The 72,089-nt window shown below is 35.7% G+C and overlaps 2 protein-coding genes across 14 annotated transcripts; both read right to left on the reverse strand.

Annotated features, from left to right (window-relative positions):
• Positions 1 to 19,930: 19,930 nt before the first annotated feature.
• Positions 19,931 to 27,417, reverse strand: LOC18609146 (lipid phosphate phosphatase 2-like). Of its 9 annotated transcripts, none has more exons than XM_088803697.1 (9): positions 27,310 to 27,417; positions 26,939 to 27,193; positions 24,644 to 24,864; positions 24,437 to 24,524; positions 24,230 to 24,339; positions 24,028 to 24,121; positions 21,189 to 21,377; positions 21,021 to 21,080; positions 19,931 to 20,281 (listed from the first exon to the last, which is right to left on the reverse strand). In XM_088803697.1, exons 3-9 carry the CDS (start codon positions 24,857 to 24,859, stop codon positions 20,079 to 20,081), a joined length of 960 nt encoding a protein of 319 aa, XP_088659823.1. In that variant the 5' UTR covers positions 24,860 to 24,864; positions 26,939 to 27,193; positions 27,310 to 27,417; the 3' UTR covers positions 19,931 to 20,078. The 9 variants fall into 9 exon arrangements, with proteins under 9 accessions (XP_088659823.1, XP_017971617.2, XP_017971619.2 ...); XM_018116128.2 differs by lacking the exon at positions 27,310 to 27,417 and adding an exon at positions 25,319 to 25,403 and having other exon boundaries at positions 26,939 to 27,250; XM_018116130.2 differs by lacking the exon at positions 26,939 to 27,193 and having other exon boundaries at positions 27,310 to 27,416.
• Positions 27,418 to 31,650: 4,233 nt separating this feature from the next.
• LOC18609147 (lipid phosphate phosphatase 2-like) lies at positions 31,651 to 35,262 on the reverse strand. Of its 5 annotated transcripts, XM_088803966.1 has the most exons (10): positions 35,025 to 35,262; positions 34,880 to 34,944; positions 34,718 to 34,761; positions 33,697 to 33,954; positions 33,355 to 33,442; positions 33,140 to 33,249; positions 32,904 to 32,994; positions 32,558 to 32,746; positions 32,421 to 32,480; positions 31,651 to 32,111 (listed from the first exon to the last, which is right to left on the reverse strand). In XM_088803966.1, the coding sequence occupies exons 2-10, from the start codon at positions 34,896 to 34,898 to the stop codon at positions 31,780 to 31,782; spliced, it is 1,191 nt and encodes a 396-aa protein (XP_088660092.1). In that variant the 5' UTR covers positions 34,899 to 34,944; positions 35,025 to 35,262; the 3' UTR covers positions 31,651 to 31,779. The 5 variants fall into 5 exon arrangements, with proteins under 5 accessions (XP_088660092.1, XP_007044213.3, XP_088660093.1 ...); XM_007044151.3 differs by lacking the exon at positions 34,880 to 34,944 and having other exon boundaries at positions 34,718 to 34,848; positions 35,025 to 35,259; XM_088803967.1 differs by lacking the exons at positions 34,718 to 34,761; positions 35,025 to 35,262 and having other exon boundaries at positions 34,880 to 34,925.
• Between the last annotated feature and the right edge of the window lie 36,827 nt (positions 35,263 to 72,089).

Raw genomic sequence — 72,089 nt, forward strand, 5'->3', positions numbered from 1 at the left:
AGCATCACATTGTATCTCATAAGCAGACTTGACAGAAAAATCACCACTGCTTGTAAGGGTCTAGTAAATTGAATCTTGCTCTAAACTGGAGCAATCAACCCAAACCGCAGCTACCATAAGAGCTATGTTTTGGGGCAGAACATGCATAAGTAGTTCTAAATCCCATTCTCCAACCTCATTACAAAAGCTAGCTACTGGCAACAAGAAAAGCAATTTTAATATCAACAAAAAGAGATGATCATTAATCCATAAAGCTGTATAATAAGTACATGATGGAGGAAAATTAGGTAAGTCCTCCAATGATCACCTGAACAACTGACTAAGACTTAACTATAATACCCAAATTCTTCATAACTTTGAAACAGCTTAGATAGTAGAGGGAGAAATCTCCTTATCTTTTTATTTATATGGTTACTTTGTAGTTCCGTAGTAGAGGATTCGTAGAAGAAGAAAGCTATTGGGGAGAAAGATCTTTTCTTCTTTGTAGTTTGTAGAAGAAATGAAAAAGAAAAGGAAGCAGAAAGAAAATGCAATATTTCTAATAAAAGGAAAGAAATTATAATAGACACTAGAGGATTGCCCGCACATTATGTTAGGGTAAATTTCACGTTCTGAGGAGGCAGGGAAAACAATAGAGTATAATTTTTGTTTGATAGCAATTAACATAATATGTGCAAAAACATTTGTTTTCTAAGGTAATATTCCATTAAACATAGTGATATACATAGAGGAAGGCAATTATATTAAATTAAATTAAATTGATTGGCTTATGGCAGTAATCATCTACAACCAAAGTGTTTTACATACAAACTTTTGTAATCCACCAAATGTATATATTTCCAAGTTGGTGGCTTGCATAAAATTTCAGAATTTGTTTCAAAAGTGCAACCAAATTCAGTGGTGGAATATATCTACATGAGTGTGGAATTCAAAATGGTGTTGTTTCTCTTGTTAATAACAAAGTAAGATGAAAAATTAAATAAATATATATATATATATTAGTTATATACAAAAAAATTAAAACAAAAACAAATATTACAAATATATATATATAATAAATTAATTGGAAATGAGATTCTAAAAATAACAAAGTCAAGAAAATAAAAAGAAACAAAAGAAGAAGACTAAGAAAATGACAAAGAAAGCGATGAAGAGAAAAACTAATGAAAAAAGTGACAGACAATTTCAGGGACTCTGGAAAATAATATGAATCTACCGTCAAGACATAACATACTGTTGCCAATGCTAAACCATATTAAACTTAAATTCTAGATTTTATAAAATATAAAATATTGAATTCACAAAACATCTCATGAAAAAGTCAAGTGGCAAGACAGACCACGAAAACTCATCGTGAAGAAAGACTATGAGCTAAATGCAATTATTTATCATCAATAGTCAAAGAATAGACACTCCCGGTAGAACTTTTGAAATGCAAATAAACAATGGAAAGAAAAAGCAAACTCTGCAATAAGATCAAAACGTTTAGATCTACATTGACAGCTGCTTCAAATACGCAAATGCATGCATACCCAACCCAACATATGTACAGAGGAAGAGAAAGAGAGGAGAAATTAGTGTTGGTCCTTATTGAAGGCAAGTAAGGGAGCATCCTCGTTGTTGTAGCGGGCGATCAAAGTATCGAAGCAATCAACAAAAGAATAATTATGAATGAAATATTTGATTAAATTATTATCTATTCCTCCCCATGCACAAAGACTCATTATTCATTCATATAATTTTTACCATGCATTCCACAGACAATCCCTACTCAGAAAATTAAAAATTTCAACCTTAGTTGATGGTGTCAAAAAACTCCACAGCTCAAACAAACTGAGCCAGCAAAACACCAAAGGCTCTTCCTTTCTCTTACCGCCCTCTAAGTTTCCTCCACTCCACTGCAAATCCATGACTATTACAAACATGGACATCAAAAAAAAAAAAAAAAAGCGGGAGCTATGAATAAAAAACTCAACCACCAAACAAATAAGATAATAAGACCCAAAAATAAAAAGCCATGAGCTACAAAGAAAGCATTTAGTTAAAATCCAAAGAAAAGCTGAACTCTTTCAAGCCATCCGAAGGTACAAGAGTTTTCATGCTAATTACGCATTATTCGTAATAAAAAAAATCAGCAAAACAAAATAAGAAAAGAGTTGCAAAACAAAGAAATCAAACTGGAAAAAAGAGAAGAAATTTCTGGAAGCGGGGGTATGAAAAAGACCATAATAGCATGATAAACAAAACAATCAAAAAAGAAAAGAACAGTGAAAAAAGAGCAAAAAGAAAATAAAAAGAATGGAGAAAGCAAAAGAAGAGAGAACCAAAAAGTAAACAAAAGGAAAAAGAAGGCACCAAAATTTTTTTTTTGAAAGTCATTCAGTAAGATTTCATTTAAGAAACAAGGAGGAGAGAAATTCCCCAATACAGAAACAGACCATAGTTGCAGGACATAACCACAGATATTGGAAGATATGCCCACTAACTACCAGGTATACCCCCCAATATCCCATGGCACGAACAGTCCAATCAGGCATCAGTCCCTCCAGAACAAAGAACAGACACAATGAGAGCCCAAAGTCCTCCAAAAACCTCACTCCTTCAACAACAACAACAAACATACAGGAGAAAGAACAAGATCCCAAACTCATGTACAAAAACCACCCAGCAACCAGATCCCCTACAAAGCACCTAGGGGTTGAGCACAAGACCTATCTAAATTCCGTAAGCCTGTAAACATATGAATTTCAAGGAAAATAAAAACGTATCAACCTTTCAAATCTAGTGAACTATCAGTCCAGAAAGACCTCTCTGCAACAAGACTCATCTTTAAACAATAGTTCTGACTGTTCAGCTTTAGCAAACAATCGCACAACATCAGGAAGACCACAACTCACCTTAAACAGAACAAAAGAAATCTACAGCTTACCTGAAGATTCTCAAGATGTCATATTGAAGATAAGCACCCTGCTTTGCTAAAGCATCAGATCTCTGGTTAGCTTCTCTTCTGACATGTCGAATCTCCCAACCCTCCAATTCCTCCTTCAATCTCTCCAATTGTAGAACCACTTTTCTCATCCTCCACGGGGCCATATCCGGATGGATCGTCCACTTAACCACATTACTCGAATCACTATCAATGAGAAGTTTATGATTATCCTTCCATATTGATGATGAGAAAATCAAGAACGCTTCCCTCACTGCCATCATCTCTGCGAAATTGGAATCAGCCTCGCCTATAGCTTTGGAGAAAATAATTTTAACTGCCCCCGTGTGATCCCTCAAAATCCCTCATATCCCAGTAGGCCCAGGACATCCTCTAGCTGCTCCATCGACGTTAAACTTTAAATGCCCTTGAGAGGGTTTTTCCCATTGCATTCATTTCCTTTCTTTGTTCTTCTTGGTATCCTTGCTTTTGGCTGGGGGCTGTCTATATACATCAAGCACGTAGGGGTAATCTTTTGGCCATTTGGCATTTGCCCAATATGCCACCCTAATCCTAGCTAGCTCCAAAACCTGGTCCTTATTCCACTTTTTGCCTTGAAACACAATTTCATTTCTACTTTTCCATATGGACCACACCATTGCAAAAAACCCCATTTTCCATATCCTAGCATCTAACCTAACCAGCTGCCATTTGTTCCACACAAAAAACAGCTCCTTAACATTCCCAGGGGATATCCACATTATGCCCCATAACCTGCACCATTCTGCCCATATTTTCCATGATTCGCTACAAGTTACAAAAAGGTGATCACAACTTTCCTTATCTGCATTACACAGCATAAGCTCAAGGAGATCACACTTTTCCACACCAGCTCATCTTTCAAATCCTTGCCAAGATGAAATTCTTCAAGGATCTCTTCAAATTTCTCCCATTGCTCAACCTCCCAATCAAAAAGTTGTCTACAAAGTGCCACCTTCCATATGCACTTTCCCTCATCCCAGCTTCCAAACTCAACGATCTTTCCTCTTTTATTATCCACAAACGAAAACACCCTCAGGAAGGCATACGCCAGAGTCATGCCTTCGATCCATTCATCCTGCCAAAACCTCAAATTCTCACCATTCTCGACGACAAAACCCAGATTTTCATGAACTTATAAGAAAAACCTGTTAGAGGGGGAAAAGGGACTGATTTTTTTTTTCCATAATGTTGAAACTCTCCTGTTTGCACTCATATTTGGCAAAAGCTCATTGGGGTCATTACCGATTTTCTACACCAGGACTTCCCTCCAAAAACTGTCTTTTTCCTTTCCGTACCTCTAAATCCACTAATTAAGTAGAGCCTGATTTTTCACCTCCAAATCAAGTAACCCAATTCCACCACATTCTTTATAGTTACAGACCGTTTCCCACTTAACATAGTGGATCCCTCTCTTTTGATCAACTCTTCCCCATAAAAACTTTCTTTGGAGTTTCTCAATTTCTACTTTCATATAATAGGAATTTGGAAGAGCGACATATAAAAGATTGGCAAACTTGCTATAACTGATCTTAACACCGTCATTCTCCCTCCTGCCGATAGAGTCTTAGCTTTCCACCCCACTAACTTTGTCACCACTCTATCGAGCATTGGTTTCCAAAACTTGGATGAGTTGTGGTTGACTCCCAAGGGTAGCCCTAAGTAGGTAATCGAGATCCCCCTAAGTTGACAATTAATAAGTTCAGCCCAGTGCCCCACCCTTTGCTGCTCCACCCCTATTCCAATAAAATGGCTTTTGAGAAAGTTAATTTTCAGCCTAGACACCCCTTGAAAGCACCTTAGTATTCTCCTAAGACGGATAAATTTTCAAAAGAAGGCTCACGGAACAGAATTATGTCATCAGCGTACTGAAAATGAGAAACCACAAAGCCGTTATTTCCAATCTCCACACCTTTGAACATTTCAGCATCCACCGCTTTCTTCATCATACAGCTCAAAGCTTCGGCTACCATGTTAAAAAGAAAGGGAGAGAGAGGGCACCCTTGCCTCAGTCCTCTTTCCATTGCGAACTGTTTCATAGGCGAGCCATTGACCAGAACTGAAATCTTAGTTGTGGTTATGCATGCCTTGATCCATCCTCTCAATTTCTCTCCAAACCCCATCTTACCCATGACGAGATCCAAAAACTTCCAGCACACACTATCATATGCTTTTTCAAAGTCAAACTTTAAAAATCAATCCACCTAACTTTTCCTTTTTCAACCAATCCACCACTTCATTTGCTATCAAAACATAGTCCATTAATTGCCTTCCATTTACGAATGCGAACTGATTTCTATCTATAACTTTTCCAATCACCTTCTGTAATCGGTTGGCTAAAGTTTTAGAGACGATTTTATACAAGCTATCCAGCAAACTAATTAGCTTATACTCCCCTAAATTTGAAGGATTCTGCACCTTTGGAATCAGCGCAATGAACGACGCATTAACCCCTCTCCCAAGATCCCCACTTTTATAGAACTTTCCTATAAACTTCATCACATCAGTTTTGACCACTTCCCAATGCAGCTTGAAGAAATTCAAATTAAAGCCATCAAGACCTGGAGCTTTGTTACCATTGCATCCTTTAATGGTCTCCCAAACCTCCTCTTCCTCAAACAAGATTTCCAGCCAATGAGCTAAATCAGCATTAATCGAATTGAAACTACAGTCAAGATCCACTAGCTTGATTACCAAATTCTCCCAGCACAAGTTTTCAAAATGCCATGCCACTTCGTCTTTGATACTGCTCAAGTCATCAGTAGCCATTCTTTCTACTGAATTTTCACAATGTTGTTGATTCTGCCTCGTGCCGCTGCCATGATGTGAAAGTATTTTGCATTATAGTCCCCATCATTTACCCATTTCACCTTTGATTTTTGTAACCATTCTCTTTCTTCCCTTCGATAAAGAGCCCATAACTCAGATCTCTTAACACACATCTCTTCTTGTTTTCTTTGTTCTAAGTCTTCATTCTGTGCTTGCCTCTGCATGTTTTTCAAGTCTTCTTCAATACTCTAGATTTTCAATTGTGTATTCCCTAAGACGTTCGTCTTCCAATCTTTAATAACCACTTTCATCTCTCTAAGTTTAGACCAAATTCCATTCCTATTTGAGCTAGTCTGGCCCTACTTATCCCAAGTACTTGCCACTAACTCTTGGAATCCCTTTTCTTCCATCCAATAATCAAAAAGCTTGAAAGGCTTGGGCCCTCACTCCACCTTACTAGACCTTAAGATAATTGGGTTGTGGTTTGACAATGAGCTTGGCAAACACTCTTGAATGAATCTTTGAGCACTTTCCAGCCAGTCCACATCTAATAAGAAACAATTAAGGCGACTGAAAACCCATCCCTCGCGATAGCCACACCATGTAAACTTATCCCCTATTAAAGGTTAATCAACTAGAGCCATAGTGTCAATAAACTCCCCAAAAGCCATTGTTGATCTACCTATATCACCTCTGCCAATTCTTTCAAGCTCGTTTCGTAATATGTTAAAATCCCCACCCAAGCACCACATAATATTCCCTCTAGGAATCCTTTCAATTAAATCAGCCCATAATTTCTTTCTTGTTGCTTCTTCATTCGAGGCGTAAACATTTACGAACCCACACACTTGATCAATATTTTTTGTCATTCCAATTATCATAACAAAATACCTGTGCACCTCACAATTGTCTACCTCTAAGAATTCATCCCTCTAAATACTGATAAGCCCTTCTAATCTTCCTTCTGAATTCATAAATTTTCCTTTAATATTGTCTTTCTGCCATAGTTTTTTGTAAATTCCTATTTGTTCCTGTTACAGCTTAGTCTCTTGTAGAAATAACATATCTGGCCTGTTCTTAGCCACCAAATTCCTCACTACTCTCTTTTTCTCTCCACTCCCTAGTCCTCTGACATTCCAAGAAATGACAATCATAAGTACAATATAATCCCACATACCTGGCATTCAATCAGCTGCTCATCCTCTGTTTCGTTTAGGCTGGTTATCCTGGGCTTCAATTTCAGCAAACATGTTTAAGACCTCCTTTCTCCTCTTATGAAACTGCATACCCAATCTGTTTCTGATGTCCCAATTTTTTGTCGCCTCCTTCTTTCTTTCTTTTCTTATATACATTTGTTCTTCCTCTGTCTCACTTGCATCTCATGAGTCTTGGGAGTGAATAAACCCCTCCTCTAGTCTATCTCTCATTACTTTCCTAATTCTTCTTTGTTGGTCCCAAATAAATGTGCTAGAATGGGTGAATAGTACTTTTTAGCTCTTACTAAACTTGATTTCTAATTGGGGGCAAATTGAAGGTCAATGATGAGAAATTTGATGCAAGATGAAGGAACAATTTTAGAAAGAACGAAAATGAAAAATAAAACAGAAGCGACAATACTCAAAGATTTATAGTGGTTCGGTCAAAGATCTACATCCACTACCTTGATTGATCAACCAAGGATTTTTCAAACCAAATCACTAAAATCAGTGGAATTCCCAAGCTTCCACCAAGCTTTTATAATGGCTTTTCACAAGCTCAGCCACAACTTTTCACAATAGTTTTTACCAGGATCAACTAAAACCCAATACCTAACTTTTCAAGGCTAAGTTAGAACCTATACTCAATCAAGCAATCCTAGCTTGAATCAATCCTTTAGAGTGACCAGCTCACTCTAAGAATACAAGGAGAAAAGTGAAAAAAGTGTACCTATGATCACAAGGTTGATCTAAGTGGTACAAAGTGAAGTGCATGTCACAATTACAAATATAAAAGTTGAGTGCAATAAATGAGCAGCAAGTATTTTCTGACTTTTGAGCTCTCTCTTGTTCTTGGAAGCCTTGATTACATTTTTAGCCGTTGGAAGCCTCTTTTGTACTTGGAAGATTAGCTCTGAAGTGAGTTAGACAGTTTTTGACTGTTGGAAACAATTTTGTTACAGTTTTGGCCATTAATTTGTCTTCTAGAGCTCAATTCAAATTTTCTAGCAAAATGCTCTTAGTCGACTAACTTATCTCTTAGTCGACTAAGTTGACTTTGTTTTCTGTTTCCAATTTCTGATGATGAGCACTTAGTCGACTAACTTATTTCTTGGTTGACTAAGTTGGTTCTGTCTTGAAGTCCAGATTTTTGGTACTAGCTTCTTAGTCGACTAACTTATTCCTTGGTCGACTAAGTCTTTTCTGTCTCTCAACACTCTTCAGCCCGCCAACTTCTGGTTTAAATTTTATCTGACTAACTCTTCATTAATCGACTAAGGGGCTTCTGTCTTGTTGATCAATTGTGACTTTCTTATTCCTATGCTCTTTGATAAGTGCATTTGAATGATTGATTAATTATTTGTATACAATTTTTGTCCTACACACTCAAGTAGAGATATCATACACAAATGAATGGGAATGTTTTATTATCATCAAAAACTAATGGAGCCAACAATCTCCCTTTTTTTAATGATGACAAAACATTCATTGGTTAACAGCATAGTATCTTTTTATTCTTTTTGGTTTTGCACAAAATGGAGGTTTTCCTTCCCTAAGTGTGTGCTCCCTTTAGTGTGTGCATAGTTTTATTATTCATCTCAGACTGTTTTTATTCTTGTCATACAAAAAATGACATGTAAAGGTTCAAAATTTTTGACAAAATGTATTTATACAAGCTTATGGAATAATAAGCAGTAAGTGACAGGATGATAAAACATTATTACTATTTCAGCTTGCTGTCTATCATATTGTTTCCAGACTTAATTCATTCCAAAGTTATATGCCATAAACCATCTAGACACAAATATTAGCATTCATATTCATTTTCATCCAAATTTCACTCACAATATCATATCAACAATTAATTGTCAGCATAACAGCTCAATATCAACATCAAAGCAACAACAGAAACTCAATGGCAGATACTCCAATAACATATTTAAATATTCAACCATCAACTTGTAAACGTAAACAGTAATTAACTATAATGTCTTTTAGCATTCAAGAACATCTAACAATAAAGTTAAATTTAATTGTTCAACTGTCAAAGTAAAAACAGTAGTCAATGTTCCTAAATTACCCCTAAACCTCCCTTAAATTATCTATCATATTCTCCCTCTTTTTGTGATCATCAAATCCTAAGGATGCTCAATCATCTTCTGAAGAGGGTGAAGGGATAGATTCATCAGTGCCATAGAAAACATTTAGGGGTTCAAGTGAGGGTTCTTGTGGTGATTTTTGTGGTGATTGTTTAGGGGATGATTTGTCAGAAATTTTTAAGGGGTCTTGAGGAGAGGAAATGGTTGTTGGTCTAGCCTTTTCAGCAATTCTGGAGGATTTTCTTCTTTTGAGGAATTTGGTCTTGGTGGCCATTGTTTTCATGCCTTTGTCAAATGGTTTTGATTTGGTCGGTGGAGCTGCAGCAGCTTTTTCCTTTTCTTTACCCGATTATTTTTCTACTGTGGGATCTGGTTCAGTGGATGCAGACTTATATGCTTGTGCTTCAACTGCTTCATTTTCTACCTACTCTTCCCTAACCATCTGATAGAAGACATCCATAATTGATACTTCCTTACAATGAGAAGGAGAAGGCTTTTTTTTCTGAGGTTTTGGAGGAAATGGGGGATTTTCATCAAGTCAGCCAAGCACCTTAGTCCCTTGTTCTGACTCAGCTTCCTTTTGTGGCTCAAGTGAGGGGGTTTTCCTTGGTTGATCTACTTCAGGTTCATGACCCTTTTCCTGAAAAGCAAAACCCTCAGCACCTTGTCTTTCTGCAAGACTTGGAGTTGCAGAGGTTTTTGCAGCTGCAGGTTCAGAAGGTATTTTTCCTTTTTCCTTTAGCACATTTTCAAGCTTTGATAATTTCTCTTCAATTTTCAACATCCTTACTCCTTGGTCAGTCAGTTTTCCATCAATCCTCATGAGCAGGTTAAAAAGCATTTCATTAGAAAACTGAGATGAGGATGCTTTAAGATTTGCAGGTAGAGAAGTTTCTTTTTCGGGAGCAACCTTGGGGGTTTTAACAAAGGTTTCTCCATCAAGCTTATACCCCATTTTAGGCAAACTTCCAAGGTAAATGGCTTGGTCTCTACTTTTTACTTTATCTGCTTCATACCTAGAGCTCCAAATACCTTTCTTCTGCACCAGAGATGTGATGATATTTCCATAAGGCAAACTTATTTTCTCCAGTCTACATGCTTCTCTAATTCTCTCAATCATAAATCTGCCTAGGTTAAGTGAAATAACACCGAATGCATGCTTCATTAGCCATAGATCCCGTAGGCTAATGTAGCTAAAACTTCCACTCCTGCCATGAATGTTCACAACAACAAAGTAATGCAAAATTCTAATTTGAGAACTTGTAATAAGGCCAACATTACTTTTGGAGGTGTATTTTTCTTTCTTCCCTATGATAATTTCCCACAAGGATGAGGGGTCATAATTTTCAGGGAATTCAAACTCACCCTCCTCACATTCGATTTCGAGTAGACTCCCTAAATTTGCAGTAGTGATAGTGAATTCCTTTCCATTCAAAAAGACATTCAGACCATCCTCAAAATAATCATCAGAATCTTCAAGTTCATCCTTATCTAGTGCTATACTTGCATAAAATTCTTTAACTAAACTAGCACTGTAGGATCAATTCTTGAATGTACTAAACTCCTTCAGTTTTAATTCCTCAAAATAATCTGATAAGCTAGTTTGAATTTCTAGAATTTCATTAAAATTGTCCCAGTCAATGTATTTACCACAGGTGATAGGGGCATTCTCTAATTTCTTGTATCTATCTTCATAGGCTTTGTTTCTAAATTTGGAAGAGGGGATATTACCTTTCTTAAACGATTTTTCCTTCTTTTTCATCTTATCTATTTTGTGACCCTTCTTAGTCATCTTCTTTCCAAACTTTTCAATTTCAGAGGTGTGCAAAATCTTTTTCTTCTTTTTCTATAATTCGGATTGTGAACTTTCCTCCAATGGTCGCTTACCTTTTTCTTCTCCAGAGCTTCTTGAGATTGTCCAGATTTTGCCATTTGGTTTGAAGGATTTTTAACTCAGGGTTTCAAGAGTTTGAGAGGGAGGAGTTTCTGTTTCAGATGGCTCAGTTTCAGTAGAGAGAAAGTGTAGAGATGAGGACTTAAGGGTAGTTTAATTCTCTCAAAAAATCATCTGTCTCCCCCTTAAATATTATCAAATTTTCTCCTATTCAAAATTTGAAAATTGCCTCTCATTTTTATTTTTTAGCTGGGCGGTATTTTGTGGCCATTTCCTTCACCCGGTATGCTGTTCCTATTTAGTATTTTAGTCATTCTTCTCTAACTCACTGAGTCTTATTATTTAAAGTGACAGAATGCTTTTAGTTGACTAAGTGCTTCTTTTAGTCGACTAAGTACCTATTGTCCTTTGAGAAAATTTCAGAATTTTTCTTAAAGCTCCTGTATACTAACCATTCCTAAATTTCTTCTAATCTCACAGAATCTATCCTCATTTAAGGGTTTTGTGAAGATGTCAGCTAATTAATGTAAAGTATTTACAAATTCAATTTTAATGTCACCTTTCACTATGTGATCTCTAACAAAGTGGTGTCTAAGCTCAATAGGCTTAGTCCTAGAATGTTACACAGGATTTTTTAAAATATTGATTGCACTTGTATTGTCACAATATATTGGTATGTTATGCATTGATATTCCATAGTCTTTTAGTTGTTGTTTAATCCATAATATTTGAGCGCAGCAACTACCTAGAGATACATATTCAGCTTCAGCTGTAGAGAGAGCAACTGAATTTTGCTTTTTGCTTAACCATGACACAAGCATACTACCTAGAAACTGACAGGTTCCACTAGTGCTCTTTCTATCTGTTTTGCTACCAGCAAAATCTGCATCTGAATATCCTACCAGACTAAAGGATGACTCCTTAGGATACCATATCCCTAAAGTTTGTGTATCTAAGAGGTATCTAAAAATTCTTTTAATAGCAATCAGGTGTGATTCCTTGGGATGAGATTCGAAACGAGCACACAAACATACAAAAAATTGTATTTCAGGCCTACTGGCTATTAAATATAGTGATCCGATCATACCTCTATAGAGCTTTTGATCAACATCTTTTTCTTTTTCATCTACATCAAGTCTGGTGGATGGACTCATTGGTGTGCAGATTGATTTCATCTTTAGCATATCAAATTTTTTGAACATGTCTTGAATGTATCTTTCTTGGTTGGTGAAGATTCCTCTTTCACTTTATTTGATTTGAAGGCCAAGAAAGTACTTCAACTCACCCATCATGCTCATCTCAAATTCCCCCTGCATCTCTTGAGCAAAGTTCTTGCATAAAGCCTCATTAGTTGCACCAAACACAATGTCATCCACATAAATTTAAACAACAATTAAATCATTTAAGTATCTTTTGATAAACAATGTTGTATCAATACTACCTCTAACATAACCTTTTTCAACCAGAAATTTTGAAAGCATCTTATACCAAGCTATAGGAGCTTGTTTCAATCCATACAAGGCTTTGTGGAGTTTGAAAACATGATATGATTTTTCAAAGTCCTCAAAACCTGGAGGTGCTCAACATAAACTTCTTCTTGGATGAAACCATTTAAGAATGCACTCATTACATCCATTTGGAATAACTTAAAGTACATAAAGCAAGCAAATACAAGTAGTAATCTTATAACTTCTATCCTAGCAACTGGTGCAAAGGTTTCATCATAGTCTATTCCTTCCTCTTGGTTGTATCCTTGTGCTACTAACCTAGCTTTATTTCTAACTACATTTCCTTGCTCATCTACCTTATTCCTAAACACCCATTTAATACCAACAATAGGATGGTTTAAAGGTCTAGAAACTAATGTCCAAACATGATTTCTTTTGAATTAATCAAGTTCCTCTTGCATTGCCACTATCCAACTTTCCTCTTTTCAGCTTCTTCAAAACTTTTGGGTTCTATTTAAGAAATGAAAGCTGAAAACTCACATGTTTCTCTAGTTACTCTTCTAGTTTTAACTCCATGAGAAATGTCACCTATGATTTGCTCTTGTGGATAATCCTTGATGTACTTACAACTCTTCTAGTTTCATTTTTCAAGCTTTTGAGTGCAGCATTTTCTTTACTTACCTTTTGTAAGGCTTCAGTTTTGCTTTCCAATTCTAATTTTCGAGTTTCAAAATCTGTTTTTGAATGTTCCAATTCATTTTGTAGAAAATTTCTTTGTTCAAAAACAGACTCAAAATCAAGTTTAATCTTTTCCAAATATATTTCTAGAGATGCTATCGTTTTCTTTAAAGTCTTGTATTTCAAAACAAGTTTCTCAAATTCTTCATATAAACATTCATATTCATCATAAAGTTCATCAACAGAAATATTGCAAGGGGATTAGGATACCTTGGATTCATCATCCCATGCCATCAAACACAGGCTTATTCTTTCTTCAGCTTTTTCTTTCTCAATTTCAGAACTTGAAGTATCACTATCTAACCAGGTAGTTGCCACCATTGCCTTCTTTGATTTCTTATTTTTCTTGGGAGTTTGTTCTTTCAGCAAGGGGCATTCTGACTTTAAATGTCCAAGCTTCTTGCATTCGAAGCATATAAGTTCTTCCTTTTTGTTGGAGTCATTTTTGTTTCTGGTTCTCTATGAAGAACCATGATCTCTTCTAAAGCGTCTTCTAGCTAGTCTCCAATTTCTTTAGCTCATAAGCTTTCTGAATCTCCTTACAACCAGTGCTAGTTCTTCATCATCATCACAAGATAAATCATCCAATTCTTCTTCAAGAATGTTGGCTTTTAGGGTGATGCTCTTCTTTTTTTTTTTTTTGCTTCCCTCCTATCTTCTTCTTCCTCTTCCTTGAGTTCTAGCTCATAAGTAAAGAGAGAACCACAAATTTCATCTAAAGTTATAACATTTAAGTCCTTAGCTTCTCGGATGGCTGTCACCTTAGGCTTTCAATTCTTGGGTAGGCTTTTAAAAAGTCTTTTAATAATTCCATGCTCAGGAATTGGTTTGCTTAGCTGATTAAGTTTGTTTGTGATGTTTGTGAATCTATCTAGCATGCTGGTGATATCTTCACCGGGCTCCATCTTAAACATTTTATAATTATGGGTCAAGAGGGTTATCTTGGACTCCTTGACTTGAGAAGTCCCTTCATGGATAATTCTAAGTTTATCCCCCACCTATTTTGCTATAGTATAACTTGAAACTTTATTGAATTCGGTAGGAGTTAGAGCACAATGCAATGTATTGATTGCCTTAAAAATGGTTTGGACCTTTTTGGTTTCAGCCTCAATCCATTCAGACTTTGGCTTAGGGATCATCTCATTAGTCACTATATTTAAAGTTGAGGAAGTGAATGATCCATCAATTATGACATCCCACATCTCATAATCAATTGCTCTAATATATATTGATATCCTAATGCTCCAATAAGGATAGTTAGAGCCATCAAACAGAGGTAGTTTGTTTGTTGATTGTCCCTCAGCAACTATTGTAAAGCCATTTGGATCTTCCCAAGGGTGTTAGACCTTAATAACAGGAGTTAGGCTCTGATACCACTTGTTGGTCCCAAATAAATGTGCTAGAGGGGGGTGAATAACACTTTTTGGCTCTTACTAAACTTGATTTTGAATTAGGGACAAATTGAAGGTCAATGATGAGAAATTTGATGCAAGATGAAGGAACAATTTTAGAAATAACGAAAATGAAAAATAAAACAGAGGAGACAATACTCAAAGTTTATAATGGTTCGGTCAAAGACCTATATCCACTACCTTGATTGTTCAACCAAGGATTTTTCAAACCAAATCACTAAAACCAGTGGAATTCCAAGCTTCCACTAAGCTTTTACAATGGCTTTTCACAAGCTCAGCCACAACCTTTTACAATAGATTTTACTGGGATCAACTAAAACCCAATACCTAACTTTTCAAGGCTAAGTTAGAACCTATACTCAATCAAGCAATCCTAGCTTGAATCAATCCTTTAGAGTGACCCGCTCACTCTAAGAATACAAAGAGAGAAGTGAAAAGAGTGTACCTATAATCACAAGGTTGATTTAAGTGGTACAAAGTGAAGTGCAGATCACAATTACAAAGATAAGAGTTGAGTGCAGTAAATGAGCAGCAAGTATTTTCTAATTTTTGAGCTCTATCTTGTTCTTGGAAGCCTTGATTACATTTTTAGCCATTAGAAGCCTCTTTTATACTTGAAAAATCAGCTTTGAAGTGAGTTAGACAGTTTTTGACTATTGGAAATAGTTTTGTTGCGGTTCTGGCTATTAATTTGTCTTCTAGTGCTCAATTCAAATTTTTTGACAGAATGCTCTTAGTCGACTAACTTATCTCTTAGTCGACTAAGTTGTCTCTGTTTTCTATTTTCAGTTTCTGGCAGTGAGCACTTAGTCGACTAACTTATTTCTTGGTTGACTAAGTTGGTTCTCTCTTAAAGTCTGAATTTTTGGCAGTAGCTTCTTAGTCGACTAACTTATTCCTTGGTCGACTAAGTCTTTTCTATCTCTTAATACTCTTCAGCCCACCAACTTCTGGTTTAAATTTTAGCTGACTATTCATTAGTCAACTAAGGGCTTCTGTCTTATTGATCAATTGTGACTTCTTTATTCTTAAGCTCTTTGATATGTGCATTTGAATGATTGATTAATTATTTGCATACAATTTTTGTCCTGCACACTTAAGTAGAGATATCAGACACAAATGAATGGGAATGTTTTATTATCATCAAAAACTAATGGAGGCAATACTCTTCTGTCGTCTCTTACCATTCCTCTAATCTCACCATTCTCTTTCTCATACCTTAGCTTCCCACACCATTTCGAGTTTTTCATTCTTGCTTCTGCTAATTTCCTTTCTGTCACTATTCCCAATCTAATACCTCTACAAACTTCTAAGATTGTTTCTTCTTATCCTCCAATAACTCTGCTGCTTACTTATTTCTCTTTGTGATTACTCCTCTCTCTTACTTTATTCCCCATTTCCAAATGCGCCCGTTTCCCACTCCGTTCCTTTCTTTCTCCCTTTCTACCCAATTTTTTTATCGTTAACATACTCCATGTGTCACTGGACTCTGGAATGATTTTACTCCTTCCTTCCCTTCTCTTCTCGTTGCCTTTTTGTTTCCTCGATCCAACTTTACCTTTCGTTTCAGTGTGCTTTCTCCCCATTTGATCTTTCTCCCTTTCTATAGAAACTTCCCGATAGCCCTTTGTACTTTCTCTTTTGGATCTCTTATCTTCGCTAGTTACTTTAGAAAAGCCTTTCTTCTTTAAATGAGCCTTCCCTATCCCTTGACCAAGCACTCTGAACCTATTCACTAATTCCAAACTCCTTGATAGGCTTGTCTCCCTCTGACCTAACCATTCTTTTTCTCTTACCGTCCCCTTACTCCCTTTGGACTTATTAGACCCCAAAATATGGTCCATATCCTTCCTTCTAGAACTCTTTAGGGTTATTTCACATGGCCCAACTGCTTCCCCTGACCCACTTCTATTTGTGTTTACAACTTCCTCCATACTAATCCTTCCCTCATTTGAATTCAAAAACTCCTCTTTTTCCACCTAGTCCCTTTCAAAGATTGACATTTTTTCAACCTCTGACCCTTCATTATCTGACCACCTTTCACCAATATAGCCATAGTTGTCAAACCTAGGAATAGGGCTCTGCAACATTCCACTCTCTCCCCTCCATGAGGTTGATTTTCTAAAATTATCCTCGATTACATCACCTTCGCCGGCCTCCTCCCACTCCCTGTTTTGATCTTCCTTCGACCAATGACTCTTCGATACTGATTCTGTCATTGCTTCGTAGAAGCTAGATGGCCTCACCCTTGGCTCGGTCTTCTCAACTTCCATTATTGAAGATCTAACAAAATAGTCTCTCCCATTGACCATCAAATGAGTATACGTCGTAATGTTTCTCAATGACTTCACCTCCCCACAAATTAAAGCCTGGTCAAGCCTCCATTTTTCCTTTATATCCTTGTCAACCTTAATGAAGCTCCCCCAAGTATCTTTAATTGCTTTGAAGCAGTCTTCATGCCACATATGTAACGGAATCTCTTCAAGTTTCACCCAAACTTTGCAGCTCCTCTCATCTTGGACAACACAGTATGGTGTTAGGGAGACAAACCATGGTTCGAATAAGTCCATGCATCTGTCCAGATATACTTCCACATCTTGCCTATTTCCAAAAGTCACCAATACAAAAAGGCCCCCCACTGGTCTCACCTGTGCTATGATTCCTTCCATGAATAATGAACATTCAATTGACCCACAGTTAATGGGACTTCTTAATTGCCCCATAGCACTTTTTCCCACCCATCAGAGGCGGCTCAATAAGTTTAAAGGCCTAAAGCAAAATATTCAAATGAAACTTTTTTTATTAAAATTAAAAAAATTTATTAAAATAAAAATAATATAACAATATAATATAAATTCTAAATTAAAGTAAAAAAAAATCTGTAAAGATTAGAGCAATAGTACCTAATTATTGAATGCTTATTGCAAACTGCAAATGAGACTCATGACTTTATGAAGATAATAAAAGAACAGACTTCTTGTGCATTCTTTGGAGAAAAATTGAAGTTAAAGGAAAAAAGAGCAAATGAGAAAAGAAGAATTCAAAAGTAGATATTATACATTGAAAAAATAATAATTGGTTTTATATATAGGAAAAAAATAGTTGTTGGAAATCATTAAATGAGTTGATTGGAAATAAGAAAAATAAGTAAGAAAAAAATAGCTGTTGGAGATGATTAAATACATATGACCATTAGTTGATTGAAAATAAAAGAATATAGTTGAAAATTAATAATATTCTAGAAATAAAGAAGTGATAAAAAAATTGAGATTTATTAAGCACATAATTAGAAAAGTAAGATAACAAATAATTTTATTAATTATTTCTTACTTTTATATATTTTTTAATTTTTATATATTTTTAATCTAATTAATTATATTATAATTATTATAAAATTATAAATCCTCCCTTAATTTGGGGCCTCCCCAAATTGGGGGCCTAAAGCCCTTGCTTGGGTGGCTTCACCCAAGGGCCGGCTCTGCTAGTCACTCTAATTCTTCCTCTTTTATAATCACACTCTTGATCTGTCTGCTTTTCGTCCTGTTTTCCCCTTAATCCCCTCCATCTCCTTTATCTTCCAATTGTCTATTGGCCAAGAGTGCCTCTTTGAAGGTTTTTCACTTTTCTCCCTACTCCTTTGCTGTTTTGAACTTTGACTCCCTCACCTCCATGGACATTGTCCACTCCTTTGGTTTGTCTGTTGTCACTACTCTTATTCTTTTCCCATTAATCATTCGGCCATGCCCCAAGAACACCGCCTTTGCCAATTCTCACTCTTCCCTGTACCTCACAAAGGCATATCTAGTTTCCCTAGCTTTCATGGGTCTGGGGAGGAAGATGTCAACCACCACTCCAAATTCACCAAATAACTCCCTTATCTGCTTCCATTCCAGCTCCTGATGAAGATTTCCCACAAAAGTAAAACACAGTGTTCTTCTCCACTTTTCCACTCCGCAAGGATCTTTCCTCCTTACTCCATTCAAATTCCTTTGTTCGTATTCTCTGTAGTCTTTTGTCTGATTCGAATGCAACCCATTCTGAGCTTGCCAAATCTCTCTCTCTGAAGCTCTTTGTCTCTCTTGGAGTTTTTCTCTCTCTAAACCTAAACCTTTCTATCTCTGTCTCTCTCTAAACCTAAACATTTTTTTTTTAACATTAGGTTTTCAAGCCTAGCTAGGCTAAGAAGGCACCAAAATAAACAAACAAAGCAAAAAGAAAAGAGAAAAAAAAATAAAAAGATTGAAAGATGGAGAAAGTAAAAGAAGAGAAAAGGTGAAGAAACCTAGAGCGGGAAGGGAAAATTCTAAAAGAAAGATGGAGAAAGTAAAAAGAGAGAGAGTGGAGAAACTTAGAAGGAAACGGAAAAAAATCTATAAGAATGGTAAGAGGAGCTAATTTTAAAAAAGCCATGACCTTTTTAATAAAATACTATCTATATTCTAAAATTCAAGTCAAAATCGATGACATGGCGCTCTAATTAAGAACAATTATCTTTTTTTTTAGATAATTTTTTATATATGTAGATAATATTTTAAAAAATCTTTAAATTATTTTAAAAAATTTAAATAAATCTTTACTTTTCTATTACATTTGATTAAGCTTTTATATTTTGATTTTAAATCAAATAGACGTTTATGACTAAAGATTGACTAATATTAATTAGCTAAAATATTACTTATCATTTTATATTCATATTACATTGATATAGTGAATAAAAAATATCATGTTATCATGTCATTATGCTACTTAGCATGCCACATCACCGTACATTATAACATGTCAACAAGTCATATAACATCACGTGATATAAAGTGACAAGTGACGTTTTGACTAACGACTAGTCAACCGTTAATCATAAAAAACTATTTAGGCGAAAATAAAAATACAAGATCTTGATTAAACATAAAAAAATAAAAAATAATAATTTTCTCACATGATTTAAGGTTTTTTTAGTATTATGTCATCATAATATAATGGAACATCATTTTGAAAATTTTTGTAACAATTACATTTAACTTTTGCATTCAAATCATAATTAACATTGACTTTATCGATTCCAATATTTATATTTTTTATTCAAATAAATGTTACTTCAAATATTAAACACTTATATTTTTTTTCTTTTGGCATATTATCCTTAAAAATTTGAGGAAATGGGAAGAGAAAAGAAAATGCGAAAAAAACTAAAAATGGGAGAAATTATAATACTAGTAATAAGAGTATTCACAAAGCTATTTCAATCATAGTTTGATATTAGGTAAGCCGAGTTCAACTAAAACCTACTACTAAGCTCGGCTGGGTGCCCTCCAAGTTAATTATAGTCATAGTGGCGAAGGGGGGATGGTGGCATCGCATGGTTTGATTCAATTGTGAATAAAGCCAACACGTTCTCTTCATCAACACATAATCTTGAAATGAATCAACAAATTTCACTTAAGGAGAAGGAAATCCATATTGAATGTCTAACGTGTGTATGGCAAAACATTGTTCTAATCTCAAAGACTATAGACATCTGCTGATTATGTCTACTCTTCTCTACACACTCTAAATTCAACAGTCAATACCTCCTTCCGTCATTCATTCCATCGAGAATAGGGCTAGAGTCATGAGTATTGGCTCTTGATAGTTCCCTGCCGTGCTGCGACTCCACATATACACTCTCAAGCTCTGATTGTTGTACATTTTGACCATTGATGGCGTTGGATGGATTGCCATTTTGAGACTCTGCCAACATCTGAAAATACGCATGAGGTCCCCAGCCTGCACAGTCCAGTATGAACAAATAAGAAACTCAGAAACAAACGTTTAAATTAAAATGAGGTTACATTGTATGATCTTTCTTTTTCTTAGTAAGTACGGTATATATAGGCCAAATAACAAAGAACCCTAGCTCTTAAAATACATGACAACAGAAAAAACAGTGACAACAATGTGATGATTTCTTTTATATGCCCGCACCGCACGCCACTAAAAGCTGTCCAGGGAGTTGGAAGGACAATGACAGTTGAAAATTTGTCAGAAGATAAGTGGTGACTGGTGTCATCATAGGAACCCAATGGCATCAAGCAAGTGGAAACTACTTTTGACCAAAATTTTAACATTTATGTTTGGTGGTATAACAAGCAGGTAATGGAAGCATAAACAGGTTTCTTCATATTGCCAATTTTCCCTTTCTTTCTCCCTCCTTAACCTACTCCTCTTCCTCCTTATTTTCCCCTTTCTTCCTGCGGTCCAGCTGCATGACCAGGGGTTAAGGGAAATGATATTTAATTGTCCTTCCACCATTTTAAGAAACAGAGCAGAAATATTCAATCCAGTGGTGCATAAATGTTATAAGGCTGGAAAGAAACCAGTACTTGAAAAGTGCAGCAAAGGACATACAACCTTTATGCTCAGTAGATTTCTATTGATGACATGTATCGATGTTAATTTATGAATGTAAGAATGGGGTAAAAAGCCACAGGAATAGAAGTTGAGAAAAGTGCCCCAAGGAACATACCTTCTACATCATACGGGGGTGGAAAGAATTGCAAGTAACAAAATGATGAAACTGTTATTCCTGTAACAAGAGGCAGCAACCCAAAGGACAAAGGACTTGTGAGAATTTAGGAATATGAACAGAAAATTAGAAAACATAAATAAAGAAAGAAGAGCCCAAGAGGCAAACCTAAAAGTCCCCCAGCAAATATATCTTGCCAATGATGCCAATAGTCATCAACTCGAGAAATTCCCACTAAAGCAGCAATAAGTAACGGTAGGAAGACAATACATAGCTTCGCAACATGGCCCCTGCGATCAAATACCCGAATTTTTCCAGACAAGTACAATGCAAGGAAACCAAGGCCTGCGAAGGACCCTGCAAGTCGAAGAACAAAGTTCCTTCAAATCATTTTTCTAGTTGTGCAATAAACTTAAACTCAGGGGAGAATCAGGGGGAAGGTGGGGGTGGAATCCCATGAATTTACACTTTCCTCAGCCACAAAAAATGTAAAATTCTGTCCCCAACAGCCCACACCCTTTTATAAAATTTGTAGATTAATATGACAAATTTATTAACCCTTTTAGTTTTCAACCTTATTTTTAACTTGATTATCTTAGTTCTTTTATCGAAGTATTGTTACATATTATTTTTTTTTTTTTATAAATCCTTTTCAATCAATATGATAAACATATTGATATTAATTATTAGGGTAAAATACCTAGACCCCCTAAGTTTTAATCAAAATTCCAAACCGATCCATTATTTTTCGAAATGGAAACTCCATCCCAAAAAAATATCTTCCGCTGAACACGTTGATCCAACTGTTAGTCAACCATTAGTGTTTCTGTTAATTTGATGATGTGGCAATATTGAATGAACAATTTTACCTTTTATAAATTTAAGAAATTACTATTAAATATATTTTTTTTTGCAAAAAAAAAAAATTCAGTGCTCCCCAACAATCACTGCACCCTCTCTTGGGGAGCACCAGATCTGCTGCTCCCTAAGGGAGGGAGTACTGATCGGTGCTCTGCTCTATTAGGGAGATCGATGCTCCCTTGAAATTTTTTTTTGTAAAAAAAAATTATATAATAATAATTTTTAAAATTAATAAAAAAGAAGGAACATTTTAATCCTTTCATATTTTCTATTAACGGTGTTTACACTTTTGGGGTAAACTGTCCACTTTAAAAACTAAGACTCGTGTGGAATTATGACTAAAAGTTAAGAAAGTGAGTATTTTACCCTAATTTTATGTCAACCACTTTTACTTTTACTTCATTAGTTCCGTATTTTCATATATATCTCAGCCCCCTGATGGAGAATTTCTAGATTTGCCCCTGCTCAAGGTAAATAAATGCAAATCCATAAGAACTAATAGGAGAGCTCATGTTTAAACCAACATGCTTGTATGCATACCCAACGATCAATTTGCAGATGAACAAAAGAAAACAAGTTAAAACAGAGAATAAGAATAAAAATATCATGTGATAGCACTGAAAACTCATACTTCATCCATTCTATGATATATTTGGATAGTTCAACTTTACTTTGCTCCACTTAAACTTTAGTCTTCTACAAACTTAGTTATACTCTCTATCCAATAAAAATCCAATTTCACTAAAGCACAAGCTAACTTCTGGTAATAACAAATATAAATACCAACAGAAAATCTTCTCATTTTCATTTTGGTATTTTCAACTATTTAGTCCTATTTATCTAAAAAATACAGTTATGTTTACAATCTCAGTAACTGGTAAAGTACAACCATGTTGAAACAGACAAAAGCCACACCCAGATACTATTATTGGCAACCATAATTTTGCTTTCCTTTTAATACAACATCTATGTTAAAAAGGATGCTGTAATGGATGTCTGGTCTACAAGAACAGAAAAGATAACAAATAAAGTGCATTGAAGAAAAGGCAGGGCACACCAAATGATGACAAAAATGAGGGAGAAATGTTTAAGGTGGTAAGGGCATTGTTATGGGAAGCTTAAAGGTAGTCCTTAACAAATGACTTATTAGAGCTGTTTGTGTGAGAAGATAGAGGCGTAAACCAAAGAAGACAAGGAGGGAAACTTATAAAAATAGACCTTTTCATTTTTTAAGAGCTTCCTGAGGATATTGTTCCACATAAAGTACAATGACGCAATATGATCCATCTGTCAACCTACAGAGTACAAAAAGGTCGTGCTATTGTTCTTCAATCCAGTTCCTTCAAATTTCAAGATCTAAAACACACATCTCGACTATAACCACACTAGAAGTAAGAATTTCAATGCTCTTCTTATTTGAATTCCCCACATGGTTTACAGGGAAACAGAAGTGCTGCTGAATAACAATGAAACTGTTTCAAAGGTAATTGTAATAAATCACGTAAAATAGTATTGGTTGATCGCATTGCTAGGAAAAAAAAAGAAGGTTAAACTCTAACCACACCCCTTGTGGTTTCAAATTTTTCTATGTGGCACCCTGTAAATTTTTTCCCAATTAGTACCTTGTGAATAAGTTTCGTTCCCATAGGAGGTTCAATCATTAATTTCACCCAATAAAATTATTAAAATTCCCTCAATTCAAAAGTTAACTATTTGTTCACACTTAAGGGTATTTTTGTAATTTTTCTAGACAAATTAATGGTGCATCCCCCTATGGAAGTAGAACTTATCCACAAGGTGTTAATTGAGAAAAAAGAAATCACACGGTGCCATGTTGGAAAAATTGAAACCACAAGCTTATAGGTGGAGTTTTCCCAAAAAAGAATCAAAGAAGTCAAGAGAGGAAGGTAAAGACGGTTAACAAATGTGTTTTTATGCTTATTATAGTATCATAATAGCCAAAGTATTCGAATGTTTTCATCCAAAATAAAAAATAAAGTCAAAGTCTACCTAGAGGTAGGAAGGTTGGTGCACCACAGATACATGCATATAGACATACATGTACAAAGTGCAATCTCCAATCACAAGTAGAGGACCACAACTCAAGCAAATAAGCCATAATGCTGGAAATGATTAGACTGCTTACATGAAGTGTGACCACTGGGGAAACTTTTGTGTCCTTCCTTGATGACACTCCGTAATCCCGTACACATAACATTCTTTGTCACAGGGTCAAACACCTGCATGTGTGATGCACCAATTGCACATTGACAAAGTACAGGATTGATCAAGACTCTTCACCATGTAAACTTAAATAAAACTGAAATTAGGGAAAATTGGACGCTAACCCCTTTCCCATCAGGGAAACAACGCCAAAAGAAGTCTGGACGAGGTCGACCAACAGCATCTTTAATAGCATCAGTTATAACACCAGTGATAAGCACAGAAAACAGAAGGCCTAAGTATCAATGCAAAAAACCAACTGTTACAAAATGCAATTACATACAAACAAAAGCTGGTGGACTTCCAAAATCTCACGGAAAATATAGTGTTACCCAGTATGGCATGGTGTAGATCATAAACATCCCTTCTGATGAAATAATAGACAAGAATGACTGAAAATGGCAGTATAATTGCGATAATCTGTTACAAGGAAGAAGATAAGAACTATACTTTAGTACTGTCATTGAAGTGAATCTGAACAAACTCTCTTGCCAGAAAGTAAATCCAGTATGACAGCAAATCTCATAGCTAGAACATACAGGAACAGCCCAAAAGGGAACAGTATTGTCTTTCAAGGGGTATTCCAGGTCAGTCATCATATCCTCTCCAACAAAGCGATGAAATGGTTCTATAACATTTAAAATGACATCTATCACAATGAGAAGCAAAAGAATGAGCCAGTCATGCATGTGAGCCCTTGCAACTTTAACCCCATGGGATCTTACAGTGTGAGCACCCAATTGAATCTCTGGCATTTTCACTGATTGTAAAACATACGAAGAGATTAATATGTGAAAACAAAAAGAAATTATATGCCATGACAAAAGAAAAGGATGATGCAAGAATACAGTAAAAACTACAATTTCCAAGACAGCAAACAAAAAAGCAAGGCTCCTGAGCATGAGCAGTCACAGTAATAGCACACCATTTACTACCTACAACAACAAAAATGCTAATTTTGCAGGAAGTAATGGTCAAATAATATAAGAATATTTCTTAGGATCTCATAAAATGTAATCGAAGCATTGGAACATTGGAAAGAAGTAAAATTCATAACTTATAGTATAAAGGGGTTTATATAAAACAATGAAAATGAAGCAAACTAAATTTATTTAAATCAAAGCAGAACATAGAAGAAACAGAAAAAAGCCTTTGTTCTTCATATGCTTCCACTCCGTAACTGTAAAATGAAATTTTGAGGGTGTAGAAAGTACATTTGTAAGTGGATATATAATGTCTCTTCAAGATGATGAAGAAGTAAACGATTGATAGTTTTGTACAAATCACAAGCCAATGGTCCTGGTACAGGGAGGAAACTGACCATTAGGGACCCAATCTAGATGTCTATTAAATCAGTGGAGCTTTGCTCTCGCACAGAACTGTCAAGGAGCCTCAAAACATTGTTGGCTAGCAGTTCAGAAGAGAAATCAAGTGCAAGTCCACTAAGAACAAATAACTGAGTACAACGTAAATCATAAAAGATGTTAGGATACAACCATACCAGACAGATCCCAGAGCATAAGAGAAGGGCTTGACTGAAAAAATTGTCTGAATAGAAAAGCCCATAGTTTTCTATGTATGTAGTAATAGGAATTGAAAACAGAGGAGGAAATTCAACATCTATCATGGATTCCCCCTTATAATTGAAATACAGCTAAATAAACACAGGATGATGATACTAGTTATTGCACATGCATATACCAGAGATCGGCCCCACAGAAAAGTTAGTTTCGCCAGGTCTTAACAATTAAATAGAACATGCAGCACATATTTATGAACATAACCAGAAGTCAAGTTCAGATATTATGAAGTGGGAGCAGCTTGCCTTCCGTTTTGGCTCACTAGAATCTTTGGATTTGTATCTTGACCATTACCTTTACAGATTATTACACCATGGCAATTTCAGAACATGAAAGATTTTCCAATGTAGGAACTATCTAAAGATGAAGTTATCTTGATACTAAAACTATATCATGTAAACAGAAGCAACTGACACAAGGAAACATTTATCTAAATGTAATAGTATCCACTCAAGAGGATGAAGGAAAATGAAAAGGAGGAAGGTATCTAGAGGTTGTTAGGCACAGTTCAACGTTGGTTACCAAGTAAAAGACACTCCGCTTCGGACATTTCTACACATTGATGTCCCTCTTGCAAAAAGGACCCTCAGAAAACTGAAGTCCTGCTAATTAGAGCAAACACCACCATACAACAATTGCAAAGCAAGCTGTTTAACCGCAGGGATACCTTTTTCAGCGGGTGAAACAAAAATCACAGCTTTGGACTTGCTCGCTAACAGGAAAACAACAACAGTCAAGGAGTAACGGATTCAGCTAAAATCTTCATTTTTACTAGAAATGCAAATTGATTAACCAAAAAGAAGCTCTTTAAGAAAGGAAAATAAAATTTTAACAAAAAGTGCCTCGTACTTTCGTGTGCAGATTCCATTTTCGTCCGAACATAAAAAAATTATTGCCATGAAATTAATCGATTGTAAAAAATTCCGAGAGAATAACACAAATCAAGATTCTGATCGAGCAGTTCTTTCATATATGCACTTTTTTCCGCAGCTAAAAATTTGAAAGGAAAAATCCAAAACTATAAAGCAAACAGACCAAAAATAAAAGCAACAAACAAACAAACAAACGCTCGTACTCAACTACTTTCAATTGAGAGAAGTAAAACAACAAATTCCGTTTTCGTATTCACCTGTCTCTTTCCCTTCAGTTGCCTCCAATTTCACAAGAACCAAACAAAAATCTCAAAAGGAAAAAGGAAGATGAAAGTAAAAGTTAGCTGATCTATCAAGAAACTGTTTGAGAGTATGAACTAACCAGTCGGAAATTTTGAACTCGTGAAAACTACCGATCTGAGAGACGAACAGAGTTACAGCAAAATGAAAAGCGCGTTTAGGATTTATATTTCGTTTTTCTATTACGGGCGGAGGATACTGTACGGGGAAGGTTCCTTTTCCCTTCTTAGAATTATACAGGGAAGGTCTTTTTCTCTTCTTCTTCTTCTCTCTCTGTTAGTCGCAGCTTTAAATTTTAAAAAAATGGCGTCACAGTCGAGGACGAATTGAACCTCGCCTAGACACAGACAGAAAGAGTACAAAAGAAACCAATGCGTTGTAAAATTCTTTTGTGTTTTTTATTAAAACTAAATCACTTTATAAATAAAAATCAAGATAATTAAGCAGACTTGCCTCTTCGAGCCAACAGCTGTTGGTCATTGACATTTCGGTAAAAAGGTGTGCATGAATCAGTTGCTGAGTCGACCAGCTCGATTTAAATTTGTTTATGTTTATTTTGTTAAAGATAAGTGGATGGATTTGAGCAAAATATTTAAGTTTATTTAATAAATGAATTGGCTTTGAACATAGTGGCCGTGGAGGGAGTGAATATCACTTTAAAAAATTAAAATGCACAATAAAAAATTAAAAAAAATGTAAAATATGAATAAAATAGTTTAATAAAGAAGAAACGGTAATTAGAAGTGGACAGTCAAAGCAATTTATGAAGATTCGGTTACCGCAAACCTTCATCCATTACTTTGATAAATAAATTCAAAGTTGGAATCACATTATTCTAAGTAATTTTATATTTAAATTCAAGGTTGGAATGGTTATCCTTTTAACTAAAACCAAATCAATTTTAAGTCACTTTTACTTATAATTAATTTGTATTATATTTACCATGAATTAGAAGTTTAAACTAAAAAAGAATAAAAATTATGATCACTTTAAATTCAATTTCTTTGAGTTAAGATCACTTTAGATTTCAAGTTATTTGGATTTCTGTTGTTGACATTTTAAAGAGTCAAAATTAATTTGAGTTTTAAGTGAGCCACTCTGTTACCTTTTACCAACTCTACAACTTTAGCATGTTTTACAGCATGTAAAATGAGATTGGGAGGAGGAAAAGGGGTTATTTACTTATGCTATAATATTTTAAAAAAATTTAAATTATTTTCATGTGATAATTTTTATCATCTACATTAATATTACGTGAACTTAAAATGATAAGTAATATTTTAATTGATTAATAATAATTAATTAATTATTAATTATAAAAATTTATTTCACTCAGAATAAAAATACAGAAAATTGATAAAATATAATAAAAATTAAGAACTTATTTAAATTTTTTTAAATGGTTTAAGATTTTTTTTAATATTATGCCTTTATTTATTTATTTTTATGATTTGCTCTTCAAACATTTCATTTGATGGTCACTCGTTTATTGTACTTAGCATGATTAACTTTGATGATTTTGCCCGGGGCTTGTGCTCGCTAATGGAGTCCCCATAAATCAAAAGAAATAATAAGCACTCGAAAAATTTTATTATGATTAAATCTTTTTTTAAAAATAAAAAACATGAATTTTTTTTATTTTATTTATTAGATAAAATTATATAATAAAATTTGTGATTAAAGTGTGTGGAACTGACAATTGGCACATTAAGGTAACCCCTTAAGAAATATACATTTGCATCTGTTTTTTTTTTTTTATATATATATAAGCACATTTGCATGTGTTAGTTTCATTAATAGTAATTATTATTTTTGGTTATTAAATTTTTTTAATTGGATAAAATTGAAAAAAATTACAAGTTAATTTAAAAGAAATAATTGGTTGAATTTAAAAATGAAAAATTTAATAAATGTTAAATCTACTAAAATGAGCAATTAATATTTAATTATTGAACGAATAAAAACTTTTATTATTACCAAAAAATGAAAAACTTCATTAATATTTTAAGATTTAATTTCTTTAAATTTTCTCTAACTTACAAAAAAAAAAGAAAAAAGAAAAAAGAAAAAATCCTCTACACGCGCAGTCATTTTCCATTTAATGGTTTCATACACTAATATGATTATTGTGTCTCCTCATTGCCCAACCTGATCGGCCCTTCACATTAATGGCTTTGGCTGAATTCTTTATACATTTTATCTCTTTTCAGAATAAGTAATGAAAAGAGGTTTGACTTTTCAGAATATTTGCTTAGCTCTCACAAAAAGGTCTCGGGGAAGGGAAGGAAATGAAATCAAAGCTTAAACTATGGTTGGTTGGAATTTTTCTCAAGAAGGAAATGTTTTCAGATTGAAGAGCAATAGCATTGCCTTGCTTGCATCACTCATAGATCCTCGCCCAAGATTTAAATAATCCCTCCTTGGTTGAGGGGTTAGAAAATTAAAAATTAGTTAAGCAAACAATATCAAAAGGTTTTGTCGCTAGGATTTTTATTCTTAATTTTATAACGAATATTGATACAACTTCAGCTCAACAACTCAACATAATAAATAAGCGACTGGGCCTTTGAGGCCATTGTTGAACATCCCTTGTATTCCTTGCTTGTTCTTGCCTTGTTGGATTTGCCCCCTTTCTTTTCTTACCTGTATGATTCAGCTTTTGAGAGGTAGAAATCAAGATGTAAATGGGTAGGCTACGTATTTTTTTAAGTGTTTATTTTAAATTTTTGTTTAATTAAGAAAATATTCAAATTTTATTACAATTTAAATAAAATCATAAAAATATTAACCGAAACTGAAAATACTTATTAAATAACTCAAACAAAACTTAAATAACTAAAACCATATAAAAATTAATTTTATATTTATTAATTTATAAAAAAAAAAGTTAATTAAGATGGAGAAGACTATATTGAAGGTAAGACAGATAAAGATTTGACTTCTACAAATTTTAAATTTTTGAAATATTATTTATAATATTAAGATATATATATATATATATTATATTCAACTTTGATATTAAAACATCTTAAAAGTGATATTTAAAATCTATTCAAACTTTGTATTTGCATATGCCCATATAATAGTAACTCATTTACATCTCTAAGCGAAAAATATGAAAAAAAAAAAAAAAGGACTAGAATGTGGTGGCAAGCTAACAAGGCACACTAGTTTGTGGACTGAAAAAACAAGCCTTGATTAAAAAAGTTGATGAACAACTACCCACTTTTCATAATGAACCTCGTTCTCTTCCTCCTCATTCAAATGGGATTAATACATACAAGCCAGACTGGAGTACTATGCTTTCTTTTATGTTGGTGGAGTGGTTGTTAAGTCTTAGCAATAGATTAGTTCTATTGTTACTATCATGCCTGTCCACATTACGTTGTAAGTCTTATCCACGACTTGTTTTGGTGTTATCTACTGAGAAAGCTGAGTTTCAATATATGTTAGATTCCATAAGATAAATGAAATATTGTTAAAGCATGCAATTTGAATTTTTATAAAGGTTTTTTTTTTCAGTAAGTAGTTAATCAACTGTCAATTTGAATTTAAATAGCATTCATCCGTTCAATAGAAATAAAAGAGTTTTTTTTTTTATTATAAAAGTGTTTGACTCTCTAAAATGTCAAATTTTTACCGTATACGAGAAGTCAATTGAGTTTTTAGAAATAGGGTTACAAATCAAAGTTTTTTTAAAATAAAAAATAATTTTGTGCAATAACAAATATTAAATGAGATTCCTCTATATCTCGTTCTTCTCAATAATTCATAAAATTTTATTTAAAACTTATATTTTATTCACATTTATTTTTTTCTTGGGTTTCTTTATTCACTTGACGTGTTGACCCCTTACCCTTTAAACTGACTCCATCTGTGCATGTCAGCAATTGATAGAGACCTGAGCTCTGATCATAGTAAAGCTTATAATTATTAGGAAAGAAATGGAGCCAAATCAACCCAGCAGAGGCCCAACAACATGTAAATTAGTGACAGCATGAAAGCAAAGCTTATCTGATTTTATTAATTAATTAATAAAAATTAGGAAATTAAGTCGATGTATCAATTCAAAATAAGTCTTGGGCCTTTGGGCTGTACATGATTACACACTGCCATCATCGTTGAAAAATGCACTTTGACATTTGCTCTATAAGGATATCATCGTTGGGCATGTAACACCACTGATTAATGAAAGAAAATTGTGGGGAACATAATTTTCCCACTTGAATTCCACAGTGACGGAAACCTATGTCATGAGATAGCCCTAGTTCCATCCAATGAAAAAGGTTTGGCGTTACTTTAGAAATGGGTGCCCCCACACCCATCACAACAGGGTCACTTCCTTGCCCAATCTAGTCCTTTTGTCATCAATTTTTTTCTCAAGTTGCAAATACAAGTAAAAGCTATAGTTATAATTAATTATTATATTTCATACAATAATTTAATGACAAACTAATCACTAACACCAATTAAATCCCAAGGCCTCCAAAAGGGAACAATGACATCAATCTTTAATCATTATGGTTAAAATAAGTCTTCTACTTATCTTAAAATTAAAGATATGAATCCGCGTTGTGTATTATTATCATTATCAATATATGACAAATTGTTGTTTTTTTATTTAAAAAAATTAAATTAAACTAAATTCACATATATCAATTCAATTATTATTCCATTTTCATATAATTTTTTTTTTTGAGAAATTGGGATGAGAAAGCATAAAAAATCTAATCTTCACTTGACATCTAACACTAAGTAGGCTAAACTAGAAATCAACAAAAAATCACTCTCGTATTCACGAAAATCAAACATTATGATCCTATTTAATTTGCTAAACTAGTAAATATGGTTGACATATATAATGTTGTCATTTACTTCCTTAGATATACATGCCAATCTAGAACAGGAGATATACATGCACCTTCACCTCCTTCCTAATTCGATATCATCTAATCTCCAGCTTGGGGATGAAACTAAAGGTGGTGATGAAAAGTTATCACCATTTGATCCAGATGTTTGATTCACAGCTTGTACCTCCATCTTCTGCACGATAAGTGCATTTGTAGTCTGGGCAGCCTCTCTATTAGCATTTGTAGTCTGGGCAGCCTCTATATCGGCATTTGTAGTCTGGGCAGCCTGTCTATTGGCATTTGTAGTCTGGGCAGCCTCTATATCGGCATTTGTAGTCTGGGCAGCCTCTCTATTGGCATTTGCCTCCTCCAGTAATGCATCAAAATAAGCATACGGGCCCCATCCTAAAGTGAGGAGACAGAAAACTTGTGATGAATGTGGATTCAGCAGAGATATTGAAATAATTGGCAAAACATAAAAAAATAAATCTTTTCAAGTTCTTTAAGGAAATTCAGGCTTCTGAAAACCAAAGTGACTTCACACTTTTTTATCTGGCTATCAACTTCAGAGACAAAAGAATTAGCAGGGAATGGATGAAATGAAATGATGAAACATATTTCCAACTGAACTGATCAAATGGGATGCAGTAACACTGCATAATGACTCTACTGACAACAAGGAATCGTTATATAAGAAAATGAGGACTACATTACCTTCATCCTCATATGGGTTTGGGAAGAACTGCCGGTAGCAAAATGCTGCCACGACAAGGCCTGTAACAATTAAACCAATTCAAATTAACTAGGTTCAAAAATTAGACTTGTTCCCCTAAATATATGCAAAAACATACCTAGAAAGCCACCAGCAAACACATCGTTCCAATGGTGCCAATAGTCATCAACTCGAGAAACGGCAACAAGAGATGCGGCGAGCAGAGGAAGAAAAATGATGCAGAGTCTGGCTATATGCCCTTCGCGATTAAATACCTTGATTTTTCCAGATAAGTACAGTGAGAGATAACCTAACCCTGCAAAAGACCCTGCACAGCAAACCAAACCAAAACCGTATCAAACAACTTTGGCATTCGGAGTTTCCAATAGTTACAAAGTAATATAACTGAAATATTATGCTAATGCAGCTCACTATACGAATCCTCAATGTGTAGCACAAACAAGAGAGGAGGGAGCACTGCTTACATGATGCATGGCCGCTTGGGAAGCTCTTATGTCCTTCCTTTATGTCTGCTTTTTTGCCATGGCAGATAACATTACCCCATTGATCATAATTCTAAGGGAAACATTGCACAATTAGCATATGTCCTTTTCGCAATTTTTCATTTCAGGTGAGAGTGAGACTTATAAAACTCGGAAAATGCCATATAGTAAATGATTAATTTGCAGTTGAGGATGTAGTCGGGAAGAACAGTACTTACATCCTTCCCGTCAGGAAAGCAACGCCAGAAAAAGTCTGGTCGTGGCCGACCAACAGCAACTTTTATTGCATCGGTGACAATAGCTGTAATCAGCACAGCAAACAAGAGGCCTGCCCTCGAACACGAATAGAAGACATTAGATAAATATTCACCAGTGTTTCCATTGGGTAGGATATATTTGGTATTAAGCTATTCTGACTGCAAAACATAATTACCTAAAACGCTGTGGTGCAGATCATAGACATCTCTCCTACGATGATAGACGACAAGGAATACACAGATTGGTAATAAAACGGAATACATCTGATGATACAGAAAAAAATGAATCCTGTTCATATCTTTACCAAGCAAAACGGCAACATGGTATCTAAAAGATTAAAATGAAATACAAATAATATAATGACTGGCTTCTGTCCGCTCTTCATCCAGGGACAAAAATTTTCATTCATGGACATGTTATAATTAAGCAAGGGAAGAACAATGGAGTACTCATCACTCCATACCTGGTCATAAAGGAAGTATATCAGTAGACAAGAAAAATATTATTAGTAACTTACAGGGACAGCCCACACCGGCACCGTGTTTTGTTTCATGGGATACTTGAGGTCAGTCATCATATCCTTTCCAACGAAGCGGTAAAATGGATGGATTATAAACAGAACAACCTCTATTACTACAAGAAGCATCAATATTAGCCAATCATGCAAGTGATCCCTTGCGACTTTGGCTCCATGTGTTTTGATAGGGTGTCTACCAATCTGAACCTCTCTTATTCTCTCTGACTGTGGCTGTTGCTGCCGTTCTTGCCGCGGTTGCTGGCGATGCAAAACAAGATTCAAAATATAAGATTAACAAGTTTCAACTTTGAGGTAATAAATACAGGCAAAATTTTCATGCTTTCACTTCCATTTTTTGGTAAATATACCTTCACTTTTAATCGTATTATGAAGTTAATTGCCAATTGCCAGCTGGGGATGCAATGGCGGCCTGATATGATCTGACTAATACCAAGGCCACTCAGTTTCCAGTGGCGAAACATAAAAACTTAGAGGAGCTTTTTTCCCCTTTCTGTGCTACGTTGATATTCATAAACCCACATAATCATAATCTGAAACCGCCAAACAAAAGGTCTAAGTAGACTTTGGGCCCATATTCTAAAATCTAGACTGGAGGCAATTGAAAGGTCTTAGTTTTTTAGACCTTTTCCTGCCTCAAGCATAGACCTGGCCGGTCGTATGACTTCATGTTTATGGTCCAGCGTCTACATCATACAGGACAGAGAAACTTCATAGCATTAATTTCATAGTTTTTGTAGCAAGCTAGGATTTAAGTTTGAGCAGTATTTTCTCCAGAAGAAAGAAAGAAAGAAAGATAGAAAGAAAAGCTATTACCAGTCAGGATATGCCTTAACTAATCATCATTCTTACTCAAGTTTGCATATTTCTCTAATCAATTTACAAAATTAACTGAATGATCCTGACAATTCTGGTGTCGGCAGTTATATATAATAATTGCTCGTAATAATTAAGAATGAAAAAGGCCTGTCCAAGCACTGGTGAAAATAGTAAAGAAGTGAACCTGCAATATACGCTGGAAATTCAGAAAAGAGAAAAGCGATCCCACTTTGCTCCAAGCCGCCATGGGTGAAAACACAAACTCAGAAATTTACGTGAACTGAATATTGAACCGCTAACAACAAAAACAGATCCCTGGAAAAAAGAGTACGCAATTCAGAATTACCAAAAGTGAAGACTGGCATATCTTTGGAGAAGGCAGATATTAAAGCAACAGAATCTATCCTCCAACTTCAAAGCAAAAAAAGAAGATATGTCATAAACAAGACAAGAAAGCCAAAAAGGTTACATCAAAGCAAAAGCAAACTTACCGTATAATATCATACTTAGTAGTCGTATGTATTAATAGTTTCCCTGGAAATACTTTTAGATTTTTCCCAAGAATAGAAAAACTAGTGAATGGAAACCAGAAATGACCCAACTATCTTCTCTACTTGTACTAATCGTTGTTCGTGGAAAACTAGAGATACAACGCACTGGACGAAAGATAGAGAGAGAGGGAGAGGCTTTGAAAAGAAACCTACTGGCGGGACGGTTACGATTTGATAGGCTACATATACATGCAGCTCAAGGAGAAAAAGACGGTTTGATACTTTGCTTCATAGGTATTGAAGCGTGTCAATAATAATAAATGGCCGGGTAAGGGTCTAAAGTGAGGGGTCAGTCCAACCGTCGAATGTTTTGACTGTTAACTACCCGTTCAAGTTGTGAAGATGTTTGGTCGTTGTTTGGAGGTTTCTGTGGAAAAGTTGACGCGTGGGACCTATTTTGTAGTATGTGGTTGGCAAAACATCTTTGGTTAAATGATTACAAATGAGATTAACGGTTGCCTGCCACATATTTAACAAAAACTGAAATGAAAGAAATAATAAGTTGAATTCTGAATTAAAAAATTTGATAAACTTAATGACTCCAGAGTAAAGATTTAACCATATTTTTCTATAAAAGAAATTAAAGATTACAAACAAGTGATTATTCACATCAATCAATAAGTTTCATTTGTCGTATTAATAAGTGGTTTTAAGCTCAAATTTTACGAGTTATTACTTGTCGATGTAGCCCTTCTTTTTTATATAAATAATATCATCGGGCTTTTCCCTTAAAATAGGATGCAACTCAGTAATTCTCGTTTGTCTTGTCAAAGGGTATGCATTTTGGATAGCGTACGTCAACAAGGGGTTATTTGTACTCGAATCCAAGACCATTTATTAATCTGTAGTACATGACTTAAGATTAGTTGAGAACCTATATATTCCTTAATGTTTTTACAAAAAAAAAAGAAAGAAAAATATTTAAATATGGTAAAGAAGGTTAATGATGTTAATTCACATGATATTTTTCATTTAAGTTAGAGTTTAATTGGGTGTAAATAACCACTTAAAAACTATATTGATTGAAATAAAAAGATAAGAGTTAAGTTAGTAAATTTAATTAAATACACGAGCATTTTTATATCTTAGTTAAATTTTTTTAATTTACTTATAGGTTCATTTTCTTTATTAATATTTTTATAAAATTATATTTATAAATAAATATTACAATCACAGTGAAGTGCTTTCAATATATATTACGAATATATTCGATAGAAGAAATCATTAAGCAAAACAACTAAAGAAGAAGAAATCCACATATGATATCGAGGCATTGTGAAGATACTGGGGCATTGTGAAAACACCAATCACGACGAGGTTAAAAACTCTACTAAAGTGAACACTAATCTTGGTGAGGTTAGAAAATCCCATTAAGGTGAACAAAAACCAAAATCTCAATTTGGTTGGTCAAATAAAAAATACTAAAATTTCTTACTTTTTTGACAAAAATCTAGAGAAAATAAGTACTCCTTCTTATTAAAAAAATATTTTTTATTTAATCTCAACTTCAGTGTGCTTAACAATTAACTTAAAAGGGTTTTATATAACTATTTCTATGGAAGAGAGCTTTCTTGCTTTTCCTATGTGAGATTATTATAAATCTTAAATAAAAATAAATAAGGAAATAACCTAACTTAAACTTTATTGGAGTACAAATAAAGTAAAAGATAACTAAACTTAATATAACTTAATGCGCAAGTAACCTAATAACATACTCATATATCATTTTCCCTATATTAGAGAAAAAAATTGCCTGCACAGGTTCCCTTGTCTAGATCGAATCTCTTACACAATTAACACTTATTCAATAACTACAACCTTAACAGAGGTGTTGAACTTGAGTGTTTATAGTACATGCAGTTCCATCAAATCCATCAAATGGATATAAGTCCGAAACATTGAAAATAAGATGGATTTGTAACTCAAGTGGTAGCTCAATTAAGTAGGCATTTGAATTGATTTTTTTTCGTACTTTACAAGGTCTGAACTTTCTAGACTTGAGCTTGTCATAAGAACCCTTGGGAAATCTTTTTTGCCTCAAGTGCACAAGCACTTGATCACCTTTCTCAAATTCCTGCTTACGAAGATGTTGATTGGCAACAAAAAAGAATGTTGCATTATTGGCTTTGAAGACGGCTTTTACCTTTACACAAATCTTTCGAATGTGATAAGAAAATAACATCACCAACCATTTGAATAACCCATTCGGTGTTTAAAGGTTGTTTTCCATTCATCTCCACTCCTCATTTTAATTTGATGATATCCACTCTTCAAATCGATCTTTAAAAAGACATTGGAACTAATTAGTTGATCAGGCATGTCATGCAATCGAGGAATTGGAAAACGATTCTTGATTGTGATCTTATTTATGGCATGGTTGTTCACACATATCCTCCATGAACCATGTTTTTTTAAGAAAGCTGGGCAAGTATAACAACTTTTACTTTCACATACTAAACCTTTCTCTAACAACTTCTCGACTTGTCTTTGCACCACCAAAGACTAACCTTGTGCATGATAAACACCAATTTCTTCTATCTCCTCATCATATTTGGCATAACCCAAATCACGGGCCATGACAGGAGCATGGGCCCAATGGGCTATCACGACCCAAAATTTGGGCCATGATCGGCGCATGGGCCCACTGGACGTAGTCCACTGAGCCCAAACAAGCCTATTAATATGACATGTTCATCATTCTACCAAAAGCTACTAAGTCTCATTTAATAACTTTGAATCAAAATAATACTAAACAATGGCAACTCATACTGGCATACCAATCAAGTGTACATTGCCTACAACATGTATCTTAATAATTTACTTCAAGTTTGTCTATACATCTTAAAAAGAAGACTCGATTTCCAGCAGGGAGACTCGGATGAATGTACAGCTACTGAATGCCGAGACACCTACCAATAGTCGAGTCTACAAGGGCACCTCGACCTAGTTACCAATTGCCTCGTATCTGAAAACATGAAGTTGAAAACAATGAGTATAAACCCAGTGAGTGAACAAGGAAGGGAACAAGCAACAATAAGAAAGAATTTAAAATCATGATGCACTTGTTTTAAAACAATACAATTTAATTTCATTCATATTAAAAATCCCTCATTAAACCCTTAAATGATTAATCACTTGGTAATGATGAACCCATACATAACAAATAATTTGAAAAATGAAGGCTTCAGTGATACACAAACAAGTCAAATGCGACAACGAATTTTCGCTGCAGCGACGTTGGGATTTAAGTTATTAGTCGAACGAAGATTTCTCAACTGGCCGAGGGTTTCTCATCAAACCTCCTCATTTTAAACTTAAATCATTGATTACGTAATGTTGGAAGTCCATGCTCAACTATGGTATCAAAGAAATGGAAAATGGGGCAGCAATTGAACCAAAGGAGGAGCAAAACAGAAAGTTTTTCGCTGCAATGAGATTCAATCTCGCTGCAGCAAAATTTTGGTCATAAAATAGAAAGTTTATCGCTGCAGCGAGAAGCTACAGTACCTTTCTCTCTACAGCGAGTTTTCGGCCAGCCAATCCTTTCAAAACTCGAAAGTTTCTCGTTGCAGCGAAAAACAGAGCACCAAAAAAAAGGTTTCCCTTCACTCAATAAAAGGCCATCCTGCTAAACCAACAAAATCAACATAAAACACATGAAAATTCCCAAAGTGCAATGTATCAAATTTCACATATATGTCAATCATATATCATATTCATGAGCTTTCATTTCATAAGTATAGATATACATAATTACATAGACAAAGACAAACATCAATATCATCATAATCACACCCGGCTCATGTACATCCCCCCACATTTGCACATAGCCGGCGCCATCGTGTGCATCCCCCCACATCGTGTACAATCAGTGCCATCGTGTACATCCCCCCACATCGTGCACACACACGGTTACAGTCATCATACACAATATCAATCATCATGCACAACACACACACACACACACACACACACACACACACACACACACACACACATATATATATATATATATATCATCATAATGCAATAGTGCATGAATCCATAGTAATCACATGTCATAACATAAAACCATTTAGCAAAAGCTTGTTCCCAAGGCACTTGTTTTTATGAAAAACTTGATAATTCATTCAAATGTGTGGCAAATACATTATATTCCCCAAAACAAGTTTTGAAAGCAGTTCACTCACCAGTATATTGTTGAGCCTTTAGCTGACTCTAATTCCCCTAATGATCCAATTGGGGTGATGGGGCTTCGTTAGAACCTACCATCAAATTAACATTACCTTAGTATCAATTCATACTTATAAACCCTAAAAGCTATGTCACGACCCAAATTCCGGGCCATGACCGACGCAAAGGCCTAATGGACGTAGTCCACTAAGCCCAAGCAAGCCTATCTATTTATCCTACTCATCATTCCAACAAATATTACTAAGTCACATTTTATAACTTTAAATCAAAATAGTGATAGACATTGCCAACTCGTACTGGCATTACTCATTTAAAATACACATACATTGTCTACAACATGTATTATAATAATTTACATTAAGTTGTCTATACATATCAAAAGGAGACTCGATGTCCAACGAAGAAACTCGACGAATGTACAGCTACTGAATGCCGAGACACCTACCAATAGTCGAGTCTACAAGGGCACCTCGACCTAGTTACCAACTACCTCGTGATTTGAAAACATGAAGTTGAAAACGGTGAGTATAAACCTAGTGAGTGAACAAGGAAGGGAACAAGCAACAATAAGGGAGAATTTAAAATCATGATGCACTTGTCTCAAAACAATGCAATTTAGTTTCATTCATATTAAAATCCCCTCATTGAACCCTTAAATGATCAATCACTTGAAAATCATGAATCCATACGCAACGAAAAGTTTGAAAAAAATGAAAGCTTCAGTGATACACAAGCAAGTCAAATGCAACAACGAATCTTTACTGCAGCGGAAAGGCATTCTAACTGCAGCGAGAATGAATTTTCGTTGCAGCGACGTTGGGATTTAAGTTATTAGCCGAACTAGGGTTTCTCAACTGGCCGAGGGTTTCTCATCAAACCTCATCAATTTGAACTTAAATCAATTATTTCGTAATGTTGGGAGTCCATGCTCAAATATGGTAACAAAGAAGTGGAAAATAGGGCAACAATTTGACAAGATGGAAGACAAAACAGAAGGTTTTTCGCTGCAGCGAAATTTCTACTCCAAGACAGAAACTTTCTCGCTGCAACGAGATTCATTCTCGTAGCAGTGAGAATGCTACAGTATTTTCTCGCTGCAGCTAGAATGCATTCTTGCTGTAGCAAGTTTTCGACCAGCCACTTTCCAGAAACTCGAGAGTTTCTCGCTGCAGCGAGAAACAAGGCACCAAAGGAAATTTTCACTTACTTCCCAAAGAAAACCACCTTGCTAAAATATCCAAAACCAATATGAAACACATAATAATTTCTCAAAGTTTAACATACCAAATTTCACATGCATTACACTCATATACCATTACTTATAAATTTCGTATAACACACATAATTACGTATGTATATATATACATATACTCATCATTATCATGCACACCATCCCATCATCATCATGCACACCATCTCATCATCACTAGCTCATGCGTACTGCCTACTCGCACATGGCTGGGTCATCACCGGGTTATGCACACTCTCTACTCGCACATAACCGGGTCTTCATCGACCTATGCGCACTCCCTACTCGCACATAGTCGAGTCAATATAATTACACAACAATATATTCCTACATACATATATATCAACACAATGTTGTAGTATAGAAATCCATAATAGCCATATATCACAACATAAACCATTTCTCAAGAGCTTGTTCCCAAGGCACTCATTTTTAAGAAAAGTTGTATAAAATCATTCAAACGCTTTGTATAAAACAGTCACATTCTCAAAATAGTTTTGATAGGCAGTCCACTCACCGGTTGATTGTAGAGCCTTTAGCTGACTCTAATTTCCTTAATGATCCAATTGAGGTGATGGGGCTTCGTTAGAACTTAGAATCACATTAGCATCAGCAATAGGTCAATTCACATACTATAAACCCTAAAAGCTATCTCTTAGCTAGCTTTCAATTGCCACTTTAAATGGCTATCTATGTTCACTATCTAAATCACAATAAAATGAATGAACATCCTCAACAATAAAACAACTCATAATCTAAATTACTAGCCATTATCCACAGTTAAAAACCAAGCTTAGTTCATCACTCACCCTAGGGTTCCTTTGTAGTTGAATTCTCTTCCAATAGCTTCCACACAAATGGGGTAATTCTTTCATTCTCTCTCTAGAACACCTAACTAGTGAGAGAAAGTATGGAAATAAGATTTTTCAAGGATTTTAAGGAGAGAGAGTGGAAGAATACAAGGATTCTATTCATAAGGGCACAAAGGTATGAAAACTAGACCTAGAGAGAGAAAATCATGCAAGTTCCATATCAAGCTTCCATGGAGGTTGGAAGCAACGTGAAAGAGAAGAAGGAGGAAGAAGAAGAAGCTGCTGGAAAATGGGAGAAGAAGCTACTAGAAGAAAGATATTTATAGCTCAAGCTTATCCATTCCATTGAACTTACGAAAATACCCTTGACTAGGTAGCTCGTTTTCATGCAACCCTTTGTGTAATCTTTTTACTCTTTTAACACTGAGACCAAGTCCATAATGGTCTAGACATACTCGGGTTTGGAAAACTTTAAAAATTTGACTCGGGGTGCAAAATGACCATTTTACCCATATTGTGAAAATTATTATCACTTCTAGTTTTCTTCACATTTTCATCATTACACATCATTTATGAGGTCTTATGCCTATTTAGACCTTAAAATATCATAAAACTTTCTTCTGAGAGCTCATTAGAGAAAATGACGAAACTACCCTTGGCTCGTGTTATTGTGTCTGTACCTAGTTACGAGCCTATAGAGGTCAAGGTCTCACAAGTTATCCCTTAGCAAGCTTTCAATTGCTACTTTAAATGGCTATCTATGTTCACTATCTTAATCACTATAAAATGAATGAACATCCTCAACAACAAAACAACTCATAATCCCAATTACTAGTTATTATCCATAGTTAAAAAAAGAACAAGCTTAGTTCATCACTCACCATAGGGTTTCTTTATAGTTGAATTCTCTTCCAATAGCTTCCAAACAAATGGGGTAATTCTCTTTTTCTCTCTCTAGAATGCCCAACTAGTGAGAGAAAGTATGGAAATAAGATTTATCAAGGGTTTTGAAGTGAGAGAGTGAAATAATACAAGGATTCCAGTCAAAAGGGCACAAAGGTATGAAAATTAAAGTTAAAGAGAGAAAATTATGCAAACTCCATATCAAGCTTCCATGGAGGTTGGAAGTAACGTGAATTGAGAGGAGAAGAAGAAGAAGAAGCTGCTGGAATTTCAAGAAGCTACTGGAAGGAGAAGATATTTATAGCTCAAATTTATCCATTCCCTTAAAATTACGAAAATGCCCTTGACTAGTTTGCTTGTTCTCATGCAACCCTTTGTGCAATCTTTTTACTCTTTTAACACTGAGACCAAATCCATAATGGTCTAGACATGCTCGGGTTTGTGAAACTTTTAAAAGTTTTGACTTGGGGTGCAAAATAACCATTTTGCCCTTGTTGTGAAAATTATTGTCATTTCTAGTTTTCTTCGTGTTTTCATCATTACACATCATTTATGGGGTCTTATGCCTATTTAGACCTTAAAATATCATAAAACTTTCTTCTGGGAGCTTATTCGAGAAAATAACGAAACTATCCCTGGCCTGTGTTATTGTGTCTATGCCTGGTTACAAGCCTATAGAGGTTGAGGTCTCATATGGGCATAGCCCACTAAGCCCAAACAAGCCTTTTTATGCAATCCCGATCATCATTCCCAACCATCATTTCTAAAACCACATATTATAATTCTCCACTAAAAATATTTCAGTAACATTTTATACTAACCCAATACTTACAATTTTATTATATCAAAATAATGTCACCCATTTGCCAACTCCTAGTGGCATCAGTAATCAAATATACATATTTGACTTATGACATGGATACTAGCGGATTACATTACATATACGTGTTCACAGGTAACAGACCTTTAATCGCCAGCGGAGTGACCGTGGGTGAAGGTACAGCTACTGAGATGCCATAGTACCTACCAAGAAGACGAGCATATGTGGACATCCAATCTAGGTACCAATTGCCTCTAAATCTGAAAACATGAAGTTTAAAAACGTGAATATAAAAATAAGTGAGTGAACATAAGAAGGGAACAAGCAATTGATAAGGAGAACTTAAAAATCATGATGCACTTGTTTCAAAAACAATGCAATTGATTTAATTTATTACTAAAACCCCCTCATTTCAAACTTTAATTAATAACCTTATAGTGTTGCAAAAACCCATGACAAATACATGAAGTTAAATGGGTGAAAAATATGTCAAAATCAAGCAAGGTAGCAAGCAAGACAACAAGTTTCTCGCTGTAGTGAGAAACAGTCTCAGTTTGCATATGTGTCGGTTTTTCCAGTATATCTCCCACTACAGAAGTTCAATTGACTTGATTTTTAGACCATTAGAAAGTTAAGAGCCTGGGATAAAACTTTGATGTTTACCACTTTTCCCAGTTCTGAGTGAAAGGTGGTTAAAATAGTTGTCAAAGTATAAGCACTGCACCAGAATTTGGGTCTACCAGAGAGTTTCTCGCTACAGTGAGAATCCATTTTAGCTGCAGCGAAATTACTCGCTGTAACGAGAATTCCTTTTTGCTGTAGCGAGAAATAGGGCTGGTTTGTTCCACCACCACCCGAGAGTTTCTCGCTGCAGCGAGATTCAGGGTAGATGACAATTAAGGGATTTTCACATGCCACAAAATTCATTTCTACCATATTGCACATCAAAGTGAACACATTGACAATAATCACGTTTCTCATTATTTATTTCAATCACATATTATAATCATAAACTTTCTATCACATATACATATATAAACATATATAAACACGTACACCACCCCACTTCATTCATCGTCATGTGCACTCCCTACTCGCACATAATCGGGTCATCATCGACTTATGCGCACTCCCTACTCGCACATAGCCGGATCATCATCGGCTTATGCGCACTCCCTACTCACACATAGCCAGGTCATCATCAGCTCATGTGCACTCCCATATCGCACATAGCTGGGTCATCATTATCACACAACATTATTCATCAATGCACAACATATATTCATATATAAATACATACCAACATAATATAAGAGCACATGGATTCATCCTTTTACACAATTCACATTTTCACAACATCAAAACATTTTATCAAGGGCTTGTTCCCATGCATAATTTAATGAAAAATCAAGTAAAATCATTTAAATGCTTCATCCCAACACATATGTATTTCCTAAAAACACTTTGATGCAAGTTTACTCACTGGTCTTGTTGATTCTTTTGCTTGACTCTAACCTCAACTAATGCTCCAAATGGATATGTGAGGCCTTATTGGAACCTATACACAACATCACAACCCAACCCAAATTGGCATTAATATAATTCCAAAAGCACTTTCCTAATCAAGTTCAACTAGTTATTCCTAACTAGCTTCCATTTGCCATTAAGTGGCTAGTTATTCACACTACTCTAGTCACCCTAAGAGTGAATAAACAACCTCGATGATAAGACACTCACAAACCCCATTGTTAGCCATTATCAACAACTAAAGAAATTTAACCTTATCTATACTCACTTTGATGGTATTTGTAGTTGAATTCTCTTTCAAAATTCTTCAAGCTAACAAGGGAAATCACACACTCTCTCTACATGTCCAGCTAGTGAGAGGAAGATGGAAGTAAGACTTTTTAAGGGTTTTAAGGTGAGAGAGTGAAAGAGCACAAAAGGTTCTATGAAAAAGTGCTCAAAAGCATGAGAATTGAAGCTAGAGAGAGAAAATTATGGAAGCGTTAAGGAGGCTCCCATGGAGATGAAGAAACGTGAGATGGGAAGGGAAGAAGAAATGGCTGGAAGCTGCTAGAAATTGCTGGAGCTTTAGATATTTATATCTAAAGTTTATCTATGTCTCACATAAATTACCAAAATGCCCTTAACATGGTGACTTTGTCTTCCTCTCATCCTTTGTGCAACTTTTTACTTTTTTGACACTAGGGCAAGGTCCATAATAGTCTAGAAATACTCGGGTTCACGAAAACATAAAAATTTAGATCCGAGATGTAAAATGACCATTTTGCCCCTACCTTGGAAATCTTCATTATTTCTATTTCCTTCGTCATCTTATCCTTATTTTCATCATTCATTTGTGCCTTAGGCCTACTCAAGCCTTAATAATGTTTAAAAGCATACTTCTAGGGGCTCACTAAAGAAAATGATGAGATTACCCCTAGTCCGTTTTATCGTGTCTACTTCTAGTTACGTATCTATAGAGGTCGAGGTTTCACAGGTTCACTTCTGAATTACCCTTTTTACTCAGTAATCAACCTCAATTAGCAGTCGGTAAGCATTATTGGCCACCACCTCAAAGTACAATGTACTACAGTCTCCCTCACTTAATATGAATTCATCCTCGAATTCAAATCAGCGTGGGATGAACAATCAAAATTCTAAAATTCTTTACATCACTTCCATTGGCCATTCTTAATATAAGATAGATAATTATCTGTACTACTCTTGTTAGATCAAAACGATACCATTCTTCATCTTATGAAGAGAATTCAAATATGCTATTAATTCTAGTCACATATCAATCAAATCATCCTTAAATCCTCAATTATACATGTTGACTTAGCCATCCACAATTCCTCTACCTCGACCTTTTATCAAACCTTCCATACAAATTCCATTCGAGCATTTCGTAATATGTAAGGATCAAAACGAGCTTTATTTATTTTAGATATATTTAACATCTGGATGATTCAAATCTAGTAACTATTAGTAACCATATTCCTAAAAACAAAGCTCTAGTACTCTCATGATCGAGTGCTTACTAGATAAATCTTAACTTATACCACGAAGCAATTCAATAAATCATGACATTCACATACCTCCTATGATCTTAACCAATCCCTTTAATCAATAACTCAACTTCTCAAGGTTAAAGTTGCTCAAAATTTTCCTTTAAGGTTCCTTTCTAAGTCTAATCTTGATTACTAATCGTTTCTATATTTCCAATGTTCGTAGCTAATTTGTTCATCATCAATCACATACAACATATCTAACTTGATATTCTTCAAATTTTCTCCAAATCCTAAATCTTGTGACCTTATTAGTTTATCAGTCCGAAGATGAGATTTGACGCTTACCTCTCCTTAAGTGTATATTAAAATCAAGGAATCATTTACTAAGACCTTTCTGAAATCAACTTCTTTAGCCCTTTTACCTCAGAAAATTAAATCCATAATCCTTCATTTCGAATCATGGGCTCTATGCCAATCAAGGCAGATTTTACACTTTTAATTACATGAATTCAAATGCACACCTTTACTCATAAGCTATAGATTTTTTACCCAAATCTCCATAAGTCAAAACCTTATATTGAAGCTATACCAGTACTCATATGTTCCATTCCATTAGCCTTTAGAGAATTAAATCTATGGCATACTTCTCTATTTGGGTACTTCATAACAGCCTAACAAATTCTAGCTTACAATTAAGCTAGTTCATATGCCAAGCCTCTCAGGTTGTATCAAAACACCAAAGTTGATCACAATATAATAAAAATTGAGGAACTTATACCAAAAGTATAAACACTTACTTTTAAGCTAACAACATTATAATCAACTTGTTCACTGCTAAAATCACCAATAAATCATCTTAATCACTGTCTAGCGCTATAACCATTGATAGAATATTATCATTGAATCAAATAATAACCAACTCCATATGAGTTTTTTTTTTTTGTTTTGTACCAATATGCAACATATATATTCATACATATATGTTTTTTTCCAAAAAATTTAACTTCGGGTAGCCTTAGGCATATCAAGCACAATAAGCCATCTGTAAAACCAAAATAACCAACAATCAAGTTTAGAATCAATTCTTCTTATAGTTGGTTAGATCATGCTCATCATTTGTGGTGAATACATAAAGCTGATCCCAATATTCTATTCTTATACGAGAATCGACCACTAATTGACACCATCCCCAAAGCACCATGTGTCTTAAAAATTATTTTTTTTAGCCAAAATTCATATTCTAATATCATGCTTCTAGGTCGTAGCTCATTACCAAAATCTTTACTCGTATATAAATACTGGAATCTCATTTTTTTTCTAAGTAGATTTCTACAATTTTCGTAGCATATTTCTATTCCCTTACCAAGGGTAGTATCATTTAATCAAACCATGTCACCCTCATTCTCTAAACATTTGAAGCATAATTCAACCTTTGCCTATCCCTATCAGGCACTTTACCTTGATAATTACTCAAAATAAATTAGAACTTGTGGGGGAAGCACATTTCATAATTTATGCCTTACGTCTACAATTATGTCGAGACCAAAACCTCATCAGGTCCACAAATCGGTAGGATAATCATTGCCTCAAACTAGCATTTCCAAATATACTTATACTTGTATCATATCTTCATACTTATGTGACATATCGGTCATTAGCCCAACTTGACTATATAGCCATTTGCTCTTTGAGCTTTAATGTTGTCTCACTGTGAAAAATCTTTCGAATTTATCTCATCAGGGTATTCACAAGGTGGATACATGTCCATAACTTACAGTTCAAGGCCTAAAGCATTGAACACAATCTTATCATTGATGTTCTATGCTATATCATATAATACAAAATATAATCTAATAATTATGACAATAAAATTCTAAAGTTCCACCTTTATCTACCAATCATAGCTTCCTTTATGAGCACATACTTTACACTGCTTGATTGTTCACAAGCCACTCATGGCCATCCAAATTCGACCTCTTATAGCAAGTCAAACTAATATATTATTCTTATGTTTTCCAATACACTTCCAAAATGCTTAAACATATCTTTTAATAGAATTCTGTTAAGGACTCAGACAATCAAAGGCTTATCTTCAAAGCCACGCATAACTTTAACAATTTAATATATATTCGATAACATTTAGCTCATTAACCCCATTAAACATTATTTTAAGATCTTTCAAGATGTTCTTCCTTTTATTTCGGACCGAACCAAACTAACTTAATATAATTGCATTGATTATCCTTGGCCTTTTTATGCTCGTCATAACAACATCTAGGTTTCACCCATCATTCGTCTTAATGACTTTCAGCCTTTCGCAACATAGTTCTCATACATGTTAGGGCATTTTTAATTTCATACCAAGCCTATAGTCATGTAATCACCAATTAGGCCAAATCTTTTTATGGAATATCTCCTTCCATACGATGAATGCGAATCACAAGATATACAACTCCAAGTGTATGCCTACATATTGGTAACCTCCATATATTTCATGGTCATAAAAATCACAATTTGCAAAACTAGCTTTCTGTTGGTCCCAATAATATGTGCTAGAGGGGGGGTGAATAGCACAATTTGGCTCTCACTAAAGTTGCCTCTTTAATGGGGACAAATACAAGATGAACAATAAATTTAAAGATGAGTGGAAAACTAAAGCAGTGGAGATAATACACAAATATTTATAGTGGTTCGGTCCAAGACCTACATCCACTACCTTGATTGTTCAACCAAGGATTTTTCAAACCAAATCAAGCAATCCAAGCTTGAATAAATTCCTTAGAGTGACTCGTTCACTCTAAGTGTATAAGAAAAGAAGAAATAAAGAAGTACCTATGATCATTTACTTGATCTAGATGGTACAAGATGAAGTGCTGAACTCTATTACAAAGATTGACGTATAAGTGCAGTAAGGTGCAGAGAGGATTTTCTAGTTTTTCAGTTTTATATCACTTGGAAGCCTTCAATTCTCTCAAAAACTGATTTCTAACCATTAGAAGACCCTTTTATACTTGGAGAAACAACTCTGATGGCAATTTGATAGTTTATGGCCGTTGGAAATAGTTGAGGATGAGTTCTAGCTGTTAATCTATCTTGTAGTGCTCTGGTTCAAATTGCAAATAGAGAGCTCTTAGTCGACTGACTTGGTCGACTAAGTTGGTTTTGTTTCAAGTTGCAGATTCTGGCAGAGAGCAGTTAGTTGACTGACTTGGTCGACTAAGCCGGTTCTGTTTCTCAAACTTTTCAGCCCGCCATTTCTCCAATTTGAATTTTAGCCAACTAATACTCTTCATTATCCAACTAAGGACCTTTTTTTTTTGTTAATCAATCGTTTTTCTTCATTCATATGATCTTTGGTTTACACTTTTGAAGGATTCATTTATTATTTACATATAATTTTTGTCCTACACACTTAAACAATATAGTTAGACACCAATGAATGAGAATATTTTGCTATCATCAAAAACATATAGAGTCAACATTCTCTATCTCTTATTTTTGATGATGACAAATCATTCCAAGATTAAGAATGCAATGTTTATGTTTAATATGAATGCTTTAAATCTTTACACAAAATGAGTTGCTCCCTCTTAGTCAATGCATATAGTTTTCTTTAAAGATTTTTAATAAAATTTTTATAATATCTATAATAGCTAAACAATATAACAATATCCACAATAGAAAGCAACTAGCACATAATATTCAACAAAACCATAACTAAGCATCACACACATAAATTAAACATGAAAACCTATCACACTCAACTTAACTTAGTTTTCCTTCTCTTTCTTTTTGTCATTAAACAAGATATTTGTGAGACCTTGTCAAGCTCGATTAAAAGACGGTATTGTACCGAGTGGTACAACTAAGTTAAATCGAGCCTTGAACTAGTTCAAATAGAAATTCTAAGAGAAATTTGAAAATTTTAAAACCAACAGAATGGCTTAGAATAGTGATTTGGAGTTCAAGGTCCAGTTTGGAGTCCATTAGAAAATTGACCAATTAGGGACAAAACGGTCATTTTACCATTTGATGATAAAATTGAGATTTTTAGCCAAGATTTGATCACATTTGACCAAGAATAATTATATAAAATATAATTATGATTATTGGAGTATAAAATGATGTTTAGCAGTGAAAAATTGTGATTCTCGGTATTTATGGAGCACAAGGGCAAAATGGTAATTTTGCCACTAAAGGACTAAACGGAAATTTTTTTAAACAATTTTTACCCCATTTGGTTAATATTGATCAATATTAGTGTTATTTTAGGTTGAAAAGTAGAAATAATGAGATTCCGGTACATTTCAGAGTAAAAGGGTAAAATAGTAATTTTTTCGCCCTAGGGGCAAATCGGTAAATTTTTCACCTCAGCACTTGTCAAGACCAAGGGATTTTAATTGTGGTAGGATTGGATAAATACCAGAATATTTGTGGTGGAAAATTAAGAAGAAAAAGTCAAAAAGTTAAAAATTGGGCCAATAAGCATGTGACACATGGCATGCTTGATTATTTTATTATTTTCTATAGAAATCAGCCCATTAAATCCCCAATTCCCTCACCATATTCGGCCTAGGCATCCAGCAACAAGAACAAAGGAAAAACAAGAAAACCTAGGTGGAAATTCAAAGAAAAAGTGAAGAAATCAAGGAAACAAGCTAGGTAAGTTAAAATTTCTTTAATTCTCCTTGATACCTAGCTTACCCATGCTTTTGTTCTTGTTTTCCATGGTTGAATATTGAGTTATCATGATGAATTCAATTCTGAAAAGTGGGTAAATTAAGGTATTAGAGGAGAAATGAATTAATTTGGAGGTGATTTGGACACAATCGTCGATTAATCGGGTGATCGGTCGAATTTAATCGATACCGTGATTAAGCGGTAATCAGACATATTTTTGCATTTACATATCAAGCATTAGTAATTTAAATTAATTTATATCAATTTAGGGACAATATAGTAAATTCCTTGACTTTGTTATTTGTCAAGGTGGTGAGACGTCCGGAAAAGGCAAAGGAATTGCGCCTGAGGGCTATTAGTCCGAGTGCACCCGGAATCTGGATTTTCGATACCGGTGAGTGGACTTGCATTTCAAACTTGTTTTGGGAAATATGAAAGATTCTATCCAACTTGTCTTAGAAAATGTACCTTGGGAACAAGCTTTTAGTAAAATGATTTTATATTGTGAAAATGTGCTATACAATGGTTTATGTGTTATCACAATATGATAATATGCATTGGATGCTTCTTTACCTGTTGATTTGAACCCGGCTGTGTGCGAGTAGGAGTGCACATAAGCCGTTGCTGACCCGACTATGTGCGAGTAGGAGTGCATATAAGCCGTTGCTGACCCGGCTATGTGTGAGTGGGAGTGCACATAAGCCGTTGTTGCCCCCATAGCTTATAGGGCTGGATGCTTCGTGATCTTCCACCCTATGAGTGCTTTGATAGGTATGATCTGTGGCGAAATATGACTCTCCACCCAAGAGCTTGGAGGAGGAGGGAAGGGACTGCTCCGTTGCTTCGTGATCCGGAGTGAAGTGCACCTCTTGCCGAGTGAAGGGGGGGGGGATGCTTCGTGATCTCTCACCCCCTAGTGACAATAGCATAAGCCGTTGCATATGAGATGATGATAATGGGATGATGTGCAAGATGATGATGATGGGATGGTGTGCATGTTGATGATGGGTATATGGTTGTAAATGCAAATATGTAAGTATTTGTTTTGTGGAAATTTGGAAGTTTACATGTGTTACATGTTGCTATTGTTATTTTTGTAGGATGACTTGTTTTAAGGGAAAAAAGAGACTTTTTTTTTTCTTGATGTTCTAGTTCTCGTTGCAGCGAGAATGAAGTTCGCTACAGCGAGAAACTTTCTGTCCATTTTGCTAACTTGTGGGTTTTTGCCATATTTCCCATTTCTTTGGTACCATAGTTGAGCATGGATTTTTGTAAAGTGATTTACTCATGTGGGATTTACATGAGGGGTTTAAAGAGCTAAAACAATTGCATGGTTTTGAGAAAACGAATGCATCATGATTTCAATAAACATTCCTTATGGTATGCTTGTTCCCTTCCTTGTTCACTCACTGAGTATTGTACTCACGTTTTATAAAAATTCATGTTTTCAGATCAGGTGACTGTTGGACCCTAGATCGAGGAGTCCCCGTAGTGCATATCTTGGGTATGTGTCTGGCATTCAATAGTAATCCCTTTTATTGTAAATGTCTCCGCTGGAAGTCGTGGGTCCTTTTGGATTGTGAAAATAATCTAACAATATAAATATGTGTATGCAATGTAAATTGCTAAATACATGATTGGTATAGTGCATGTATATTATTATCGATAATGCCATTGTATTTTGGCTATGTTCACACCCGAGAAAAGGTGTGTGTGTATGCATGATATGATAAATTTGTTAAGCAAAGGTAAATGGATAGGCTTGCTTGGGCTTAGTGAGCTATGCTCATTGAGCTCATGCGCAGGTCATTGCCCGGGAAATTGGGTCGTGAGAAAGTTGGTATCAGAGCTCTAGGTTTGTCTAGGTCCTAGGGCTTTCACTTGTTGGTCCAGCGGAGTGTCGGGTTTTTATGTGGGAACTTCGGTTGTGAAGTGTGAACCGCGGCACATTTTACGACCAAGGGACCGCATAGATTCCCAATCTTAGAAACCACCTTATTTCTTTAACTATGGTTAATGACAGGTGTTTGCTCTTGTCTAGGTAAGAATGCCACCTAAGACACGGGCCACCTTAAGACAATTTGGGGAGAAAGATGCCCCTACTGATATGACTAATAGGCCACGGACACCCACCCGTAGGGGGCGAGGTAGACGTGGTAGGGTCGCTAGGCCGGTGAGAGCGAGTACACTTGTGAATAGGAGAGATGAGGGACAGCCCTTAGGTGATACTGTTAGGCCACCGGCGAGAGGCATTACTGTTGAGGACTTGGCGACGGGTCTGCAGGGAGTCAATTGGGTTGTAGAAATGATGGCAACCCGTATGGAGGATATATAGGAAATAGTAGAGGGGAGACATGTGGAGCAAGAGTCCCCTAGTTCCCAAGGCCAGACAGATCGTCAACCTCTCGAGGGTGACAGAGGTCAGATGGAGGTTTCACTCACTGACTTTCTGAAGCTTAAGCCTCCCTCATTTACGGGGTCAGATGTATCAGAGAAGATTTGTAATGCTATGGGGTATTCTAGCGTTAGGTTAGTGGAGTTAGTAGCTTTTCAATTGAAGGATGTAGCACAGGAATGGTATGACTCCTTGCGAAGGGGTAGGTCGACAGATGCTACACCACTGACTTGGAGTGAATTTAGTACAGCCTTCTTAGATCAATTTTTATCACACAGTGTGTGAAATGCCCGAGCCAGAGAGTTTGAGGCATTGGTGCAGACTTCGGGCATGACGGTGTCGGAGTATGATATAAAATTTACGCAGCTGTCTCGGTATGCACTTTACTTGGTTTCCACAAAGGAGATGAAAATCCAAAGGTTTGTTGATGGATTAGTGGAACCATTGTTTCAGGCTGTGGCCTCCCGAGATTTCAACACTTACTCTGCGGCCGTGGATTGTGCTCAACGAATTGAAATGAGGACCAGTGAGAGTAGGGTTGTGAGGGATAGAGCAAAAAGGGTCAAAACAGAGGGTTATCAAGGCCACAGAGATTTCAGTAGTGGTGGTTCATTTTTTTGCCGTTAGGGTCCACAAAGGGACTCACGATTACCCCAGCAGGGGAGTGAGTCGCCTAGTGCTAGTATTGTGGTGGGACAAAGAACCTTCAGTGTTGGAAGACAGCAAGATATGAGGCAAGGAAGTCAACTTATCCTTCCTTGCCATACTTGTGGGGGACCACATAGAGGAAGATACCTTCGTGCTATGGGAGTTTGTTTCAGGTGTGGTCAACTTGGGCATATTAAGAGGGATTGTACGATGGCTCATCAATCACAAGATTCTGCTCGTGGCTCCACCCAGCCAACTTCGTTTGCTCCTTCAGTCGTCGCCTCGTCTGATAGGAAAGCTAGTGGATCCAAAGGTCGAGGTGCTGGTACTTCCTCTCAAGGCAGGTCATTTGGATTCGGACATCAGAGTTCTGTTGGTAGAGGCCAGGCAAGGGTGTTTGCTTTAACACAGTAGGAAGCCCAGACATCTAATGCCGTGGTCTCAAGTATTCTTTCAAGTTGTGATATGAATGCTCGGGTACTATTTAATCCTGGTGCTACTCATTCTTTTATCTCTCCATGTTTTGCATCTCGGTTGGGTAGAGATCATGTTAGGAGAGAGGAACAATTAGTAGTGTTTACTCCTTTAAAGGAGATATTTGTGGCTGAATGGGAATATGAGTCCTGTGTAGTACGAGTCAAGGACAAGGACACTTTGGTGAATTTGGTGGTGTTAGACACCTTAGACTTTGATGTGATCTTGGGAATGGATTGGCTATCACCCCGTCATGCTAGTGTGGACTGTTATCATAAATTGGTTAGATTTGATTTCCCCGGTGAATCATCATTTAGTATTCAGGGGGATAGGAGTAATGCTCCAACCAATTTGATATCGGTCATTTCTGCCAGAAGGTTAATACGACAGGGTTGTATAGGTTACTTGGCTGTTGTAAGGGATACTCAGGCGAAGGTTGGAAATGTAAGTCAAGTGTCGGTGGTGAAGGAGTTCGTGGATGTATTTCCCGAGGAGCTACCAGGTTTACCTTCGGAGTGGGAGATTGAATTTTGCATAGATTTAATTCCCGACACTAGACCTATATCCATACCCCCATATAAAATGGCACCGGCAGAGCTCAAAGAGCTTAAGGATCAATTAGAGGATTTGTTGGATAAAGGCTTCATCCGTCCTAGTGTATCCCCATGGGGAGCACCAGCGTTATTTGTGAAAAAGAAAGATGGGTCACTTAGGTTGTGCATTGATTATCGACAACTTAATAAAGTAACGGTGAAGAATAAATATCCTCTCCCAAGGATAGATGATTTATTTGATCAACTACAAGGAGCACAATGTTTTTCTAAGATAGATCTGCGATCTGGGTACCATCAGTTGAGAATCCGGAACGAAGATATACCCAAGACCGCATTTCGCACAAGATATGGGCACTATGAGTTCTTAGTGATGTCATTTGGGCTCACGAATGCTCTTGCAGCCTTTATGGATTTCATGAATCGAGTGTTCAAACCTTATTTAGATAAGTTTGTGGTGGTGTTTATTGATGACATTTTGATATATTCAAAGAGTCGAGAGGAGCATGAGCAGCATCTTAAGATAGTGCTCCAAATTTTGAGAGAACATCGATTGTATGCTAAGTTCTCCAAGTGTGAGTTTTGGCTCGAAAGTGTTGCATTCTTAGGGCATGTGGTATCTAAGGATGGGATACAAGTTGATTCAAAGAAAATTGAAGTAGTGGAAAAATGGCCAAGGCCAACATCAGTTACGGAGATTAGAAGCTTTGTGGGTTTAGCTGGCTATTATCATTGCTTTGTGAGGGACTTCTCCAAAATAGTTGCCCCTTTGACTAAGCTGACATGTAAAGATACAAAATTTGAGTGGTCTGATGCTTGTGAGAATAGTTTTGAGAAGCTTAAGGCATGTTTCACCACAGCTTCAGTGTTAAGCCTACCGCAAGGCACAGATGGAGTGTTGAGGTATGGAACCAGACTTTATGTGCCTGATGGTGACGGGTTGAGGAGAGAAATATTGGAGGAAGCTCACATGGCAGCTTATGTGGTACATCCAGGGGCTACAAAGATGTATCAAGATTTGAAAGAGGTGTATTGGTGGGAAGGACTTAAGAGAGATGTAGCTGAGTTTGTCTCCAAGTGCCTGGTTTGTCAGCAGGTTAAGGTCGAGCATCAAAAGCCTGCAGGGCTACTACAGCCATTACCAGTACCCGAGTGGAAGTGAGAACATATTGCTATGGACTTTGTAACAGGTTTGCCTCGAACCAGTGGGGGATATGATTCAATTTGGATAGTAGTGGACCGGTTAACAAAGTCAGCTCATTTTCTTCTAGTTAAGACTACTTATGGGGCTGCCCAATACGCTCGAGTTTATGTGGATGAGATAGTGCGACTACATGGTATTCCCATTTCTATAGTATCTGACAGAGGAGCTCAGTTTACTAGTAGGTTTTGGGGAAAGTTGCAAGAAGCATTGGGCACTAAGTTGGATTTCAGCACAGCTTTCCACCCTCAGACTGATGGACAGTCTGAACGGACCATACAGACATTGGAGGATATGTTGAGGGCTTGTGTGATAGACCTTGGTGTCAGGAGGGAACAATATCTACCTTTAGTGGAATTTGCCTACAACAACAGTTTCCAAACTAGCATCCAAATGGCACCATTTGAGGCCTTATATGGACGAAGATGTAGGTCACCCATTGGATGGCTAGAGGTGGGAGAAAGAAAACTTTTGGGGCCTGAATTGGTGCAGGATGCAACCGAGAAAATACACATGATCCGTTAGAGGATGTTAACAGCACAAAGTAGATAGAAATCATATGCTGATAACCGACGGAGAGACTTGGAGTTCCAAGTAGGAGATCATGTATTTTTGAAAGTTTCGTCAACTAAAGGGGTAATGAGGTTTGGCAAGAAAGGGGAGTTAAGTCCTCGGTATATAGGGCCATTCGAGATCTTAGAAAGGGTTGGAGCGGTGGCTTATCATTTGGCTTTACCGCCTGACCTTTCAAATATTCATCCCGTGTTTCATGTGTCCATGCTTAGGAAGTACAACCCAGATCCATCACATGTAATACGGTATGAAACCATTCAGTTGCAAGATGATCTAACCTATGAGGAACAACCGGTAGCTATCCTTGATAGGCAAGTTAAAAAGCTCCGTTTAAAGGATGTAGCCTCAGTGAAAGTGTTGTGGCGGAATCACACTAGCGAGGAGGTAACGTGGGAAGCTGAGGATGAGATGTAGACAAAGCATCCACACCTCTTCGATATGTAAAGGTAAGCCACTCTACATTGAATTTAAATTCAGGGACCGAATTTTTATTAGTGGGGGAGAATGTGAGACCCTGTCAAGCTCGATTAAAAGACAGTATTGTACCGAGTGGTACAACTAAGTTAAATCGAGCCTTGAACTAGTTCAAATAGAAATTCTAAAAGGAATTTGAAAATTTTAAAACCAACAGAATGGCTTAGAATAGTGATTTGGAGTTCAAGGTCCAGTTTTGAGTCCATCAGAAAATTGACCAATTAGGGATAAAACGGTCATTTTACCATTTGATGATAAAATTGAGATTTTTAGCCAAGATTTGATCACATTTGACCAAGAATAATTATATGAAATATAATTATGATTATTGGAGTATAAAATGATGTTTAGCAGTGAAAAATTATGATTCTCGGTTTTTATGGAGCACAAGGGCAAAATGGTAATTTTACCACTAAAGGACTAAACGAAAATTGTTTTAAACAATTTTTGCCCCATTTGGTTAATATTGATCAATATTAGTGTTATTTTAGGTTGAAAAGTAGAAATAATGAGATTCTGGTACATTTCGGAGTAAAAGGGTAAAATAGTAATTTTTTCGCCCCAGGGGCAAATCGGTAAATTTTTCACCCCAGCACTTGTCAAGACCAAGGGATTTTAATTGTGGTAGGATTGGATAAATACCAGAATATTTGTGGTGGAAAATTAAGAAGAAAAAGTCAAAAAGTTAAAAATTGGGCCAATAAGCATGCGACACATGGCATGCTTGATTATTTTATTATTTTCTATAGAAATCAGCCCATTAAATCCCCAATTCCCTCACCATATTCGGCCTAGGCATCCAGCAACAAGAAAAAAGGAAGAACAAAAGGAAAAACAAGAAAACCTAGGTGGAAATTCAAAGAAAAAGTGAAGAAATCAAGGAAACAAGCTAGGTAAGTTAAAATTTCTTTAATTCTCCTTGATACCTAGCTTACCCATGCTTTTGTTCTTGTTTTCCATGGTTGAATATTGAGTTATCATGATGAATTCAATTCTGAAAAATGGGTATGGAAGAGGAATTGTTGTTGGAATAATTTGATTTTAGACTATGTTAGTGTTTAGGGATAGTTAAGCATGGTTATGAACAAAAACACAAAAGAAATATTCAATTTCTCTAGGGTTCCTTGTTGGCCGAACCATGAGGGCCGAATATCAATGGGGGATTGTTTTTATTTCAAGGAAAATGGCATGAAAAATGATGAATTAAGGTGAAACGGTTATGTAGAGAAAAAATTTGATGCTAGTGCACCAAATGACCAAATTTTTCTATAAGGAACTGTGAGGGTTCTAATGCTGAATCTGACTTTATTTAAATGTATGTGGTAAATTAAGTTATTAGAGGAGAAATGAATTAATTTGGAGGTGATTTGGACACAATCGTCGATTAATCGGGTGATCGGTCAAATTTAATCGATACCGTGATTAAGCGATAATCAGACATATTTTTGCATTTACATATCAAGCATTAGTAATTTAAATTAATTTATATCAATTTAGGGACAATATAGTAAATTCCTTGACTTTGTTATTTGTCAAGGTGGTGAGACGTCCGGAAAAGGCAAAGGAATTGCGCCTGAGGGCTATTAGTCTGAGTGCACCTGGAATCTGGATTTTCGATACCGGTGAGTGGACTTGCATTTCAAACTTGTTTTGGGAAATATGAAAGATTCTATCCAACTTGTCTTAGAAAATGTACCTTGGGAACAAGCTTTTAGTAAAATGATTTTATATTGTGAAAATGTGCTATACAATGGTTTATGTGTTATCACAATATGATAATATGCATTGGATGCTTCTTTACCTGTTGATTTGAACCCGGCTATGTGCGAGTAGGAGTGCACATAAGCCGTTGCTGACCCGACTATGTGCGAGTAGGAGTGCACATAAGCCGTTGCTGACCCGACTATGTGCGAGTAGGAGTGCATATAAGCCGTTGTTGACCCGGCTATGTGTGAGTGGGAGTGCACATAAGCCGTTGTTGCCCCCATAGCTTATAGGGCTGGATGCTTCGTGATCTTCCACCCTATGAGTGCTTTGATAGGTATGATCTGTGGCGAAGTATGACTCTCCACCCAAGAGCTTGGAAGAGGAGGGAAGGGACTGCTCCGTTGCTTCGTGATCCGGAGTGAAGTGCACCTCTTACCGAGTGAAGGGGGGGATGCTTCGTGATCTCCCACCCCCTAGTGACAATAGCATAAGCCGTTGCATATGAGATGATGATAATGGGATGATGTGCATGATGATGATGATGGGATGGTGTGCATGTTGATGATGGATATATGGTTGTAAATGCAAATATGTAAGTATTTGTTTTGTGGAAATTTGGAAGTTTACATGTGTTACATGTTGCTATTGTTATTTTTGTAGGATGACTTGTTTTAAGGGAAAAAAGAGACTTTTTTTTTTCTTGATGTTCTGGTTCTCGTTGCAGCGAGAATGAAGTTCGCTACAGCGAGAAACTTTCTGTCCATTTTGCTAACTTGTGGGTTTTTGCCATATTTCCCATTTCTTTGGTACCATAGTTGAGTATGGATTTTTGTAAAGTGATTTACTCATGTGGGATTTACATGAGGGGTTTAAAGAGCTAAAACAATTGCATGGTTTTGAGAAAAGGTATGGATCATGATTTCAATAAACATTCCTTATGGTATGCTTGTTCCCTTCCTTGTTCACTCACTGAGTATTGTACTCACGTTTTATAAAAATTCATGTTTTCAGATCAGGTGACTGTTGGACCCTAGATCGAGGAGTCCCCGTAGTGCATATCCTGGGTATGTGTCTGGCATTCAATAGTAATCCCTTTTATTGTAAATGTCTCCGCTGGAAGTCGTGGGTCTTTTTGTATTGTGAAAACAATCTAACAATATGAATATGTGTATGCAATGTAAATTGCTAAATACATGATTGGTATAGTGCATGTCTATTATTATCGATAATGCCATTGTGTTTTGGCTATGTTCACACTCGAGAAAAGGTGTGTGTGTATGCATGATATGATAAATTTGTTAAGCAAAGGTAAATGGATAGGCTTGCTTGGGCTTAGTGAGCTATGCTCATTGAGCTCATGCGCCGGTCATTGCCCGGGAAATTGGGTCGTGATAATATTCAAAACTCCCCCTTAATGAGTGCATCAAGATTTTTCCTTAATATTTAAATCAAACTTTAATTAATGAGAATCATAAGCACTCATACACCTAAGTCATTCATGCTTATAGATATAGTTCAATAACTTCAAGAGTCAAGCTTGTGTCTATGTAAGAACAAATGTATGGGGGTTAAATCATTTCAAGAATTTGTCAAAGATTACTCAAATAATGTCCAAGCAAATTTGATCATTTTGTCATAATCAAAACTATAATAATTTTAAAGCTAACACTTTCTATCACAAGTTTGCGATCGGAACATTAGTTTCAACATATCTCACTTTGGGTATACTTCACTACTAGCATTCGCATACCTTTACCATAACATTCAGTGCAAATTAACTAAGCAATGATCTCCAAATTTACTCTTAGATACACATATATCAAATTGTACACCACTTAGTGTTGAGATCTTGACTTTAATCATCAATTCTTAACCAATTACACCCATAAGATAAATAATTCACTTAATTTTTCTATCTTGCCTTTGCAGTCATAAGATCAAAATTTCTTAAACTTAAAATGCAAAAGCTTCCTCTTAGAGCATATATGAAAATCCACATGTTCTAAGTTCTTTACCTTTGGAGAAATCACATTCAAGACTAATTATTTACATCATAGGTTGCATATTGAACCAAACAGATTTTTTTTTTAAATTGACCTTTAAAGCAATTCATGTATCAATCTCAATATAGAACCCCATATGGCACTTAGACTAAATTCATCATTTCTAAGTCATTTAACTTCAAATTGCTAAATTCATACCTAGTGTCACGACCCAAATTCTGGGCCATGACCGATTCAAGGGCGCAATGGACGTAGTCCATTAAGCCCAAGCAAGCCTATTTATTTATCCTAATCATCATTCCATCAAATATTGCTAAGTCACATTTCGTAACTTTGAATCAAAATAGTGATAGACATTGCCAACTCATACTGGCATTACTCATTTAAAATATACATATATTGTCTACAACCTGTATTCTAATAATTTACATTAAGTTTGTCTATACATATCAAAAGGAGACTCGATGTCCAGTAGAGAAACTCGACGAATGTACAGCTACTGAATGCCGAGACACATACCATTACTCGAGTCTACAAGGGCACCTCGACCTAGTTACCAACTGCCTTGTGATCTAAAAACATGAAGTTGAAAACGGTGAGTATAAACCCAGTGAGTGAACAAGGAAGGGAACAAGCAACAATAAAGAATAATTTAAAATCATGATGCACTTGTTTTAAAACAATGCAATTTAATTTCATTCATTTAAAAAACCCCTCATTTAACCCTTAAATGATTAATCACTTGGTAATGATGAACCCATACATAACAAATAATTTGAAAAATGAAGGCTTCAGTGATACACAAACAAGTCAAATGCGACAACGAATTTTCGCTGCAGCGACGTTGGGATTTAAGTTATTAGCCGAACGAGGGTTTCTCAACTGGTCGAGGGTTTCTCACCAAACCTCCTCGTTTTTAAACTTAAATCATTGATTCCGTAATGTTGAAAGTCCATGCTCAACTATGGTATCAAAGAAGTGGAAAACGGGGCAGCAACCGAACCAAAGGAGGAGCAAAACAGAAAGTTTTTCACTGCAGCGAGATTCAATCTCGCTGCAACGAAATTTTGGACACAAAACAGAAAGTTTCTCGCTACAGTACCTTTCTCGCTGCAGTGAGTTTTCGGCTAGCCAACCCCTTCAAAACCCGAGAGTTTCTTGCTGCAGCGAAAATGAATCTCGCTGCAGCAAGAAACAGAGCACCAAGAAAAAGGTTTCCCTCCACTCAATAAAAGGCCATCCTACTAAACCAACAAAATCAACATGAAACACATGAAAATTCCTAAAGTGCAACATATCAGATTTCACATGCATTTCAATCATATATCATATTCATGAGCTTTCATTTCATAAGCATGGATATGCATAAATACATAGATAAACATCAATATTATCATAATCACATCCGGCTCGTGTACATCCCCCCACATCGTGCACATAGCCGACGCCATCGTGTGCATCCCTCCCCACATTGTGCGCAATCAGTGCCATCGTGTACATCCCCCCACATCGTGCACACGGGCACTATCATCATCCATCTCCCACACCACCATCATCACCGGCATGTGCATCCCCCCACATTGTGCACACACACGGCTATAATCATCATACACAATATCAACTATCATGCACAACATATATATATATATATATATATATATATATATATACCATCATAATGCAATGGTGCATGATTCCATAACAACCACATATCACAACATAAAACCATTTAGCAAAAACTTGTTCCCAAGGCACTTGTTTTAAGAAAAAGTTGTATAAAATCCTTCAATTTCTTTGTACAAACAGTCACATTCTCGAAATGATTTTGAAATGCAGTTCAGTCATCGGTATTCGTTGAGCCTTTAGCCGACTCTTACTTCCCTAATGGTCCAATTAGAAGGATGGAACTTCATTGGAACCTACCATTACATTAACATCACCATTATGTTAATTCACACTATAAACTCTAAAAGCTATCTCTTAGCTAGCTTTCAATTGTCATTTTTAAATGGCTATCTATTCCCACTATTCTAGTCATATTAGAGTCAATACACAATCTCAACAATAAAACTCACAAACCAATACTAGACATTATCAACACTTAAAACCCAATGCTAATTTACTACTCACCTTGATAGCTTTGTAACTTTGAACTTCTTTCCAACAATTCCCAAGCTATTATAGGGGCTTTTTCTCTTTTTCTCTCTCTAAACACCTAGTTAGTGAGATAAAGTATGGAAGTGGGAATTTTCTCAAGTTTCAAAGTGAGAGAGTGAAAGAATACAAAGGTTCTAGTCAAAAGGGCACAAAGGTATGAAAATTAGAGCTAGAGAGAAAAAGTTATGAAAGCTTCACATCAAGCTTCCATGGAGAATGGAAGCAACGTGAGATGGGAAGAGAACAAGAAGAAGAAGCTACTAGAAATTCAAGAAGCTGCTGGAAGGAGAAGATATTTATAGCCCAAGCTTATCCACTCCCTTATAAATTACAAAAATGCCCTTAGTAAGTTAGCTTGTCCTTCTCCACCCCTTTATGAAATCTTTTTACTCTTTTAACACTGAGGCCAAGTCCATAATGGTCTAAATATACTCGGGTTCACAAAAACTTAAAATTTTTGACTCGGGGTGAAAAATGACCATTTTGCCCCCATTGTGAAAATTATTATCATTTCTAGTTTTCTTCGTGTTTTTATCATTGCACATCATTTATGCAGTCTTATGCCTATTTAGACCTTAAAATATCATAAAACTTTCTTCTAGGAGCTATTAGAAGAAATGACGAAACTATCCCTAGCTCGTGTTATTACATCTATGCTTAGTTACAAGCCTATAGAGGTTGGGGTCTCACACCTAGTCCTTTAATCCTTTGGCTCCACGCTAAGCATAGCAAAATTCAAGCTCATCCTTAGAGTAGGTTTGTTTACTAGCCTTTTTCTTCATGACTACCATCAATTATAATGATCACTGATTTTCACCCTTGAGCTAATTCATATACCTTTAATTTTAAACCATAATAGTTCAAATTAACCCTTGGGATCTCACAGTCACTTAATTAGAATCAAAACCAGCTCCCTCTAACCTACTGTACAAATATTCAACACATATTCTCATATAAATATTTTGGAAGCCCAACACCATTTATATATGGCATCACAAGCTCGATTAACCAAGTGCACTTACCTCTGTGCACAAAAGTATTGGCTTACAATTACCTCAATGCTTAAATTTATAAACTCCAAGTGAATCACAATCATCACTATTCATTCCAATCAAAGTATGCCCCGTGTACCATTACTGTATATGTTTCTTTATATTGATCGCAATAATGATCCAATATCGTCCAATTTCTTCGCATTGACAATTATAGGCTCAGGTTATAACTCCACTGAATGAATAAGTCATTACGGACCTATTAGTCCAGCTCCAATTTTCTCCATCTTTAATCGTAGGAATTTGTTATTACATTAAATTTTCATTAAGAGCATTTGCTTAAAATCTTTCCAACAACAGCTCGTGTCTCGGGTGGCATCTCAAACCCAGATAACGACATCACTTGTGACCTTTATATAATGTTAGCAAGAGGGTAGGTTACTAGGAATAGGAGTTCATATAGCCTCCTGTCTATGAATTGTGCTACAGTTACAAACCATAAACAAAACTCTACATTAACTCTGACAACTCCGCTGACTGACACAAGAACATCCTAGGACTCGACTAAACCTAGGGCTTTGATACCACCTTTGTCACAGCCCAAATCCCGGGCCATGACCGGCACATGGGCCCAATGGGCATAGCCCACTAAGCCCAAGCAAGCCTTTTTATGCAATCTTGATCATCATTCCCAACCATCATTTCTAAAACCACATATTGTAATTCTCCACTAAAAATATTTCAATAACATTTTATAGTAACTCAATACTTATAATTTTATTATATCAAAATAATGTCATCCGTTTGCCAACTCCTAGTGGCATTAGTAATCAAATATACATATTTGACTTATAACATGGATACTAGCGGATTACATTACATATACGTGTTCACAGGTAACAGACCCTTGACCGTCAGTGCAGTGACCGTGGGTGAAGGTACAACTACTGAGATGCCATAGTACCTACCAAGAAGACGAGCATATGTGGACATCCAATCTAGGTCCCAATTGCCTCCAAATATGAAAACATGAAGTTTAAAAATGTGAGTATAAAACTCAGTGAGTGAACATAAGAAGGGAACAAGCAATCGATAAGGAGAACTTGGAAATCATGATGCACTTGTTTCAAAAATAATGCAATTGATTTAATTTCTTACTAAAAACCTCTCATTTCAAACTTTGATTAATAACCTGATTTTTGAACCATTATAAAGTTAAGAGGCTGGGCTATAACTTTGATGTTTACCACTTTGCCCATTTTTGAGTGAAAAGTGGTCAAAATCGTTATCACAATGAAAGAACTGCACTAGAATTTTGGGTCTACCAGAGAGTTTCTCGTTACAACGAGAATCCATTTTTGCTGCAGTGAGAATTCTTTTTCGCTGTAGCGAGAAATAGGGTTGGTTTATGCCACCACCACCCGAGAGTTTCTCGCTGCAACGAGATTCATGGCAAATGACAATTAAGGGATTTTCACATGCCACAAAATCCATTCCTACCACATTACACATCAAAGTGAACACATTGACAATAATCAAGCTTCTCATTATTCATTTCAATCACGTATTATAATCATAAACTTTCTATCACATATACATATATAAACATGTACACCACCCCACTTCATTCATCGTCATGTGCACTCCCTACCCGCAAATAACCGGGTCATCATCAGCTTATGTGCACTCCCTACTAGCACATAGCCGAGTCATCATCGGCTTATGCGCACTCCCTACTCGCACATAGCCGGGTCATCATCAGCTCATGTGCACTCCCACATCGCACATAACTAGGTCATCATTATCACACAATATTATTCATCAATGCACAACATATATTCATATATATACATACCAACATAATATAGGAGCACATAGATTCATCCTTTTACACAATTCACATTTTCACAACATCAAAACATTTTATCAAGGGCTTGTTCCCATGCATAATTTAATGAAAAACCAAGTAAAATCATTTAAATGCTTCATCCCAACACATATGTATTTCCCAAAAACACTTTGATGCAAGTTCACTCACCAGTCTTGTTGATTCTTTTGCTTGACTCTAACCTCAACTAATGCTCCAAATGGACATGTGAGGCCTTGTTGGAACCTATACACACACAACATCACAACCCAACCCAAATTGGCATTAATATAATTCCAAAAGCACTTTCCTAATCAAGTTAAACTAGTTATTCCTAACTAGCTTCCAATTGCCATTAAATGGCTAGTTATTCACACTACTCTAGTCACCCTAAGAGTGAATAAACAACCTCAATGATAAAACACTCACAAACCCCATTGTTAGCCATTATCAACAACTAAAAAAATTTAACCTTAGCTTATACTCACCTTGATGGTATTTGTAGTTGAATTCTCTTTCAAAATTCTTCAAGCTAACAAGGGAAATCACTCACTCTCTCTCTCTTTCTACATGTCCAACTAGTGAGAGAAAGATGAAAGTTAGACTTTTTAAGGGTTTTAAGGTGAGAGAGTGAAAGAGCACAAAAGGTTCTATGAAAAAGTGCTCAAAAGCATGAGAATTGAAGCTAGAGAGAGAAAATTATGGAAGCTTTAAGGGAGGCTCCCATGGAGATGAAGAAACGTGAGATGAGAAGGGAAGAAGAAATGGCTGGAAGCTGCTAGAAATTGCTGGAGCTTTAGATATTTATATCTAAAGTTTATCCATTTCTCAGATAAATTACCAAAATGCCCTTAACATGGTGACTTTGTCTTCCTTTCATCCTTTGTGTAACTTTTTACTCTTTTGACACTAGGGCAAGGTCCATAATAGTCTAGAAATACTTGGATTCATAAAAACATAAAAATTTAGACTTGAGATGTAAAATGACCGTTTTACCCTTACCTTGGAAATCTTCATTATTTCTATTTCCTTCGTCATCTTATCCTTATTTTCATCAGTCATTTGTGCCTTAGGCCTACTTAAGCCTTAATAATGTTTGAAAGCATAATTTTAGAGGCTCACTAAAGAAAATGATGAAATTACCCCTAGTCCGTTTTATCGCATCTATTTCTAGTTACGTGTCTAAAGAGGTCAAGGTTTCATAGGTTCACTTCTGAATTACCTCTTTTACTTGATAATCAACCTTAATTAGCAGCCGGTAAGCATTATTAGCCACCACCTCAAAGTACGAGGTACTACAATATTCATCATAAACTGTATCTAATTCTTCCCAGTCCAAATAATCCTTCACATGTTACTTCCCATGAGAATCGACTATTACAACTCCTCGACTTGTCTTTAGAGCACCAAAGACTCACCTTGTGCATGATGAACATCAATTTTCTCAATCTCCTCATCATATTTATCATACACTTATTCTAATTCTTCCCAATCCAAATAATCCTCCGCATCTAACTTCCCATGAGAATCGACGACTTCAATCTTGACTTCTCCACTATTTAAATTAAAGGCGTGTTGTAACTGGTCTTCCAATCTAACTCTTACTACTTGATTTGCAAGTCCATCTTCATCGCTGCAACTACTGTTGTTAATTTGAGTAGCATCATGTCCTGCGAGTTGCTCTTGTAATTCTTGAATTTTACGATGTAATTCTTGAAACTCGATCTCATGATCATCTCTTTAACAATTATGGCATCTTGGTGGCATTTTATTGTATGGTAATGACAATGTGGTGAAGTAGAAAAAAGATGATGATATAACTATAAAACAATAAAAGAAAAAGAATTACTCGAACAAGGAAAGTTGAAACCCAATAGCGAACTCGAACTACATAGCAAATAGTGATCCTCTCACTCTGATATCAAACTGAGATCCGAGTGTTGTGAAGACACCGGAGCATTGTGAAAACACCAATTGTGACGAGGTTAGAAACCCCACTAAGGTGAACACCAATCTTGAGGAGGTTAGAAAACTCCACTAAGGTGAACACTAGCCAAAATCCCATTTTGGTTAACAAAACTAAAGATACTAAAATTATTACTTTTTTGAAAAGAGCTTAGAGAAAATAATCACTCTTGCTTATTAATGAAAATATTCTTTATTTAATCTCAACTTCAATGTGATTAACAATTGACCTAAGAGGGCTTTTTATAACTATTTCTAAGGGATAGCCTTCTTGCTTTTCCTATGTGGGATTATTATAATTTCTAAAAAAAATAAATAAGCAAATAACTTAACTTAAACTTTCATGAACTACAAGTAAAGTAAAAGATAACTAAACATAATCTAACTTAACGCACATGTAACCTAATAGCATACTCCTGTATCAACATATGAAGGGATGTTGAACCTAGTATCTAGTCTTAATTTTATACTACTACTATTTGTTCCCATGACTATAAAATTCTTCAATTAGAGCATTTATTTATTTTTATAAGTAAATGATATTCGCAATCTCTAAAATTTAGGTAATATCAAATTGGTCTTTAAAATTTAAAATGTCATATATTTGTCTTTTTATTTCAACATTTTAACTAAAAGGTTTTTTTGTTAGTATGCCCATTAAGGCTCTATTCGGGAGATAGAAAAAGCTCTAGTGAGGTGTGGGGAGCCTTTTACTACCACTCACTACAACATTTTTGGTTTCTATCTACAGAAAAAATGTAACAATAGGCAAAAAATCTATTATATTAGGTTAAGGCTGCACTTAGGAAAAGTGTAACCTTAGTAAATGTATGAAAAAGTTTAGTTGCACTTTTTAATGAGATTTTACAACAAAATTAATCTACAACCATACACCATGTGGTTGGAATCCTAAAATATATGACAAAATTTAAAATATGCAGTTAAAAAGTGTATAATAGCATGTGAAACTCCAACTTTAAATAAATAGTTAAAGTTAAAACTTAGCTTGGTGAACATGTAAATTTGTGATTTCTAATGATATTTTCAAACATTTACAACCTAGAAATGGGTGTTTTGGTTACCAAATGAGTTTTTGAAAGTTGGTGTCACAACCTAAACCTAAGGGTCCATGACTGGCGCACGAGTCCAGCAAGTGAAGCTCATGAGACCCCGAGTAAGCCTCAGAATTTCCAAACATACATAGTCTAGGGATTTCATAACTAGACATTCATAACAAATTCAATTATAATACATTATCCTTAGCTTACAATTCATACATTATTCCTTGGACCATACATTGGCCATCAAATCGAGTTTGTACATAACAACCCATACATAATTTAAATGGCACATTGTGCTTGACATATTTTACAAACTAACCAAACTAGGAAGGTGGAAGGACCACATAGACTCAGCGGAGTGACACGTTGGGAGGGAAACCTACAAGATGCCAATTACGTGTTCGTCCAATCGATGACATTTGCCACGTAATCTTATAGCTTCTCTTATCTGCACATGGTACAACAGAAGGGTGAGTCATCTAATACTCAGTGAAGGGACGTTATCATAACATAATATTTTACATATAAAATATATTTAAGTCTATCTAGTCGTAAAACTTTCATATTCAAACATTTCCAATTCAAGAGGGTAAGGATCATCTTAATATCCTATATGCATAACTCATCATATCAAATCTTGCCGGATCACATCTCAACTACGTATCATATCCACAAATTCTCAAATTCTTTGTTCTCACATCAAATCATATTGATTCGAGGCTTATCTTTAAAGTTACTATCATTAAGTTGGGCTTCGTAGGCACATCGTAGTTGTCGAGCACAAGCTCAAATCCCATTTACAAACAATTGCTTATTCCGAAGCATTTCATCAAATATCATTCATAATGGTCACCACATATTAATTTTTCAAATCAGATCATGCCATACCTGATGCAAGTTAAAATAGTCAAACGAAATCAAATGAGTTGTCCTGCCCTGGACGTAGTTAAATCATGCTTGGTGGCCAATCGGTGTAGAATCAAATCATGCTTAAGGCAAAGCCACTAGCGGAGAAACAGATCCGTAGCAACAGGCAGAGAACAAATCATGCACATCACCGGAGCAGCTGGCGGAGAATGATATCATCGACGGAGTAATCTCCTAATATGTCATGACCTAAATTCTGGGCCGTGACTGGCCCATAGACCCAATGAGCATAGCCACTAAGTCCAAGCAAGCCTATTTATATAACCTATTCATCAATCTATTGAGTATTCCTAAAGTCACATTTCATGATCTAAACTGTAAGTACTTGAATGATATTCTACCATGATCAAATATTTGCATGTATATATATATATATTACCCCAAAATGGTGCTAACCATCACCAACTCATAATGGCATTACCATTCAAAGTATATATATACATTTATATTGTCTAAGACAAGTATCTTAAAATTTTACATTTCATTTATCTATATATATAGCATAAAGACACTCGACTTCCAGCGGAGCGACCTTGGCGAAGGTACAGCTATTGAATGCCGAGATACCTACCAAAGATACGAGTCCACGTGGACACCTTAACCTAGGTTCCAACTGCCTTCTGATCTGAAAACATGAAGTTGAAAACTGTGAGTATGAACTCAATGAGTGAACATAGGAAGGGAACAAGTAATTGATAAGGAAAATTTAAAAATCATGATGCACTTGTTTTGAAAACAATGCAGTTTAGTTTAATGTCTTCCCTAAACCCCGTGTTTCAAACATTGGTAAATAAACTCTTAGTGTTGTAAAGACCCATGCTCAATCATGAAGATAAAAGAGTGAAGAAAAATTATATAAAAAACCGAGCAAGGTAGCAACGTGATAGCACATTTCTCGCTGCAGCAAAAGGCATTCTCAGTTTGCATATGTTTTGAGTTTTCAAGCATATCTCCCACTACAGAAGTCCAATTGACATGCTTGTTGGGTCATTAGAAAGATAAGAGGCAGGGATACGACTTTAATGTTTACCACTTTGCCTAGTTCAGAACGAAAAGTGATAAAAATTACTATCAAAGTGACAGCACTGTACCACCACCAGATAGTTTCTGGCTTTAGCAAGAATCCATTTTCGCTATAGCCAAATTCCTTGCTGCAATAAACATCAATTTGAAAATACTTAACAACTTTCACTGTTCAACATGCAAGATTCCACATATATTACAATCACGTATTATATTCATAAACTTTCTACTACGCATGTATATATATATATAAACACGAATACCACCACCTCCCTTAGCCAACATGCACTCCCCACACGCACATCATTACCGGCATGTGCACTGCCCACTCCGCACATGCATAGTTATAAGTGTCACAACATCTTCATTCGACCGGCATATGCATTGCCCACTCCGTATATGCACGGTTGTAGTTGTCACAACATCGTCATTCAACCGACATATGCACTACCCACTCTGCACATGCATGGTTACATCAATTACACAAAATTACTTAGCAATACATATCATATATTTTTATATACACATCAACATCATATAAAGGTACAGAGATTCATCACAATCATGTTCCACATCACCAAAAATATTTCACTAAAGGCTTGTTCCCATGCATTTTATAGAAAAACAATTAAAATGTCTCAATCAACCACATGTGCCTTAATCCCAAAACATTTTGTGCAAGTTCACTCACCGGTATTTGTTAAATCTTTACTCGACTCCAACCTTCACTAATGGTCCAAATGGAACTGTGGGGTGTGAGACCCCAACCTCTATAGGCTTGTAACTAAGCATAGATGTAATAACACGAGTTAGGGGTAGTTTTGTCATTTCTTCTAATAGCTCCCAGAAGAAAGTTTTATGATATTTTAAGGTCTAAATAGGCATAAGACCACATAAATGATGTGTAATGATAAAAACACGAAGAAAATTAGAAGTGACAATAATTTTCACAACATGGGCAAAATGGTCATTTTTCACCTTGAGTAAAAAATTTTAAGTTCTTTTGAACCCGAGTATATTTAGATCATTATGGACTTGGCCTCAGTGTTAAAAGAGTAAAAAGATTTCATAAAGGGGTGGAGAAGGACAAGCTAACTTACTAAGGGTATTTTCATAATTTTTAAGGGAGTGGATAAGCTTGGGCTATAAATATCTTCTCCTTTTAGTAGCTTCTTGAATTTTCAGTAGTTTCTTCTTCTTGTTCCCTTCCTTGTTCATTGACTAGGTTTATACTCACCGTTTTCAACTTCATGTTTTCAGATCACAAGGTAGTTGGTAACTAGGTCGAGGTGCCCTTGTAGACTCGACTATT

This window comes from Theobroma cacao, chromosome 2 (genome assembly GCF_053813885.1).
Source record: "Theobroma cacao isolate CCN51 chromosome 2, ASM5381388v1, whole genome shotgun sequence".
NCBI lineage: Eukaryota > Viridiplantae > Streptophyta > Magnoliopsida > Malvales > Malvaceae > Theobroma > Theobroma cacao.

Bases quoted from the DNA above. Each gene is read 5' to 3' on its own strand.
- LOC18609147 (XM_018116592.2), bottom strand. From the start codon at position 34,178: ATGTTTCGCCACTGGAAACTGAGTGGCCTTGGTATTAGTCAGATCATA. The intron at 33,955-34,064 runs GTATATTTACCA...TTGCATCGCCAG, and splicing joins TAATACGATTAAAAGTGAAG to CAACCGCGGCAAGAACGGCA. The intron at 33,443-33,696 runs GTAAGTTACTAA...CTGTATCATCAG, and splicing joins TGCCGGTGTGGGCTGTCCCT to ATGTATTCCGTTTTATTACC.
- LOC18609146 (XM_088803695.1), bottom strand. From the start codon at position 26,234: ATGTCCGAAGCGGAGTGTCTTTTACTTG. The intron at 24,122-24,229 runs GTTAGCGTCCAA...TCACACATGCAG, and splicing joins GTTTCCCTGATGGGAAAGGG to GTGTTTGACCCTGTGACAAA. The intron at 21,378-24,027 runs GTAAGCAGTCTA...TTCGACTTGCAG, and splicing joins CCCCAGTGGTCACACTTCAT to GGTCCTTCGCAGGCCTTGGT.